General features: G+C 47.9%; 2 protein-coding genes and 2 long non-coding RNA genes across 5 annotated transcripts in view; 1 reads left to right on the top strand and 3 right to left on the bottom strand.

Moving 5' to 3' along the window:
* Window positions 1-5,979: 5,979 nt before the first annotated feature.
* LOC135421798 (uncharacterized) lies at window positions 5,980-8,543 on the bottom strand. Of its 2 annotated transcripts, XR_010434198.1 has the most exons (3): window positions 8,155-8,538; window positions 7,841-7,968; window positions 5,980-6,129 (listed from the first exon to the last, which is right to left on the bottom strand). It is a non-coding gene; the product is annotated as an uncharacterized LOC135421798 (long non-coding RNA). The 2 variants fall into 2 exon arrangements; XR_010434197.1 differs by having other exon boundaries at window positions 7,841-8,543.
* A 23,289-nt stretch (window positions 8,544-31,832) lies between these two features.
* LOC135421797 (uncharacterized) lies at window positions 31,833-37,743 on the bottom strand. The gene is made up of 2 exons (XR_010434196.1): window positions 37,339-37,743; window positions 31,833-32,190 (listed from the first exon to the last, which is right to left on the bottom strand). It is a non-coding gene; the product is annotated as an uncharacterized LOC135421797 (long non-coding RNA).
* Window positions 37,744-49,243: 11,500 nt separating this feature from the next.
* On the top strand, window positions 49,244-53,803 carry FOXF1 (forkhead box F1). Its single transcript, XM_064670984.1, has 2 exons — window positions 49,244-50,846; window positions 52,476-53,803. Exons 1-2 carry the CDS (start codon window positions 49,787-49,789, stop codon window positions 52,634-52,636), a joined length of 1,221 nt encoding a protein of 406 aa, XP_064527054.1. The 5' UTR covers window positions 49,244-49,786; the 3' UTR covers window positions 52,637-53,803.
* An 11,159-nt stretch (window positions 53,804-64,962) lies between these two features.
* The window catches only part of MTHFSD (methenyltetrahydrofolate synthetase domain containing), a 14,015-nt gene continuing 8,591 nt past the window's right edge, over window positions 64,963-70,386 (bottom strand). The window contains exon 8 of the mRNA XM_064670982.1: window positions 64,963-65,491. Within this exon, the coding sequence (XP_064527052.1) occupies window positions 64,979-65,491 (513 nt within the window). The 3' untranslated portion in view covers window positions 64,963-64,978. The remainder of the gene's footprint in view (window positions 65,492-70,386) is intronic.

The raw sequence follows: 70,386 nt of genomic DNA, 5'->3' as shown, positions 1-70,386 counted from the left end.
GGTTGGGAACCTCTATTCCTGCATTCCCTATCTCTCTTAACTCCCTGTTTAATGCAGGGATCCACCTGCTGTGACACCCTGTGGATCCTGTCCTACCTTGATAAAACAGTTCTCTGTTTCGAGCAGAGATTTTTTTGAAGAATACTGGGATTATCAAGGTTTGGATTAGCAGGCAATTTCCTGAGTTTCTCAACATCATAAATGAGGTCAAAAAGGTCTTTTTGAATGGAACCCATTAATCTCCTTGTTGTTAGCAAGGAAATGTTGAAAAGTGCAGGTGTTAACAGTCGCTGTGTTATTTTTGGGAGAATGTGAACTGAAACACTCACAGGAAGCGTAGTATTCCCCTGCCAGCATCCTGGAGTATTATTTTAGGCAGCAGAACTAAGGGTTATGTGCAGGATTATGCTTTCATCACACCTTTAGGGCTAGAGCACTTCGTGTGCAAGAATTTTGCCTGGAGCATTTATTTTCTCTGTTTCTTCTGTTTTGGAAAATTAAAATAATCACTGTGGTCCCTGTCAAGGAGCAGCATTATGGGGCAAATCCTGGGTAAAAGCAGGAGAGAAATCAGTCACCAAGTTACAGAAGGGATCACAGAAGGGATGCTGCTCTGCTTAAGGAATAATTTCAACTTGCTCTGAAATACAAATGTGGGGGCATTTGTTCCCCCAGCTGCTCTTTGAAAGGCTTCTACAGCAAAGCCTTTTCACAAATACATTGCTGGAAATGAGCCCAGGTAGGAGCTTTATCTGAATCCAATATCCAGCCTGTTTGCTGACTTTAGGATGATAATCTGAAATAGGTGAAATAATGAATGGGAAGGGATGGAGCAAGTGTGAAAGCGAAGTGATAGAATGAGGGTCCCATCTGCTGTAGTGTCGCTGCTGTAGTGACAGAGAAAATCTGAATTAGGGAGAGTTTTAGCTATCAGGCTGCTACTGCCTCCTGCTACAAACTCTTCTCCTATATGAATTTCCAAGCCTTGTAGCTGGAGCAAGATCCATACTCTTATGACAACAACACGGGCTTGTGTTTCAGGCACACATCTAAATATGTCCCTCAGTTGAAAGGTTTCCAAAACATTTGAACTTCTCTGTGTGCAGTGGACAGAGCTGTAGCACGTCCTGATGGCAAAGAAAATGAGAAGAGGGGATAAAATAAGAAACAAAAAGTCAAATTATCATTAAGAGCAATGAGTAGTAAATAAAACAACTTGATTGAAGCCCAGTTTTTCCAGGCATTGATGTTTTGATATAATATATCTGCAGAATTGTTTGTTCTTGCGAAGAATGACCTTATGTAGAGGGCTCTGCATGGCCAGACAAAGTTAACAAAGCCACATCACAGGGTAAATGTCAGGCAGCACTGGTGGCTGAGTGAATGTGCTGGCTGGAGAAGCTTTCCCCAGTGACATGAGATAGTTATAAAAAGCACCATCTCCACAGAGATTCACAGGGAAACCATCCAGGGTGCCTGAAGAAATTAATGACTCTCAGAGATGAAGGGCTTGATGTTCCTTTCTGACACAAAACTGCTGAGTGGAGGAGCAGAGTCACCTCAAACCTTCCTATTTATTTGTTTTGATTTATTCTCCTTTTGAACAGTAGTTGCTGGAGCACATCAGCTCTCCAGCCAATAGAACTGGTAAGGAAAAGCCACCTGTATCCTGAGTTTTTTCCATCAGCTGATTAAAATCTAGAATATAATCAAACAGGAATCTCACTGAACATGTAAGGAATTCCCTTCCCGTCCCACCAACCTGTCCTGCACTACTGCTCTGGCAGACCAGCAATTTTCTTTGGAATATCTGGAATTTGAGATGGGTTAGTCATCCCCAGGCACTCTTCCAAACAGCTCTTTATCGGCCACAAGTTCTTTTTTAGGGTTTGTGGAGTTCTGACTAAGAAAGGAGGCACAGCTCTGAAATGCTGCAGAAACATTCTTGGCTGAGCAAAGTGTGGATGCTCAAGGTCTGCTCCAGTCATGCCTTTGGAGTTTAAATGGGGTGATGAGATCTCTGGGTGGTCACTAAGCCTGGAGATATATCTCTAAATGAGTTTAGCATTGTGTTGCCTCAATAATTACCAGATTTGCATCCAGTTACTATAATTCTGTGACTAATCAGGTGCATAATAGGACTCCCTTGATTTTAGTGCTGAGGCAGAAATCCCAGATAAGGCTGATTTTTGCAAACAAGGGACCTGGGAAGCTCCCAAGAATATAATGGTGGTGACTGCACAACACAAGCCAAATCAAAGGTTTTCCCCAGATAACAGGTCAGTAATGACTCAAAATGTTCAATCCTCTTTTTATTTAGTGTGTTAAATGTTGCTTCCCAAGATGATGGAGATTTAAGCCAAACAGGATGATAGGCAAGGATCCCAGCCCACCAGCACTGTCCTGATTCTGACAAGGGGCCCAGGGATTGCTGCCCAATCCAAGGGCAAGGGAGGATAATTTCCCAGTAACCAAAGTCAAAAATACTCTCTTTCACCTTAAACGGGGTTAATAAAGATACTCTCTTCTCTTAAATGCACTAATTTAAAATAATGCACTAACTCCCCAGCACATTTTTATTTTTTTACCTGACATCTGTTCAAACATCTGCTCAGCAGGACAAGAATGAATCATATTACACTGATTATATTTGCTTAATTCTACCATGTAGTCTTTGATCCACATCAGGTCGACATGCCTAGCCAGATACCACAGAAACCAAACTTCAATCTGTGTGTTACTGTACCAAACAATTACAATAACAGGCCCAGATCTTGATTGTTGGCCGTGTGGACGCAGCAAGAAGAAAAGCCATTTCTTGTTCACAGGCTGCCGCTTCCAAACTCACTCTGTGTGTTGGGGGGAAAGGTTTTACATCTTGTTCCTCCAGTTTCTCCCCGTAAAGGATAGTCTGGAGCAGGCTTTAGGTTTCCTCTGGATGAGAAAAGGTGTTCCCTACTCCCTCAGTACCGTGAGGTTTTGCTGATGCCCCAAAGGGCACCATTTTCCTGGTGTTCCTTGAGCACATTTCACATCCTCACTGGGCTCCCCCAGGGCTGTGTCCTCATCCGTTGTTCCAAAATCCTCATTAAGGCTTTGGAAGGGGAAATCTTCTTTTCCTCATTACATCATTCTGAAAGGGATGCTGCAGTAAGAGCAGGATCACAAGCAATTTGATTTTTCCTGTGTGTACCATAACCTTTGGCACTGAGTCCAAATGAGCTCCACACACATACATGACAACCCTCCTCCATATCCTATCCTGCTCTATTGGATTTCCAGCCTGTGCCCTTTCCAAAGAGCTGTTTAGAATAAGCCCTTAGATATGTGGCTCCAAACATTTCTTTTGATTTAAAAATAAAAGGAGGAGGAAAGGAGAATTAAAAATCACCTAAGCCAAATGATTTTTTTCCATGGTTTTAATTAGGCAGCTGGGAACATACCAAAATCAAGTTACTGCACATTTGGAAGCATCTCAGGCGGCCATACAAATTACTTAGTTAAAACTAAAAGCTGCAGAAATCCCATGGATTACATGGAGGCCCAAGTAAAGCTTCATGGGACAAGTCAGAAGAGGAAAAGCTGGTTTTATTTACATTTGTTAAAGAGCTCATTGGGGTGGAATATACAGAGCAGCAAGATGATAATCTTTTCACATTTTTTTAAAAATGTGTATATATTTTTGTTTTCCTAAGGTGGCATCAAAACTCTCAGAGTCCAAGACAGAGAACTTCAGAACTGGAAAAGAAAGCTGGGAGGACCAGAATGAGCTCTCTCTATCCAGTACCTCTTGGTTGGCTTCTCCTGTGATGTGTTGTGACAAACTGGACATCTTCCCTCGCTGATATTAAGGTTGCCTGTACCTTAATTAAGAGACAATTAATAAAAAGGGCTGGGCTGTCTGTAGATATGCAGGATTTTCATAGCTGTCTACAAGGGTTGTTTCTACCCCCAAAGGTAGAACAGGGCATGCAGGTTGGAGGACATGCAAGTCATGGATCAGGGCACCTTTTTTGAGGAGATGTGCCCCTAGGCTGGACCTCAAATCATCTCTGATGTCAGCTGAGCTCTCTGGGTTCCCTCATTTGTCGCCCATATTTAGAAGGATGCTTTCACTCTTTCAAAAAAAGACCAAGCCAAAACTGGTTAAAAATGAAAACAAAGGATAAAGAAAGTCCAGAGAAAGAGAAATTGTGCTGTAGAAATTATCTGGGCATGCCATTTTTCTCCACTGATTAAGAGGAGGAAAAAAGCCTCAACAAAAACCCAGGGAAACTAAGTGACTTCTCCCAGTTTTGGTTAGTCAAAGCCTTGTTGTCTTGGAAAGGGGAAAATGTGTGTTGAATAGTTTCCAGCTCATTTTAATTGGGATCTCACTCACTTATGTTCCCTAGAGGTTTGTGTCAGGGTCACCTGAGTAACCTTTAAATAGCAGTGGATGTTAATGACACTTTTTGTTTCCATCCCTGGTGTGTGAGGGAGCCCAGTGCTCTCCAAGGAGGAATGAGGGAGTGGAGGACAGACACCCACTCCAGGCATTGCACAGTTTCTTCATCTTGAAGTGTTTGGGTGTTATCTCAAGCCAAGTTTTCTTGCTTTTGTCCTGATCCCCTGCTCCTTTCCTGGTGCAATTCACATCACACACACAAAAGCTGTTTATAGTGCCTAAGACGCCTCATAAATAAACCAGGAGGGCTGTAAGAATTTCCTGGAGCCCTGCTGGTACCTGCCAGCCTCTTGTGTTTAGATGTGGGTGCCTTTTGAAGGGATTTTTGGTTCCTTTCAGGCACAGAGAACATTTGGAAGGACCCTAGAGAAAGTTTGGAGTGCTGGAGGTTTGGAGCTTGATATCTCCAGGTTTCTAAAGTCCAGACAGGTGGTTCCCCCCAGCCTCCCTGTCACCAGTTTTCTGATTCAAGAGTCACTTGTAAGAAGTTTTTACAACATTTTGACTCCCTTTGGGGCTGGAGCATTGTAAACTGGGATTGTTCAGCCTGGAAAAGAGAAGCTTTGGGGTGACCTAATAATGGCCTTCCTGTACCTGAAGACCTGCAAGAAAGATCGGGAGAGACTATGTGCAAGAGCCTGGAGTGACAGGACAAGAGGGAATGGCTTCCCACTGACAGAAGGCAGGGTTAGATGGGATATTGGGAAGGAATTCTTCCCTGTGAGGGTGGTGAGGCCCTGGCACAGGTTGGCCAGAGGAGCTGTGGCTGCCCCATCCCTGGAGGTGTCCAAGGCCGGGTGGGACAAGGTTTGGAGCAACCTGGGATAGTGGAAGGTTTCCCTGCCCGTGGCAGGGGGTGGAACAAGATGAGCTTTAAGGTCCCTTCCAACCCAAACTGTTCTGGGATTCTGGGATTCTATTCTATGAAACCAGAGCCTTGGGCTTTATCATCTTATGAAGATTGAGACTCCTATGTTAAAGCAGCAGTGAATAATTTAGGTTGGAAGGGACTTCTGAAGATCTCCTGGGCTTTCAAAGCAAGACCAGCTTTGAAGTTGCATGAGGATTCTCAGGTCCATCTAATTTCTCATAGTCAGGCATCACCCTGGAAAGCTTTCTGCAGGAGCTGGCAGTGATCAGCTTCCTCCTGGCAGAAGGGCTGAGCAATTAAAGCATCCCAGAAAGCCAGAGGGTTTTCTCAGCCATCCCTGGAACAATCCCTCCTGGCTGGGTGGGAGGTAGCTCAGCAGAGGGATATGGGGGAATGAAACTTTCCTCCCTGGATCCAAAGAGTAACACTCGTAACACCTTGCCATGCTCAAGAGGAACAGAGAAAAAAAAAATTAAATATTAATGAAAAGCAAAGATCAATTGGCCAGCTAAATCATGCAAAAGCAAAGCAGATGCTAAAGGATGACAGTTCCCTGTTTGTCTGCTGGCCAACTCTGATCCTCAGGATTTCAATTACAAACCTCAGTGCCCGGAGGTGGTGGGAAAGGCTTAAGTTGTTCCACGCAGAATTTCAGCTCAGATGGAAGGAAATGTATTTATTTTTCCTGACGAGGATGGGGGTCACGGTGATTTCTCCTCGCTGGGTTCCTCGCCACGAACGCGCTACAGGGGGAAGTGGGGGCTCTTGTTGGGCTTCCAAAGAATTCGCTTTGAAACCTTTCGCAGTGTCTCTCAAAGTAAGAAAAATGTTCCCATTCATTAATGCTCTGCTGCAAGAGGGAGGAAAATACATGGTCAAATAGAATAAATGCAGCATTGCTGGGATTGAAGGTAGAGGAAAGGCAGGGGGAACCATCATTTTTCATGAGGAAAGAAAAGAACTAAACTTTGGAAGGAACGGGTTTGCCAGAGCTCAGTGCAGCCTTTTATTTTTACTATTTGAACTGCTGTGAGTTAAAAGTGATCTTCTAAGATTTATTCCAGTCTGTGGGTTTGGATTCCTGGCTGATAGATGACCACCTCTGAAACATGGGAAAAACATTCTGGATCAAGCCTCTACCCGTCGTGGACCAGCCGGTGCAGTCACTGAAGTGGTTGTAACCTTAACAAGATGGGAGAAATGACCTCCCCATCCACCACACCTTTTCTCTGTGCCCTGCTGCTCTATCCAGGAGAAATAAGTTCCTCTCCTAATAATATTTTTTTTTAAATTCAACCAGATCAATTAAGTTTTTCTCCTCCATCAGTGGGTTCTCTGCTGGATGTGCGTGATGGCTCCAGTTTTGGTGATGATGGAAAGGAGCCACTGGCTTTTTTTAGTGTGTGAATAGGAGTGAAGAAACAGCAAGGAAAGGAATTACAGGGCCAGAGATGGGATTTGGGCTGGCTCAACCAGGGATATGCTGCAGTATCTGCTCTGCAACCTACTCTGTGTATTCCCTTCACCTCAGTGAGGAAGTCAGGAGATGGACCAGTCTCAGACCATGTTTGGCACCAGGCTCAGACCATCTGCCTGGAAAAGTGCCTGGAAAAGCCAGCAATAAAATTAGTTTTCTCAGCTTGCCAGCAAACTAAAAACCATTATCACATTCTCCATAACCATAATTAAGGCAAGATTAAAAGGGACCATAAAAAGCTGTTAGTGTTGAAATTATATAAGGTCTGATTAAATGCCTTTATTAAAATCCTATTTCAACTGTGCAGGGAAGGAGAGGAAATTTTCTGTGTGCAGAAATCTCACTTACCTCTTCTAAGCTGAGCTTGGCATTCATTTCTCCATCTGCAAGGACCTAATTATATATACATATGTATATATTTATATATATTTCTTTAAAACATGCAGGGAAACTTTCCTGTTTTTCTGGTGATTGAAGCTTGCACGAAAAGCATCACCACGTGATTTTTTTTTTTTTTATTACTAACATTGTCAGGTCTGCAATGGCTTAGACTCTGATGCTGATCTTTACAAACATATTTCCACTCAATGCTGAATATATGTTATAATATTAGAAAGACATTGTCAACAAAAGTGGCAGTAAAATCTCATTCACTGAGCAGCTTCTTGCCCTCATTTTGTTTTCAGCAAGTTTATTAGTCATTAAATGAATAAAAGATGACATCCCAAGGAAAAAAAATATTAATTTCTCATAATAAACATACCATTATTCTGATCCCTCACAAGGATCAAGGCACCAAAGAAGACTGTTTTTTATCCTGCAAAAAAGGTGGAGATGGTAGACTATGAAGAAGTTGGAGAAGTTTGGTTCTTCAAAAAAAGTTGAAGAAAATTCTTCCTCCAGAGAAGTGGAAAAGGTGATCCAGCACCTGACCCTGAAATCACTTCCACTCTACAGGCTCCCATGCGCCTGAATTTTTTTCAGCAGTGGTTTTTCCACTGGCTTGTGTCCTGTAGGGAAATTTTTACTGAAAAGAAGAACATACCTTGTTGTCTGCACAAATCACCAGCCCGGATCAGTCAAAGCCTGGTGCCCAGTGGCATCGCCTGGAGTGACTGATATCTGTCACTCAGAAAGGCAGTGGCTCCTTCATTTGGGATGGGAGGTGTCTTGCTACAGACATAAGAATTGAGGACAGCTTGGAGTGAAGAGGAGTGGAGCAACATCCTCTTTAAAATCAGTCTGGCAGAGCTGAAACAGGTTTATTTGAGCTCAGTGTCACATTGGATGGGGCTGGAGGGGGCAGTGCTGGAGGGACGAGGCTCCTCTCCAAGAGGTAGAGCTGGATTTTACACTCACTGTTACATCCATGCGTGTTGTGCAATGTGGGAAAAAATGGGATAGTGCCATCCACGTGCTTCTCGTGGCCCTCACTCCAACCCATGAAGTCAGTGAGAAACTTTCCACCGGCCTTGGGAAGGCCGGGGGAGGCCCCTCCAGCCGTGCTGTTGTCAGGGAGATGGTCAAACCCTGCCTTGACCCCACCGTGCAAACTTAACGCTGGCCGTGCTAATGGGAAGAGAAATTCCTGAGGGGGTCCTTAATGTGTCTGTCACTGCCTTCTCCAGGCTCTTCCTGCAAGGCACAGACAGGGATGGGGTTCTCCGGGACACGGGTGGTGCTTTCCCATCATCCCATCTCCTGAGCTTGCGTTGCTTAAGGGTGGGATTATCCAAACCCTTTCCATGGACTGAGTTCTTCTCCAGCTCACGCCAGTAGGCGTTCCCTCCTCCAGGGAGGTGCTTCCAGGCACCCCTGGGTGCATGTTGCAATTTGATTTCTGCTCAAAAATCGAGCTGTGTTCTGTGAGTTGGAACGATGCAAAAAAACACCATAAAAGCTCAGAAATCAAAGGTTTCCTGTTATAAATAATCTTGGATCCCTCAGGCATTGAAGGGGAAAATATAGCCAAGATTAGATTAAAAGATTTTGGGGGCTTTTTGTGGTTATTTTTTAATTTAAGGAAAAAAAAAAAGAAAATCTAAAAATATCTTCGGTTGGTGGGAGGTTGAGGTAAAGGTTTCTTTGCAGTTGTTTTAAAACATGTTTATTAGGATAGAGTGTCAGCTTGTCTTTCTGACATAGACACTCGAACACATATGCATGTGTCTCCACCTCCAGGGATGTCAAATCTCATGCTAACAGGGTTTCTTTTTCCAGAATGAAAATTTCACACTGGGAGACACACAGTAAAAAACTGAAGTGTTTGATCGCTTGAAAAATCCGTTGCAAACCATGAGGAACTTTAAATCAGTGGAAACAGAACCCAGAGCCAAAAGTGCTCAAGGGCTTTTAGATATAAATACACTGTTTTTATTCAATTATGCGTATCTGTACTTAAATTTGTAACTCTTTTCCCAGTGGCAGCAGAGAGGACAGTGGATTTTTGGATGCATTTGTACTCTTGGTACCCAAAACATCCTCAAGGTAATGTTTTTTTACCACATACAGTGATGAAGTGTCATAAAAAAATTACTCTGCTGTTTCAGAACTACTGCCTGTTCATCTAACTTGAAATTCCCAGTTTCTGAGAAATAATGAGCAATTCCTTGCAACCTTCACCTGCCACTCAGAATTAAATGATTATCAAATCTCCTACTTCTCCTTTTTTCTTTCTCTTTTTCCAAGTTATAATTCAGGATTTACTCCAAATATAAAAATTTAACCTGATAGACACTGAATGTTGTCAGATGCTTTTTCCATTTATTCATACAGTAGGATCTTCCTCTAATCCACTACAGAAGATGTTAATTCTGGGAATATATTTGCTATCAGGAAAGACATCACCTTGCTCATCTATTTCCTTTAATAAATATGAATTAAAAAATGTCTGCTGCTTTAAACAGCATCTTTTCCCTATTCCTTCATAAACACTGTATGGATGAAGACATGTGCAACCTGAGTTGGGAAAAGTGTAGTTGTATCTTGGGAGGATAGGAGAACAGTGCTGGTTTATCCCTTCTACTCTGGACTGTGGAGTGATATTTCTGCTGATGGCACAGAAGGAAGAATGACAACTAATGAGATAAACATGTCCCCTGCCCCAAGGCTGTGCTGTACCAGCCTCTGTGATGGCACAGTGAGGTTGGATTAATCTGTAATTAATATTGGGAGTGCAAGTGAAATACTTGGAACCTCTCTAAAAATATATTTTGGCGTGAAAACCTGTCACCTGTGCAAGAAGAAAGAGGTAATGTTTGCATTTCTAAAAGGAGTTTTATGGGGCAGCAGTAAAACCCTGCACAAGTCCCGTTAAACCTGAGCTTGTTGGAGCACCTTGGCTGTACTGCCAGCAAAGGTCACGGTGTCCACAGAGGCAGCTCAGGAGGCCAAATGAGAGCCCAGGGCCTTTGAGGTGGGAGATCTCCTCACATTATGCCTCACCCCATTGTGCCTTGTAGGGTTTGTCTATGGTGCCCAGATTGGGCTGCAGCAAAGGTCTTAAGGCCTGTGTTGCTCTTCCACGAAGAACAGATGAGGAAACAACTGCTGAAGCTTCTGAGACTAATGAGAAACTCGGTGGTTCCGTGGGAAGATGCCAAAGATGCTGGTCCTTGGCTCCATCACTGACCTGTTGGGTGGCCTTGGGGCAACTCACTCTGGTTTCCATGTGTGTCTGTTCATTGTCCCAGAGGGGAATTCTCTCAGGCAAGACCTGCAGTGCTCATCCATGGACTTCTCCAAAGCCTCTAGTCTGCGTGGTGGTACAAATAACACCGTCCTGCAAGGCACAGTGATGATCTTCAGAGAGCTTTGATGGTTCACAGGCACAGAGGTAGATGGTGCTGATAATTAATAAGCTTCCCTGCTATAAATAGTGTTGAAGAGCTTTGTCTTTTCCATCTTGACCACTTGCAGAGATTCCTGATTCAGAGTCAAACACCCTCCTACCTGATCCTCATAGCAGATCTCAATCCAAATATTCAATTCCTCCCCTTAGACTCAGGGGGAGGAAAAGAGGAGGAAGAACTGCACTCAGGCCAGCTTTTTCTAAACTTTCAGGGTTTTTCATGGTGATGAAGTTCTTGTATCATTTTTCTCTGCATCTACATACTTTTGCAATTTGGAGGCACAAGGAGCTGAAACTTCTGTCTTCAGAGAGTGACTGTGACTGGCAGGGATTTTCCTTCACTTGTCTTAATGGAAATTAATCCAGTGATGGAGATACCAGGAGAAACAAGTGTCATGAGATTTTTTTCTGAACAACCTCCAAAATGTTTTGGCAGGATTATGTTTCTGTTTTATTTCCAGGTTCTATAGCATTGCAGATAATATAAAGTTAGATAAACTAGTCTCGCTTCTTTGGGCTGCACTTATTTATATTTACCATTTCCATGAAAATCAAGGAAAAACACACACGTAGGGTCAGAGTCTCATTTCATTTCAAATATGCTCAGAGTTAATTGAATTGCAGGCAATGTCTAAGAATTCTGCAAAAGGAACTTTTGGAGAGAATAACCTGAACATGTCTCAAGATACATTTTCAGTGGGTGTAAAAAACAGTACGTGTGCATCAGGAGACTACTTACCCTTTCATGTTTTCTTTTCTTTCTAAAGTTCATATATACACAAGGAAGGCAGCTTGAAGTAATTTTATCAAGTTCTTCTCTGGCGAAAATTAAAAAATATTAAGGGCATGTGCCAGTTTGTTGGAATGAATTACCTTGTGGTACTGAATCCAAAGAAAGAAATTCTGCTTGGTAAAATGACCTGGTGCAAAATATTTTAGATCTTGCACATTAGTCAGTTAAGTTACCGTGTGATTCTTTATGACACAGCTGCAATAGCAAGCTATTAATAAAAGAATTAATGGTTAAAATAATAGTAATTCTCAGCAAACCATGTGATATGGCAACACTGGAACATGCAATGTGAAAATGCAGTGGTATTACTGTAAAAAATCCTGCACACTATGTATGCATCCATATGCTCACATATGGTTTCATAATATATCCTAGATTGCAAAGAACAAATGGAATTTAGGAATGATTTGGTTTACAGTTCCCTTAAGTAACATTATCTTGTTAAAGACATTAACCTCAGGCCTTTACTGTTATATATTTGCTTTTATTGTTTTCATCCTGGGGAGCAACCTGTAGGAGAGACACTCAACAGGAAAAGAAGGTTCAAAGGGCATCAAAACATTGATTTTCAAGATGGCTGAACAGCTGTCTTGGGAGCACTGTGCAATTATGAAAAACAGACATCTCTCTTTAGCCTCCCTTATTATTAAAAATCTTCACATACCTTCCCAGCACTAATAACTGAGGTAAGATTTCCTTGGCATCATTGATTTTCCTCAGTGGGCTGCAATACTCCCACTAAAACAGTGTTTAATGGGATGAAATATATTCTCTGGTGTGTTATATCCAGCGGAGTGCCGGCAGAAAGAGTGAAAATGGGTCAAACAGGCTCTTCCAAGAAGATTTCCCCCACCACAACTGTAGTGATCCACGTGGGATTTGTTCTCTCTATTTACCCTCAGGGCTTTTATCCCCTGTTTGTTTGCTGTGGGTTTATGGGTTAAGCATGTACAAATCTCAGAATAAACTTTAGGAATAACATTTCCATTTAAGTTACTTGACAAGTTCATTTTAAAAACCCTCTGGAAGCCTCTGCATATGCTCTCCAGAATTGCTCCAATTCCTTAAAACAGGTGTTCTTCCTTGGTTTCCCTTTTCCCTGCTGAAGGCCAAAGAAGCTTTTTAAATGCCTTTGGCAAACCCTCTGCTGGCTAACACGCTATCTAGGGACAAATTAGATCTCATGATGAGTTGTGTTCTTTCCAGAGCATTTGCCACAGCTTCTCACCTGTGCTTTAAATGAGCTGGGGATGGGGAAGTGCTCTGTGGTCCCAATTGCATCATCCCCTCACAGGCTCAGCTGTGCAGATGCTCTGAGCAGAGAGGTCCTAAACTGCCTCTGGTTCACCTCAATGTGCCCACAAGTGCAAATCCCTGCTGGCTCCTCGATTTCCTTTCTGGATGCACAGCACCATCCTCACATGTGGAGGCAGTTTCCGTCTCACAGGCTTAGGATGGAAGGGGTTTGGCTGTTCATGGAGCCCTCGTCCCTCAGGCAAAGCAAGGAAAACAGAGGTGATGCCAAAATAGATGAGACCATGAGAATGGGATAATCAGGGGAAAACCCAGCTGCTCCCAAGGGGAGGAAAAATTAAAAAACAAAGCGAAATGTATACGATCTTTGAGTTCCAGTCCTCAAAGAGGACTCCGAGTTCCATGATTGCTTTCCCAAATAAAATAGCTTCCTCTGGAAAATACTTGGTACACAGCTGCCCCTGTTTCAATGAATTCCAAGCTCTTGCCTCAAGGTTTCCAATCTGGGGCAGTTTTTTTGTGCAGTTACAGCTTCTAAGGTCATTTTAAGTATGTGATGCTTTTTTTTTTTTTTTCCATGTGCAGTTGTCCTCTCCTAGTAAAGGCAAAGGCTCCATCAAGTGACATCCATTCTGGAGGTCATGGCACACAGTTCACAGGAACAAGCAGGATCTTCAAACTTCTACCAGCTCCCATTCCAGGCTACTTGCAAACTCAAGCACCAACCTCTTTAATCAGTTACAGCTGAAGGGTTATTTCTTTCCCATGACCATAGAGACTGATTTAAAAAAAAAAAAAAAAAGTACATATGCCTGAAACTGTGGGTTTAGGAACAGAAAGGAGCAGCTGAGATGTCCTATCAAATGGTATTTCTGTTACTGCCTCCACCAGAGTGAGTGTTTGGGGCTCCCTCTTCTCTGCTGTTCCCCAAGGATGTAATTAGGATGCAGCGCCGTAGGTCTCCATTCGTGGAGTTTCCTGGAGGCCAGCAGCTGTCCAAGGGCTTTTCCTTTTGTCTTTTCAATAGCCTAAGACTCAGGAGTTTAGAGCTTTTCCTTACTGTCACAACAATTTGCTGCAGAGAGAAAACGAACAAATTCAGTGGCAACTGATGAGGAAAAAAAAACCCTAATATTTTTTCTGCATTGATTGTGAATAAAGATGTGTATTCTAGGGCAGAGATAAGTAATTGTGTAGTCAGATGCCAGTTCTGTGTTTAAAAGATGCATCCACAGTGTTTAACAATATGCTGCCTTTTAAAAACATTGAATTGTGGTTTCATCAATGAATGGTATTATTTCCTCCTTACAAAATACAAAATAAGCTGGAACACAAAGATCCAGGAATGGTGTATTTGAATGTATGAAGTCATCAAAATCCCTTTTCCCCCCACTCATCCAGCATGCTCTGATGATTTTTTTTCCAATGTGCTTTGAATGAAACTGTAGGATTGTGTTGTTGGATGCTGACTAGTGGAAAATTGGTTGTTTAAATTCCAGGAAATGTCTGATTTTTCAACTACAACTGGTTTCTAATTAAGGAAGAATCCAGCTGTCAGCCAGCAGAGGAATTATGAAATGCTAAAATCACTGGGGGCAATGGAGAACAATTAACATTCTCAGCCACAGCGCCCTTGTTGTGGTCTCCAAATGCTGGGCTGAGTACCTTGCACACACTCGTGGTCTGTTCCACTGAGGGGTCCTGGGGGACTTGTACATGACAAGAGAACAGTTTATTGCTTAAACTCTTCTGGGGTCAGGAAAATGTCATGGGGGCCTGGAGTTTCTTCTCCTTGAAGTCAATAATCAAAGGTTTAGAGCCAAGTGAGTCAGGTGGTGTGTTCCAGCCCAGCTCCGTTGGCTTCGGTGGCTTCAGTGGGAAGTGCAGCCACCAAGGACCTGACACACTGGCCTTGGTGGGAGTGGGATTATGGAAAAGTGGTTCAAGATTTCATATCATCTTGAGCAAAGCTATGTGTTGTGGTCCAAAGGCTCAGGAACCAGAGCCAAGCTGGGCTCTTGCTGTTGTTGTGCTGGGAGGAGGAATTGGAGGAGGAAGGTGAAGGCAGAGAGACAGAGCCATGAGGTAATGGCCAGGGTTAGGGTTGGGTTGGCATGAATGAAACAGCTGTCACTGCTCAACTGGAGGAGGCCCAGACTTGTGATTCCCCAAAGTACCTGGTGGGACCATCTGGGTATGGGCAGATCATGGTGTGATTCTTGGGCCTGTCCTGTGCAGGGCCAGGAGTTGGAGTTTGATGATCCCAGTGGGTCCATTCCAACTCAGGATATTCTATGATTCTATGATTCCCTGATCTGCTATTAGTGCTTGAATTCAGTTTGCAGTGCTTGGTTCCTTGTTTAGCCATGGAAATCAGTGAAAGACATGGAACACCATCCAAAGGCAGCTAGCCTACCCAGCAGGAACGTGTAAGGAGCGGTTTGGTCAGATTTTATCTTATTCCCAGACTGTGACTGCTCTTGTTTTCTTGGTCTGCACCTTCAGCTTGGATTTCCAGCAGCCTAGTAATCAAACTGAATGTATTGACACATTTTGAACTGCAGTTCATTTATAGCTGCTTTTGTATGGATCCAATTTTGTGTTCTGTATAACACTTTGGCACCGCTGTGTTATGCCCACATGCCTTGAGTGAGAAGCCATTCTCGAGAGATACAAGATACACACATCTCCCATCAGCTTTAAAAGGTACTGGCTAGAGGACAAAGTAGCTTGGAAGAAGTTTTGATATTATCTGAAAAGTAAAAAAAAAAATCAAGAATGTATTATAGTTGGAAACAATCAGCAGAGATAATGTTGGACTCCAGGGGCTGGAAAAGAAGCAGCCAAAAGGTGACCTGGAGGGAGTGTGTGTGTGCAAAGACAAAGAGCCCTGAGTGTTAGAAACTGTGGTAGTTTCCTGGGACAGTGATGAATCTATGGACAGGCTGGGAAAGGAGAGAAAGTCATGCAGGTTCTGCTCTGCTGCTCTCATTGCCCAAGCTGGATGTTAGTTACAGAAAGCTCAAGCCAACAAGTTGGATCCGAGCACCCTCTTCCAGATCCAAGTTTCATCTGCTTGATTTTCTTCATGTTTATATGGGAATGTCTTGGCGAGTGTCAGCACTTCTTGAAATGTTACAAAATCAGTGGAAGTGGGACCAGGATTTGGTCCAACCTGATCTATAGCAAGTCAATCCTACAACGATGGGTTAGAAACCCAGAGGTGAACTCGCAGTCACGTTCCCTCCTGCTGGATTTGAGGTGTTGGACCACAGGGCACCCAGTGCATCCCTTGAGAATCTTCCACAAGACTGATCCTACAAAGGCTGTGCTGGATTCCCCTTGTGTCATTGCTCTGTTCAGTTCATCCAAGTGAAATCCCCAAGACAGGATGGGATTGCTTTTTCACTCCTGTGCAGGAAGACCTCTGAGCCAAGCCAAGAGGCAAGTTTGGGGGCTCAAGTTTGACCCTTCTAGAAAATGCAGCGTGAGCTCAGAACTTGGGCTCTAAACCTGGATGTAAGCCTTGGCTCAGATCTACTGGTACCAGTCCTATCTCTCTTTTGGCAATGAAATAAATATTTAAGAGTGCTCAGCTGTGTGTTTTTGTAAGGAATATGTATAGTTTTGGATAAGAAGATGAGTCACGATTATGAGATAGTGCCTGGCTGTTACTGGAACACTGTAAAGCAGCTATATTAAGCCTATATTAAGGAACGAGTTGAATAATTATTTAAAGATGAAAAGCCACATTTCTTCATAAAGAGAAAATGTTAGGAGCTCTGTGACTTACTGTCTCCTTTCCAACATGAAAAATTTTACAGGAAAGGACTGATAAAAAGACCCCAAATACACATACAACAAAAGAAATACCAAGAAACAGGGTAGAAACTGTGTCCCACACGCAGTGCCAGGAAAAAAAAAAGTTACTATGATTTGCTTATTAGATAGCACTGCTTTGGTAGAGAAGAGATAGAGGTGCAAATTGGGAAAAGACTTCTATGGCCAGGGCTTGATACTGCAGGATGAGTGTCTTGGGTATGAGTTATTCAGCCTAAGAGAAGGCTTAGGGGTGACCTAATTGTGGCCTTCCAATACTTGAAGGGAGCCCACAGGAAAGATGGAGAGGCTATTTACAGGAGTCTGGAGTGACAGGACAAGGGGGAATGGCTTCCCACTGACAGAGAGTAGGTTTAGATTAGATATTACAGAAAAATTCTTCCCTGTGAGGGTGGGGAGGCCCTGGCACAGGTTGCCCAGAGAAGCTGTGGCTGCCCCATCCTGGAAGTGTTCCAGGCCAGGTTGGATGGGGCTTGAGGCAACCTGGGCTAGTGGAAGGTGTCCCTGCCCAAGGCAGGGGGTGGAATGAGATAAACTTGAAGGTCCCTTCCAATACAAATCATTCTTTGACTGCATGATATATATTCTAGCCTTTAATTGCTCTAATTTTTGAACCCATATATGTTGCAAGTATTAATTAGTTTCACAGTATACAGAAAATACACATGAAGCAAAAGCTTGGGCACTTTTTAGGTGAAATGAGTGCAGAGGCAGCTGTGGGTGAACTGGGCACCAAGTGACCACCCATATTTGCTGGTCTGAAGGACAACTCGACTCTAAATCATGTTGGTTATTAGTAATCTGTGTCAAACTGTTCATTAGGTTAGGACCAAACCCAACCCCCCTAAAACCAACTTTAAAAACGAAATAACCCTCCTCCCCTTTCCAAGCAAACAATCCTCAATCCAGCCTGCTGGATTTCCAAGCTTGGAACAGGACTTAAAGCAGGCAGATGACATTACACACAGCCTGTCAGCACGCACTTCCAGAGCCCAGGCAAAGCAAGACAGCATCTCTCATAACAGGTGGAAAAATGTTTGTTAAGCAGAGATTTCAGAAGAATTACAACCCCGTGCAGGGCGGAAGACGAAATTTTTCTTTGCGCTTTATCAGCCATGTTTCCGACGAGCAGAGCCCTGCAGGGTTGGCTTGTCCTCTGGGATGGGATGTCAGATAAACAGGTAATTTGTACTTTGCTGGAGCCTTCCTCGTCCTCAGCCAGGGAAATCTTAGATATAAAATACAGGAGTGCAGGTTCCTGGATAGGTGTAAGCTGGCGTGTCTCCATGACGTCGGTGGAGCTGATTTATGCAAGCTGACAAATCTCTGCTGGAATAGAAAATATTCCTTTGCCTTGCTCTTGGAGGGGTGGGAAAAGGAAAAAAGTCATAATGATGTTGAAATTGTCATGGTTTTGAACAATGGTCTTGGAAATTCCTATTCTTGCTGCTCATGGGGAATATCACTCCTCAGGAGAGCAGGGAATGGCTTCTGGAAGATGACACACCTTCCGCCAGTTCCGCTCTGGAAAAGTCTGCTCTTGTTTCTTCTGTTCCAACCAAATGACACAGTAAAGCAAGTCATCCAGCACACCCACTGCTGAGCTGTTAGAGAGCATCCAAAGGAGGGACACGAGGATGGAGAAGGGCCCTGAGGGGAAGCCATATGAGGAGCAACTGAGGGCACTTGGTGTGTTCAGATGGAGGAGACTGAGGGGAGACCTCATTGCAGTGACAACTTCCTTGTGAGGGGAACTGACCTCTTCTCTGCGGGGACCAGTGACAGGACCTGAGGGAATGGCCTGAAGTTGAGTCAGGGGAGGCTTAGGTTGGATTTTAGAAAAAGTTTCTTCCCCCAGAGGGTGGTTGGGCACTGAACAGTCTCCCCAGGGCAGTGGGCACAGCACCAAGGCTGCCAGAGCTCAAGGAGCATTTAGATGATACTCTCGGGCACATGGTGAGACTTTGGTGATGGTTCTGCGCAGGGCCAGGAGTTGGACTTGATGATCCTTTTGGGTGCCTTTCAACTTGGCAGATTCTGTGATTCTGTGATTCTGTGATCAGGCCTGGAAGCAGAGCTGGAGTGGTTGAAACCTGGGGTATCTCCTGTGGCATCACTCCAGGAAGATCTCAAAATGCAGAGGTGTTTGAAGGCATTGCCAGTGAAACTCAATCAAGATTTGTGTGCCTTTCATCTCTGCATTGCTTTAGAGCTCACCCTAAGAGTTTAACTTCGATGATTCTTGAGGGTTCCTTCCAACTCAGGATATTCTATGATTATAAAACCATGGCTGGCTTGCAGGTGTAGGGCTTCCCTGGCGTGGTTCTGCTCAAGGAGCTGGGTGGCTTCGACAAACCACTGTGGAAAGAAAAAACAAAATAAAGGATATGACATAAGTGATTTATCTCCCTCGGGTCAGTAATTACTAAAGGTAAGATGTAGGCTCACACTGTGGTAAGAAATACATGATTAATCTGTGGAACTCACCACCACAAGGCATTGCTGAAGCTGAAGGACTTACTGATTTCAAATCCAGCCTTGTAGGGTTATGTGAACACGGTTGCATTTGATCTGATTAATTTGGGAAAAACTCAGATCCACAACAGTGTGAATGAAATGAAAGCTTACATGTTCTGGTGCAGGACTGAAACCTGAGCCAAAGGATATAGGGAATACAGGGATATTTTTGACAGGTTATTCCATAACTTCCCAAGCTGGGCTTTCTTCTTGGAAGTGAGATACCAGAGAACAGGAAGAACTGCTCCAATTCAGTTGAGAAATTATCCAGGAATGTGGAGATCTACACTACTTGATTTCAAGGCATAGAAAGCTCTTCCCTGCTCCTTCTCTAACCTCCCAAGAAAAAAATACAGACATTTGCTAATGCTTTTGCTTATCACAGCCTTTCCCCATCAGCAGATCTCTGCCATGCACTTCAACTTGAACTTGACCACAAGTCAACAGGAGGCCCTGATGGATGGACAGATAGTCCTTGCGTGTCTTTTCAAGCCGGTTCCCTTCAACAGGTGTTTGCTGTGTCTGAGGTTACTTTGTTTATGTAATCCTTGTTCCATTTGGAAGGATGAAAAATATCACTCCGTTTTATTGTAAACAGACTTCGCTTCTCTTAAACACTAAAAGGAAAGGTTACAAGATTAGTCACAGGCTTCTCCCCCAGCCCCACCACCACCACCTTGCTCTGCTCCCTCTCGGGAAATGGAGGCAGCAAATCTGCCCTGGTGCTGGTGCTGGAGTGTGTGGAGTGGCTGTGGGAGAGGGGTGAAGCCCCCCGGGGGTCCAATCCTGCGGGTGACACTCTGTGCTGTGAGAGGGCTGCTTTGCTATGTGGGGGGTCTCTGCATGTTCCCGAGTGCTGGATATCAGCTTTCAAATACAAGCTTGGATGAGCGTCCAGGTTTTACCTTCCATTTGCTGTCAACAATTCTCATTTTAATTTTTTCCTTTTTTTTTTTTCTTCCCCCCCCCCTTTTTTTCCCCTTGACAAACGTCCATGAGTGAAAGCTTCATCGTGGAAAGACAATCTTTTATAATGACAGAAGCAGAGCCAGGGATCTGTGTCAAAGGGCTGACATATTGCTTTGCTGAGAAGGCAGAGTGAGTGCTGGCCTGAGCTTGGTGTGTGTGTAAGGTGGAGGTGGAGAAGAGATGGGAAGGATGGAGCCCACTGGGATAGGTTTGGGATGTAGCAAAACCAGGCTGACATCCAGAACTGGGTGGCTTTGCTGGGGTCCCTGTGTCCCTAATGTAGCCAGAGCTTCCCATGACTTTCTGAAAGAGTTTGACAGATGATATAGAAGAAGTTTTGTACACTGAGGGTGGTGAAACACCGGCACAGTTTGTCCATAGAAGTGGTGGATGTCTCATCCCTGGAAAAACTTCAAGGTCATGTTGGATGGGGCTTTGAGCAACCTGATCTAGTCGAAGATGTCCCCACAGAAGGGTTGGACTAGATGATCTCAAAGATCCCTTCCAACCCAAACTAATCTATGATTCACTGGCCATCAGCACCAGGGCAGCCAGTCCCAGGGCTCAGGTTCCCCCTGGGCTGTGCAGAAAGCCCCAGTGATGTGGATAAATGAGCTCTGTGCAAAGCCTGTGCTCCAGTCCTCGAACTCCAGAGGGGCATGAGCATCTTGACAGGGCCTCCTAACATAAGGCATGTGTGCGTGAGCCATGGTATGAATCATTGGGGCCTGGAACGGAGCTTTATTTAGGATGCAGAGTCAGAGAAAATTCCACCCTTGCCCTGGGAGTAGGGGAAAGCAGGTGTTTTTTTCCATAAACTGTCCTCAGCCCTAAAGTTAACGGCCATAAATTAAAACTGGCAGGGAATAGCAGATGTTCCTCTGGGAATCCATGTGTGTGTGTCTGAAGGTGAAAGGTTTTTTTTTTCTTTTAAAAGGTTTTTTTTTTCTTTTAAAAATCAAAATTCAAAGAAATGTCCGTACCTTTTTCCTTTCCAACTGACAGGTCACACAATTTCAAGAACTGCACCTTTCCACCCTCTTCCCTGGCCTGACTCATCCCTCATCCCTCATCCCCAGAACAATTCAGTGGCTGGGCAAGACTCAGACATTCCACTGTCTCTGCTTCCCTCTGAGGCTGGGCTTTGCCACTGTATCACTCCCTAGAGTGAGTTGCAAGGGATTTGTTGATCTTTTGGTTGAGAGAAATGCCCCAATATTCTCAACGAGATCTAATTCTTCCTTTTTTCCCTAAAATTGATCGATTTCCCATCTCCTGATCCCTCTCCCTCATGAATGCCTGGTGAGGATGAGCTGGGAGCCCAGCACTGTGAATAACCCAGGCACATCTCACTGTTACTGTCCCCAAGTTCCCGGTGGCCGTGCAGGGAAGGGCTGGTGGTGGCAGGTCCACCCGCTGCCACCTGTCCCTGCACCTCATGTGTCTCAGCCCGGTTGGGACACTTCCATCCCAAACATCCCTTCCTGCCCTGGAAACAGGCTGTGGTGCTGAGACAGCTGCCCTGGCTGGACCCCACCAGCACCTCCCAGGCCTCTTCCCCGCTCCCTGGGGCTGGTTTACCTAAGGGCCTGTATAAACACAGGAAACATGGTTATTTTCAAAAGAAAATGGGTGTGTGGCTGCTCTTCAGGAGTCTCTCTCTCCAACAGGCAGCCCAGGGCTGAGGGGAATGCAGGGAAACAGGGACACAACCAACATTTTGTCTCTGACTGACAACTCCATGACAGGAGAGAAGCATCTGAGGATAAAGAGGGATTGCTGGTAGGGGAGCATATAAGAACTGTCTGGGTGGTTGGAGGGCTTTTGGGGCAGATAGGAGGGGTTTTGGGCCCCCCCAAGCCCAGTCTTTGCTGGATCAAACCACAGGTCTTTGTTAAGCCAGGCCTTGCAGCCAAGCATGCAAAAACCAGATGCCCACATGCCTGGGTAAGGGGCTCCCTGTGTCCCCCCAGGCTGCCCTCTGCCCACCCACAGATGTCTCACTGTGAGTGAAGCTGCTTTAGGATTCTCCAGCCAAGATGATTTTGTGTCCTTCAAGAGGAGAGGGGGATACAGATAACCAGAGACAGCCACCCATCACCATTTGACCCGAGATCCGTGCTCCATGGCCACCTTGCCTTGGAAAAAGACGTCCAAAGGATGTTGCTTCAAGCTGGGCATTTAGGAACCCCCAAAACAGCCTCAGTTTTGCAATTCTGTGTGAACTGTTTTAAATTGTTTCATTGCCTTTCTGGTGTAAGACCACTGGGGTCTAGTCCTGAAGTTGGAGAGGGGGTATCTAGTGGAGGGTGTCCCTTACCCATGGCAGGGAATTGGAATGAGATGATTTTTAACGTCCCTTTCAACCCAAACCAGTCTGTGATTCTGTGATCTTCAGCTACGCCTTTGGACCTTATTTCCAGGTGCTTTTCCAAGCAGATCTGCCTCTTTCCTGTGCACTGCAACTCCCAACTCCTCCAAAGCAGGCAGGAGGAAAGGAAGGGAAGGAAAAAAAAAAAAGGAAAAAAAAATAAAAACTCAAAAGCCCTGGGGCTAAATTGAAGCCATTAGTAGCCTCGAACTGATGACAGCGCAATAAATTACTAATTAACCTTCGGGGCGAGTTCAACACCTTGGGGATAAGTGTGAAAACACGGAGTAATAAGCCCTGACACAGCCAGGCAGCGGCAGCTCCCGCCGGGCCGGGGCAGGCAGCACCGCCTTCGCTTTAGGGGGGGAATTCTGCATGGATTAGGGCGGGCAGGGAGCGGCAAAGTGGGGGCACCGGGGCTGGGACCTCGGACCTCGCCTGGCCTCAGTCCTTAAAAAAAAAACCAACCTCATTTCTGCCTTGTTTTTGCAAAACTGCGTCTTCCTCGGGTGTCTGGTTTAGTGCAGCCGCGCTTAAAAAATACATGTATGTGCCACCCGCCTGCGGGAAATGTCTTCAATTACGGAGAGCAAGGGCTGGCTCGGGCAGGGACGGGGGGAAAGTCGTGGCTGCTGTAATTGCACCGACCCATCACTGCCTCGGAGTGACTTTTCCAGGGCAGGCACCCCTTGGCCAGCCCCGGGGACGTTTCTTTTGCATTTGGAGCAGCCCAGGACTGGAGGGCTCTGTCTGAGCTGGGGACGGGGCACCCAGTGCAGCCCCCCTTGGCTGAGCACTGCCTGGGGTGGGATTTGCCCCTGCAGAGGTTTCAGCACAGAAACACTTACAGTGATTAACTCTGTGCAGGAAGGACCTGATTGGGCCAATCCAACTCGTTAGGAGAGATGATCACATAGTGCAAAGGATTTTTTGTATCTAAAAATGTGTATATATATATATATCTCACTGTGTTTCCAGAAGCGGAAGAAGATCATAATTATCCCAACCTGAGCCCAGTCTCTACAGGTTTTCTGTGGTGGTTTGGATTTTATTCTCCAGCAAGAGGAAGAAATGCAATCCTGACCACCCATGAAGTGCATGGAGCTCTTGGAAACATGAACGTGCTGGGGAAAGGGAGCTGTGATTGCTGGGGACTGGGAGGGGGCTGTGGCAGGGGGAGTTCCCCACCTCTGTCCTGGGTGGAGATGACGAGGCAACAAGTGCTTGAGGCAGTGAAGGGCGGCAAAACTCTTTCCACATTAGAAAAATAATCCCATTCAAGCTTTCAGGTCTTACTTGCCCTAAAGAGGAGCCCAAAGCCACCCCAATCTGTACAACCAAACGCTCCTAGACCCCTTCTTCTCTTTTTAATTCCCCTCCTGGTGCTGGGGCAAGTATTTACAAGGCTCATTCTTTGACATCTTGCTGCTGATCAAGCAGGGGACTGTGCCAATAGTATTGCATCAAGATCTTTTGAGTTGTAATGGTGTATGACATTTCTGAGACCAGATATGGCTCAGCTAATCATATTTTAATAGCCCTACCTTGTAGGAATGGCCTGGCTCAGAGTGTACACAGTAATATTCTAATTTCTGAGCTCTGATGAGCATAATTTTGAGCAGGTATTCAGTTTCTGTATGTTATAAATCGTGCTCCCAGATGTTCAATGCCAACGGGCTATAAAGAGCAACTGCACAAATATAATATTTAATACCAAATGTCAGTTTGGGTGTTCCACTCAATTTCCTGGAAAGATCTTTAAACTCTTCTTATTTAGCTTGAATACCCAATCAGTTCCATACTGCAGCCCCAGCTATGTAGTTCCACATAACTAAGTTCTCTAATTTCTGGGATGCAAATGTAGAGCAGATGTAAAAGGGGAGTGGAGGGAATGGGGGATGTTCCTGCACTTTCAGCAGGGCTGGTTATCAGTGCTGGTGGGATCAGAGAGGGGAAGGGCTCTCAGACTGTGCAACAAATGCAGCTCCAGATGCTTTGGACCCCAGCTGGGGGGTGTTGGAGAGGAGGAGGGACAACCAGATGGCCCTGAGAAATCAGCCTGCTGGGGTGGCCAGTTCATAGTGGGGTAAATATTGGACCTGTCCTGCTAGGGAAGCCCTGCCCCATTAAATAAGCCTGAGTATCAGAGAGGTGGAAAGGAGCACTGAGATTTCGGGGGGCTGAGGGTAAAAGTGAATGTGGGATGGGACAGGGAAGGAGCTGGGATCCTCTAGGATATCTCTGAGGTGGCAGAGACTCGCTTCCTGCTGATTGCCCTATTGTCCCTCAGGATGTTCCTCCGTGGGTCTGTGGCCATCACTTCTCTCATCACCTGTGAGTGACCTCTTTGGTTGGCTGAAACATTTGCAACCTCTGTCCATGCAGCTCCCAGCACTATCCTGGTGCTACTTGTGCAGTGGGAATCAGCAACAGCAAAAGAAACACCTTTTCCATCCTCAGAGCCCTGTCTCCTGCCAGCCCACTTCTGTCCCCACACAAACACCAGCTCTGGTCCAGAGAATTCATGCGTCAAACCCAACCCAGCTCCCTGCCAAGCCCATCCACGGGTCAAAATCAGGGCTGGGGGAGTCCTGAGGGAGTAGGAACAGACAGGCCACCCAGTTAAGGGCTTGCTGGTCTGCCAGAGGACAGGGGGGGCACAGCCCCTGTAGCAACCCCTGTGAACACTCCCAGGGCCCAAAATGTAGCAGCTGCCACTCGCAGGATTATCCATCACCATGGGCTCTTTGAGTGCAGGGAAGTTATTTGACCTTTTTTTTTTTGCTTTAAAAAGAAATACAATAAAAATGCAATTCTGGCTGCTGCTTCTAAAGCAGAACTGACCAAGGACCATATATAGTATCAACTAGGGACAGTCACAGACTTCCTTCCATCTTTTTAAGCTATTCCCCTTCCTACAACACTATCCAAGTTGCATTAATCATGGACTTCTTCAGAGTAGACGGGATTAATCTGCCTTCTCACCATTTCCCTGATGTTTTGCAGCAAATCTTGGATGCATGTGGGATCCTGTGCATCTCACAGCCTCAGTGGTGATGGGATGCAGAGGAAACAGTAGCTATTTCTATCAGGTTGAGCCTCACAGCATTTCCTGCTCCTCCAGGCAGATCAGTCCCAGGTGGTCAGAGCCCTGTACATACTCAGGTCAAAAATCCTCACTTTCTCCGTGCCTGCTTGCCAAAAATAAAAACCTTTTGCTGAGTGACCTATCCTACTTCTTTGGTTTAAAGTTCTCGGCAGCTTCAAAGGCAGATTCTGTGTCCTGGGCTTTGGGCGTTTCTTCTGAGAAACCTCAGAAGGTGCCTCAGAAATTGAGGGGTTGAATGTCTCTTGATATCTGTCAGTATCTTCAATTTCCTGGGAGTTTCTTCCTTTTTTTTTTTTTTTTTTTGTTCCCAAATGCCTTTGCCAAAGGTGTTCTTAGAGATGTGCTCAGGGTAAAGCAGACAAGTGTCGTGTCATGCGTGTATTCATCAAACACAAAAAACCCACCAAATCCTCTGAGCTTTATCTGAGCTAATCAGAGTCTTTCTCTCCCTTGGGGGATGTAGGTCCTTTGTGTCATGTCCTTACAAACAGAACTCTTTAAAATGTCTTTTTCTCATCTTTCTTTTTATTTTAAAGGGAAAGCTATTCATGCATTCTGCCACATAAAAGTAGATTTCCCTTCATTTGTGGCCATGCTGATTGCAAAGCCTGGGAGATCTTTAATTAAATCGCTGGGGCTTTGTGTATTTCTTTCAAAGAAAACCATCAAAATAGCATTTGTGTCTCATTACAATTATAACAGCAATGCTATCATCTTTGCCTTCTTATATTACTTATTTTGATCAAAAAATTTACCAGCTCCTGACTGTGCATCCCTCCTGCACAGGGAAGAGGATGCTCCAGGCACTGCTGGCTTTGGCATCTGCCAAGAGGAGCAAAGTCAAGATATTTTACACACATTCAGAGCCAAAGCCCACGAGTGACTGGAACATGCACAGGATTTATTCTGGACACACCTGTATCATTGGGATGTCCTGAAATCTGTTGCATGTTGCAGTCAGCACACTTGTACTGTCACCTCTTGCTCAAATTTATTCTCCAGAGGGTTTATTTCTTGTTCTTTCTCCTTTTTTTAAGAGCAACAGAGCCCTGGTGAGGTAATTCAGTACCTGCATCACCTGCTCTGGCCCAGCTGAAGTAACTGGTTATATTGACCTCAGAGCCCCTGATCTGCTGTAGACAGTTGTCCGTGGACACATATGGGATGAGTTTTTTGTTTTCTAAGGCTTTTTTACCCCTCCACCATGTCAGTTCACTCAACTTTTTAGACAAGGGATGGGGTTCCCTCCCTCCTGCAGGGACACTGCAGCCTGACAGCCTCCAGCAAAGGAAAACATCAGAGCTACAAGATTTCTGGGGAGATGAACCCCACCAAAACTATCCACACTCTGTGACTGTGCCAAAGTGAGGAGCCTCCAGCCTCCTGGGACAGTGACCTCTTCTTAAAGACAAAAGTTACCTTAGACGAAGACCAGAAATGAGAGAAAGGCTTTTAGGAGCACTCCAGGGGGGATAAGATGGGCTACCTCCCACCTGTGGTGATCTGGGACACTTTGTGGATTATGTGCTAAAGACCTGAGTTATTCTCCTTAAACTGGGGTCAGGATATTCCCCTGCTGTTGTTCCTAGAGAAGATGCAGCAGAGTTCCCTTCACTTCTGCATGAGGTTTAGTGAAGGTCCAGTTGCAAACAATGGGCTTTAGGAGAGGACCAGGAATGGAGTCACTGACTCCCCATCTGGTCTCACATGTCCCAGCTGTGGGGCTTCATGACTTCAGGCCGAATTTGTCAAAGCTTCAGGATACTCTAAAGCCACACTGCTCACTTGTCCACGGGCTCCTCTGTGGTGGCCTCATGCCTGAGTGATGGGAAGGAGTGACAAATCCCTTTTCCTACTGCTGCTTCCACTTACTGGGGCTGGGGGCAAAGCCATCCTGGCCCCAGTGCTGTCACACTGATGGCGATTCCCACTGGCAAGTGTTTCCTCATGTTTTGTTTCTGATGCTGTGGGACATGCCTGCTGCCTGGCAAGTGGCATGTGGGTAGAATCAGTCTCAGGCAATTTATTTTTACTACCCTGAGTAAACACTGTGCTGAAATTGTCACTGTGATTTAGGAGGTGCCAGATTTTTCTGTTAAGGATTTTTTTTTTTTTTGTATTTTTTTATTTTCTTTCTTGACACCTTCCACTGCATCTTTGGAATGTCACTTCATGAGCAGCTTTCACCGAGGATTTCCCCAGTGGTGGGACATGCTGTTCAAGTGTGAGCTCTGTCTCTCCAACCTTCCGTAGGTGCTTTCTCAGACACTGCAAGAAGGAGAGGACAAAATTATCTTTCTCCCTTGCCCAGGAACCATTTTGTGCACTGAAAATAGAAGTATCATTTTAAATGAGCCACTCAGAGAGACATAATCACCCAAATACAGATGAAATCACTTAAAAATCTTGAAACTGGCTATCTCATATATTTTAATTATAGACTACACTGATATTCTGCTGAAAGCAATTACGTTGTAGCTCATCCCACACACACAGTCAGGTCCCAGTTGTGCTCCACAAGGACTAGTGCTTAAGCATACAAATCATCATATGTGTAATTTTTTTTTTTAAATCCATTTTTTTCAGTGCTTTGAATCAAGGCAAGATGTTCACTGGTCTGGCTGTGGCCTTATTGTATATATGTGGGGTACATTTAGGTAGGTGAATTGTAGGTATGTTGATTGCTGAAGCAGAAACACACGAGAACAAGTTTTTTCCCTCCCTTTTTGAATGGCCTCTTGTTTTTTGCTGTGAAAATGGCTGTCCCTGCTTCGTCAGGACTTTTTAAACTTGCCACGGCCAGAAAAGATACTTCTGTTTAAAGTCAGAGAAACGATCCACTAAAAAGCTTCAAACGAACGATATCCATTTCCCCGGGTTGGACTGGCCAACGAGCGTGGTTGAGAGACTCAGATACAGTTCATGCTACTGATACCCCTTGCTCTCCCTCCAAAATTAGCCCAGATGAATGGGGCCTTTTGTAGTGAGGGAAGAAACGGGCAGAAATCACAATAATCTCTTTCTAGCCAGGCTTCTGGAGCGTGGGGTGAGGCCACGGCTCTGCCCGGTGCTGGAGAAGGAGGAAAACAGCAATTTCTCAGCGGTTTCCTTGGCATGTTGGAAACTGAAGGAGATCTTCTCGCAGTTGCACCTCGGGCCGGTCGCTCCCCTTGACTCTGTTCCAGCCATTCAGGCACCAAGTGGGGCTGTGGATCATGGATCACATCCTTCACAGCCCAGCACTGCGGCCGAGCAGGTTGAGCCCCTGTTGGCCCTCAGGTGGTGGGAGGTGACAAACATCTTCGGGTTTTGGAGTGTGGTGGCTTTCACCTTTTTCATGCCCACTTCCCAGGCCAAAGCCTCTGCTCTCAGTGAGAAGTTACACTTCTTTCCTGTTATTCTAAAACTAAGTACTTTGCACATTTGGGAAATATTATTAAGTAATAGTCGGAGTGACGGTCTGTGGTTGGAGTTAATTTCTTCCAGTTCTCAAAGTGTCTAATTACACTTTCTTCAATGCTAACTGTACTGATTGTTTCAAATGTGTAAAGACCTCTTGTTTAAATTTAAGATTAAAAAAAAAAAAAAGAAAGAAAGAAAACCATCAGTTCATCCCTCCAGAGTGAAAATCTGGGACTAGAGGCATAACCTAAATGTCTTCTGATAATTGTTTATGATTCTGTGCATCTTCCCCCAAGGGTCCTTGACAGAAAAAAACTCAATAGGCAGATGGTACCTGATGTAAATCTAGCCATTCCTTTCATACATTTCCAGTATTCCCCAGCTTAAGGCTGAGTCTGTCTTTAACTTAGACCCACGTCAGCTGAAGACATGGTTAGGCCAAGGTAGGCAACCCCATTTTAAGAAGTTGTGCCCCAGTTCACTTGCAATTGTCATGGTGGGGATGCTGTGACCAGCTGCCCATTCCTAGTCCGGGGTGATGAAAGTGAAGTGGGCACTGGGAAGGGCTGATGTGTTTCATCCCAGAGCAGGAGAGCACACAAAGGATATCCAGCATGAAGGCAGAAGACAATGATTTGGTCACCCACCATGACTGGGTTGTGTTTAGAAATTGTTTGAGCATCCAGTAATGGTTGACAGAAGAGCAACACAGCTTTTACATGGAGACATCTCTCGGAAGAAGGAGAAACTCTATTTGGAGGCACATTTCTACCTCTTTGCTATAGCCAATTTAGAAAAAACAAACACATCCTGCTGGTGATTTTTCTGATTGCAATTTAAAATGCATTGAGGGGGTGGCAGGGGAGAGATGAGAGGGGCAGAGCCACAGCAGGGGCCCTGAGAAAATCCAGGGATACACATCATCCTGCAGTGCCCAAGGACAAGCTCCAGCAAGGCACCAACACCTTGGTTGTGCTCACAACTGCTGCTGACTGTCACGTCAGCCTTCACTCAGGCCGATCACAAGTTTTTTGTCAGTCCTTGACTTTGGCCATGTTCAAAACAAAGGTTTCATGGTTGTCAGACCTTTTTTGGTCACTGTGTTCATTGACTTCTCTAGGAGATGGACACAGCCAGTTTGGATGGTGGCTTGCAGGACTAGATGTGGATCCTTTGAGACCTGGCAAGCTCACATTGTGATTTATTTTTCTTTGTGGGGTTTGTGACTGAATCAGATGGGAGAAAGGAAGTGAAGGGTTGTTCTTTCTAAAGATTTATTTTGTTACATCTGCAACAAGTCAAGAAGAGAACAGGGTAGAAAGGCTTTTGGTTTTGGGCCTGGAACAAAGCTCAGTACTTGAGATAAACAAATGGGGGGAAGAAATTATCACAGAAAGAGCTGGCCACAGACTTTGCTACGAGCTTTATTGTAACAAGCTGAGAAACTCTGGTAACTTAAACCAAACTGGAAGTGCACCAAACTCACGGGTAAAAGGAAAAGCAGGTGATTGAGGTACCTTGAGGAAGAAAATGTTCTGCCTCTCTGTCCATCTTTCATATGTTGCTCTTATATGTGGGGATACTTGGCATGGAAAACATCCCAAGCTTTGGATTAAAGGACCCAGCAGGTTTCTCAGGTGTGTGGGTTGCCCTGTCATTGACTTTGATAGCCATGAACAAGCTCTGTTGACCCATCCATCAACTGAAGTGATGCTCTTAGTTTTTACAAGCACCCAGACACCCGAGAGCAAAACAACATGCAGGTGCTTCTGTGGGCAGGTATTGTGGACCTGTGTGTTTTACCTGCCAGGTGTGATGTGTGTTTTTACCCACAGCCAGGAGATGCATCTACCCACAAGACTTTTCGCTGAATTGGCTGCAAAATTTTCAGGAAATTTTGATTTACTATTTACGATTGCAAGTAATTCTAAAGAAATATTGCAGAACAACAATGTTCCCTTGTCCGAGTTTCCACTTTGGTAAGTAGGTGTTAGCAATTCCTACCTGGTGCTCAGGGTGGTGTTGGAGCTGAATTACTTCATGTAGGTCAGTAGAGATGGTGAAAAATAACAAAACATCTGAGAGATACAGCGTTTGTTAAAAGAAAATAATTTATTTCTCCGTGGGGAAGAAAAAAAGGGGAGAAATGTTGAAATCTTCATTTCCACAGTGCTACATTAACAACAGCAAAAACCACCCAAAAGAATAAAAAACATGTTAAGTAAATTAAAAAGGGTGACTATAAAATGAATTCCAGCTGAGTTCCTGAGTCACCAAAATCCCCTATAGCACCTCTTGAAAAGCTCAGACTCTCCACATATCCTTAGGAACACAGGGTCTCCCTTAGGAGGTTGGTGCCCCAGGCTCTGGGAAGGAGAGATAACCCCTCCAGAAAGCAGCTTGTCCCACTGCAGGTCTGACAACACTTCCCAGTTACCTGTGCTGAGTGCTCTTTATCTCCCTGATACTCTATCAGCCTGTCCAGGGCAAGGCTGGTGAGATAGTCAAGTGGCACAATTAGCAGTAATTAGCCCAGTGAGAAACCTGTTCTGTGCTGGGATGGAGCAGGTCTGTGTTTCCTGGTCCCTCCAGAGAACGTGGTGGGATTGGTGGCCATTGGCCTGGTAGCCAGGATGGGGTTTGTGCTGCCGGTTCCTTTTCTTGCTGTGCTTGATGGGGCTGGGTGTAGGGGCAGAGCCCCCAGGAAAACAGGGGCTTGGTGGAGATGCCTCCACCCTGGGGTGGAGAGTGCATGGGAAGCTCACACCTCCACCTGGCAGGCCACCCCATGGCATTGTAGAGCCATTGGTCTTCCTAAAACTGGCCAGGCTGGTCTTGCAAGTGATGGTCCATGACCATAAAACAGCTTTCTAGGACCTGCAGCAAACCACTGGGATGAGGAAATCTCTGCCTGGTGGGAGATTCAGAGAACTGGAAGACATGAGTTCCTTTATTACAGTGATAACAGGGATTTTCTGAAGCAACAAAGCCCTTGACAACTCAGTCATCAGTGTTTCCTACAGAAGGAGAGAGGAAAACCTCAATAAAGATGAGGTTCGGGTTATTTTGTGCACACACAGACTGATTTGCTTGTCTCCTATCTCGGTTTCCCAGATTCCTTGCTTCAAATTTGGCTTTGCCCACACTTTCTAAGCACTCACCCTTGAGGTGAGGGTTGTCCTGTGCCCAGCCCACAGCTCAGTCCTGCAGCATGGCCAGGGATGTCCTCGCTCCTCCCGCACGCACTTGGTTAAAGCCCGTGACAGTCCTTGGTGTTGCTGGCCAGAAACCTGTAAAGCAGAAGGGAAATGGTTTTAGTGGCAGAACTACAAATACTCAATAAAGCACAGCTTGTTTCGGTGCTTTTTTATGTGGTTCTGTGCTAACTTTTGGTCCCCTAATTCACAGCAGAAGCAAAGCAGAGTGTAGTAGAGATTGAGCATGAATCCTTTGCGCTTGGTTAATGGGAACAATTACAGAAGTTTCTTCTTTTTCCATTGCCAAGCTGTGATATGAAATCATTTGCTGGGTTCCTATTTCCATGGGAACAACTAGTTTCATACCATTTTTGTGTTACACATCAATGAAGGGATTAACTAAATGAAGGCCAACACTTCATAAAAGTACTGTCTCACGCAATAATCAAGTAGCTACCAAGTACCACAGCTAAATGCACTCAAAATGCAATGAAACCAGCTCTGTAAAAGGCTTATGAGTGTGTGAATATTTATTGATCTGGTGCAGCACATAACTTATGAGCCAGAAATACCGCATGTGGGTGTTTAGGTGTTACTGGCTTTTTGAGTAAGTAAAGTAAGTTTTCTCAAAGGATCTGGTAGCTTTGAGCCATCTCCAGGAAAGGGTTTAGGGACCTGTTGTGTGATGCAGATGGACTTCAGGTGCCAGTGATGCCCAGAGCTGCCCAGCAGCTGCTGGTCCATCTCACAGCCAAAGACAAACCAAGGGCAAATGACTTGCAGGACCTCCTGGCCCTGTGGTTCCTGTGCTCACAGGGACGTGCCTGGTCCCCAGCCCTTCTCCAAGGACTCTACATATTTTCTCCTCTAAACAAAATATACAAAGAGTCCACACGGCACAGAGTGGAATTCAGGACTCTGCCTGCTCCCTCCTCAGCACATCTGGGAGCCTTTCCCTCGCAGAGCTGAGCAGCTGCACGGAGAGAGAGGGAGGGAGGGAGGGAGGGAGACTCCTATCCTCTGCCACGGAGCAAAGGGAAGGCTGGAATGGGGATTGGATTCAGGGACGCTGCGGTGGGTGGCTCAGCCCTGAGGCTCTTCAGTGGGACAGGGACAGGATGGCAGGGAGGAGCAGCTGGATGATGGGCGAGAGTGACTTCCCAGGCTTCAGGCTTTTAGTAATTCAGCTCTGAAAATGAGCCACTCGCTCCAAAGGCTTAGTAGGAGTTGGAATAACTCATGTAATGAGTAGTTTAGGAAGAATTCACGGTGCAACCCTTTATATTGGACCCTGAATCCTTATTTCACAGGGCAATGGATTAGATTCTTTGTTGAGAAAAGCAAATTATGTTTTTCTCTGTATTCAAGAAGGTTTTAGACACAAGTGACTGTGCAATAAAATAGTAAGCTGGTTTCAATTCAGCAATTCGACAAAATCAGAATTTTTCTTGGAGCATTCCCTTTTTCCCTCCTTTCCCTCTCTTTATTGAAAGATGTCCTGGGAAATGGTGTGATACACATAGAAACAGACCCTCGCTCCTCCTGATGGACAGTCAGACCTCACTCAGTGACCCCTTCCACAACTATTTCTTGGATGAAGCCAGTTAGTTGGTCCTTCCAGCCAAATGCAACAGAAATTTCACAGAGAAACTTCACATGAAATCATTTTTTGCTGATCCCAAAGAACAGTGTTTCCACATGGGGGGAATGCTTTACTGATTTGTACACAATGGCCCCTCACTGTCCAGTGCAGTGGTATTTTCTGTAATCCTTTCTGCTGACAGGCTGGCAGGTGTTGAATCACTCCAACGTGACACGGAAATAAATGTCCTGTGATGGATGAAATCAATACATAGAGCTCTTTCTCCATCCATTTCAGATGGACACCCATTTACTTCCACCTGACAGAGCTGTTTCTCCCCTTCTCCCATGTGTCCCTCTGCCATGTGACTTTGCTGCTTGTTTATGCTTCCCTTTGGCTGTACCACAGCATCTCTGCTCATGCTAAAAGCACCCTTGTTGTCCTGGGAAGGAACCAGGGATAAGATGATGTCTGGCAAGGCTTCCTGCCACACCCAACCAACCCTTCCTTGGTCCTCGTGGACCAAGTTGAGCAACCAGGGAACAAAGGTGCAGAGCATGTGTGGGCCACCCTCATCCATAAGATTTCAAAGCTGGTGTTGTCTCTGTACCTGATGCATAATTGCAGCAAATCTGGAGAGGGCAACAGGCTCAAATCTGCACTTAATGGCCAGTGTAAACATCCCCCTGAAATCTCGTTGCAGAGCCAGCCTCAACCACCTCTCTGCTATTCCCCACTCCCCTTTTACCAGCCAACCTCCTGACCTCACAGAAATATGTCTCTGAAGGGTCAGAGCTTGGGTGTGGAGCAGAAACTGATCCCTGGGATCAGGGGTGGGTGGCCTGAGTGCAGGACAGTGCAACATTCCTGTACAGGGGCTCTGGTTGAGATAAGGCAGCCCCACGCTGTGATTTACTCCCAGGAAGCAGAGTCGAGTCCTGCATGTTCCCTGGCAGATGAGGCAGGGAAAATCCTGTAGAATAAAAACCTTTCCATCTGTTGGCAATGATTTGCTTTAAAAAAAAATCTGATCATAAAGAGCTAAAAGCACCATGCTGGTTTGGACCTCATACCCTCCAAGCCCAAACACATTGAAATGTACCAGGAGGTACTGAGGTCATTTAGTTCTGTTTTGGTTACCCCTGGCCCAAATCCTGCTGCTTTTGCAACCTTCTCCCAGTTGGACTTCAGTAGCAAAGTGAGACATTGACCAGCAGTGTTTCCAGGTGACAAGAACCCCTGTGAGATGCTTAAATTTCAGGGCTGACGGAGGTTCAGGGCTTAAAAAATGGACTGGTGTCCCTCACCTGGCTGGAAAAGAGAGAATGAGTTCCCAACCCAGTGATTCAGCATGGATCTTTCCAGTATGGAAAGATAACACAAGGTCTGAATTCTTTCTCCAGGGCAAATTTCATGGGGCAGTTTGGTGGGAGGTTGATGTGCATGTTCCCACCATCCCACCCTGACTTTTCCTTCGCCTGATCCCTGACATTCCCACCACGCTGCACACACTGAGCCGGATCTGGTTCTGGGGAAAGGGGAGAGCACACAGATGTGCAATCTCCCTGTCCAATCTTCATGGAGCAAGACCTGCAGGAAGACTCTTCCAGTCCCACAGCATATTCCCACTGGAGTGTGAGTATAATCCCAAGGCTCAGAGTCAAGAAAACCTGAAGATATCGATGTACAAACATGGCATGACCAGCATGAAAACATTCATTCTCTCTACACTGGCAATGTTGTTTCCAGCTACAAACCAGCCACTTTGCCAGATGTGACTGGGTTTTCATTGCATCCTTCTGTCTTGCATCCAGCTGATAGCTCCTGATCCTTGCTTAGGAAACACATTTCCAGCGCTGGCAGACTGTTGGACTGTTACCAGCACTTACCAACACTGGTAACTGTTGCAAAATACGTTCAAGGCGAGAGGAACTCAGATTAGTCTGAGTTATGACTCCACGACTAAGGTCACACTGAGAATGTGACATCAAACACAGGACTGAATTCTTTCAAAATATAAAAAAACTTCATGGAGTACAACAGATGACTTTGGAATTTGAGCACTTACTTCTTTTTTTTCCCCCATATATTCTATTACACAACTTCTTCCCCCTAGAAGGACACCAAGTTCTCTTCTTAGTTTCTTAAACAAACCAAAAGAGGTAACACTAATAATCTGGTCCTCAGCCTGTGACAGATTCTTTAGTTCTTTCAAATGGTCTTACCCCTATCTCAGGGAGGTTATTGGAATGAGTCAGGTAACAAATAGAAAACATACAGTTTACGCAAGAGCCTGAAACTAAGAAATCTTCCCTTGGAAAAACAATAGAGCCATTGTATTCCCCATCTGAGCACTCGGTAAACTCTCCTCGTGCAGGGCTGTGATGAATTAAAGGCTTTTCTGCAGCAGATACAATTGCTGCTCGTTACTAAGAAAAGCTCGTTGTCTGGGCGTCTGAGGCACGCGAAATGCATGAGTTCATGTTCCCAACGTCACCAAACCTTGCAAAACAGTGGAGGGGAAGGACATTACCAGACTTGAGTGACTCAACTCTGTGCTGATTTCGGCTGTTTTGTAGGACACTGTTTCTCAATAACATGGTAGTGGGGATGCTTATGGCCAAAGCAGCTCCTGCTTTGATGGCAGAGGTTCCCAACCTGGCTGGATGGACATGAGGGCACTGACAGCTCCACTGCTCCCTGGGCTGTCAATATTCATGGTTGTTGGACTCTGTCCTTGGAGGTTTTCAAGGCTCAGCTAAACAAAGCCATGGCTGACCCTGTTTAGAGCTGGGGATGGCCCTGCTTCGAGTGGAAGGTTGGGCTGGAGCCCTGTGAGGTCTCTCTGGATCGTGAGGCAGCAACACTGGGACAGTAGATTACAGGAGGGGTATCAAGGCACCAGAGCTGGCTTTGGCCAAGGTACTAGATCTTCTCCTAACTATATTTCCATCTCTCATCCATCAGCCTGGAGTTTATTGGCTGTACACTCCTCTTTTCTTGGAAGGACAGAGTAGAGGCCATCTGGCAACAGGTTCAGGGCATTTCCAGTGGGCTCTAAAAAGCTGTAGTTCTTTGAACACCAAAAATGGTTAAAACTGGTCTGCCAGCACTTCTGATGTGCCCACAGCAGCAATTAGGGCTTGCTGTGAGACAGGAGAGCTCAAATCCCAGTGGTGGAAATTAGGAAGTGAAATGCCAAGAACAATAACTAGAACAATGTCATGAATTTCCTGCACCGCAGCACTGAAGGAGTTGAAGGAGTGTGACAGGGAATATTTTGATGGGCCTAAATAGTTCAGAGCATTGGTTTCACTTAGGAAATTCCAATGAAACATGCTGGATCCTTGTGTTTTGGTTTTAAATGTTAGCAATGGTTTGAATTGCTCTCCAGGGCACACATCCTTGGAGTGGATCCTGCGCTCCTGTCTTGCTGCTCCATGGGCTCCAAACCAGTGAGCAGCTGGAAAAAAAGGAGCTGAGACCTGTGAAACTGGCTTTCTCCTGCATCCCCTTTCCCAGAGAACACACATACCATGTGTCATGTTGAAACTGGATGCACCTGCTAAAGGAGCTGTGTGGGGGCAGACATTATCCACCAGTTATAAATCCTTAGACTATCAACAGCCTTTAGTAAACATTTGGACAATCCTTCCTACCTCTCTGTCGTCCAAATATTTGCATCACACGGGGCTGCTGGCCGTTTCCTGACATGCTGTATGTCTAAGAATATCCTTGGATCGTAGGTCGGTTCCAGAACACGGTGATGGATCGACTTATTGGGTGAAACAAATGGCTTGGGAAGAAAGAAAGAAAAAAAAAGGGAAAAAAAAAAGATCTGTCTGTCTCCTGATAATAAATCCAGGTCAGGATGGAGTGAAACAGCTTTCAGTTGTGAATGGTGTTTTTAAGAGCTTTTAGGATCTGATCTGAAGGGTTAACAATGAACAGCCCTGAGCTCTTTTAGTGAATATACTTCCCTTGGTGACCTGGACCACTTTGGAGAAATGGTTGAAGATGTTCCTGAAAGCTCTTCCTTCCTGCTGTGTTGGAAATAGCCCCAGCCAACTTTAGATGAAAAATAGGAACGTGCTTCATGAAGCCAGGTTTGGCAGCTCTTCCTCCAGAGCAGAGCATCCCTCAGGTGAATCACAGGGGGAGCACATTGCAAAGCACAGGGTTTGTAACCTGTGTACAAAACAATTCATGCAGCAGAGTTTCCAAATAGAAATAAATATTTCTTTTTCTCTTAATGCATGGAAAAGAAAGCACCCTGGATTGTGCTTTAGCAATTAAAAGGGTTTAGCAGTTAATTTGGTTTAGCAGTTAACAGTTTTAAACACAAAATCTGTGTTTTGTGATCTAAGATCGCTGTGCTAAATAACAACCTTTGGAAGATAAAGCCTTGCAACACAATAATTGTAGTCTTTTACTAAAGAATTGCCATGGCTGGTACTTTATGGCACACAGTATAATAAGCCACTGGATTTTCTGACAACATAGTAAAGGAAAACTCAACCCTCAGCTTAACTCCAGGATAAGCAGCAACCTGGTCTGGTGGAAGGTGTCCCTGCCCATGGCAGGGAGTTGGAAGGAGCTGAGCTTTAAAACTGTTCTATAATTATATGATAAAACTGCTTAAGGTGGTTTTTCCACTGCAGCTTCAGCTTGGACCTTTTGTTTTAATCCTCTCTCCCCTCTCCGTAAAACCAACAAACCCACAACAAATAAGAGCAACACGTCTGACTGTTCTGAGGTAGCTGTGCCATGAATGTGTTTTCTAATTCTGATATTGGAGCAAACCACGCAGAGGGGTTTGCTTACCCCCAGGTAATTCCCCTCCACCACCCCCCAAGTTTCTCCAGCATCCCCTCTCTCCCCACACCCTGGTCATCTCTTCCTTTTGGGAAGCCCCAAACTCCCACCCCTCTTTGGACAGACTAAACAACATCTGCAAAGTCGCCTCTCTTCCCTGCAGCCCTCCCGGGGGAAAAGAGCCGGTCCCAGATGGACAGGAGAGAGCCGGTGTCACCGGGGAGGGCTCGCGGGGCTCCCGGGGGGTGCCGGGGAGCAGGGATGTGGCGGAAGCATAAAGCACCTGTTGGGAGGCTATTTAGGGATTAGCCGAGTGCTGACAGACAAATTGGCAAGATTAATAAGAGCAATCAAGGCTGTGTGGGCTCGAGTTGTGAGCTGACATTAATGTGACATCACTTTCATCTGCTCTTGCCTCACACCGCAGGGCCGGTCCGCGGCATCATTAGTGCTGCCAGAGAGCAGCGCGGTCGGATGTGGGGGTTACAGGAGGGGAGGGTGTCCGTGAGGGGGTCTGTGAGTGTGTGTGTGCGCACACGGGTGTGTGTCGGGGCAGGGGACAGCCCTGTGTGCCCGTCCTTCAGCTGGTCCCCACGCTGGGACTGCCCACGGCGGCCAGCACAGAGCTGTCCCTGCTGCAGGGCAGGCACCACTCAGGGGCCACATGTCTGAGAGCCCCCAGAACCCCCTGCCCTGCTGCCCCCCACAGCCGGCACCTCTGCAGGGCCTACCTGGCTCTGACAGCACGGGGTTATTTTGGTGACATTTTCTCCAAAGCTGTCTGCTCTACTGGGTTTGAGTTTTTTGGGATTTTTTTTTTTTTTTTTTGCCCTGACAATCCCTCCTACAAAATCCTTTAATGCCACGGAAAAAAAACAATGCTCCCCACCTCCTCCCGACCGAAAAAAAAAAATGGAAAGAGGAATAAAAACTCATCAAGAAATAAAGGATAATTTCAGGTGCGAGGAGAGAACACAGAAACTCCTCTATGGTCGCACTAAGCCTCATGCTGTGAATCTTCACTTTCTCGGGGAGATGGTTTGACACCCTAAAGATATTTTAAGGGAGCAAAAGCTGGTGTCGGTGCACTCCTCTGCCTCCAAAAACTTAAGGGCGAATTCTCCCCTCCATCTCTAGTGCAGCACAGCCATTGCATGGGGAAAATTTTGGGTAGGGTTTTCTCATTTTCCCTTTCTCCCCTTGTTTTCTTGAATCCCTTCCGTGCTAAAGTCTCACTCGCCCCAAATTCTGTTTCCATCCCTTTTCAATGGCGACTTGTTTCCTCTCTGATTTTCTTTGTGCTTTAGTCAATGAGGAATCATAACAGTAGTAAAGCATCTGAATGTCCAAATTCTCCAGGTCTGCCTGGCTCTGCCGGAGAGGCTCCTCCGCCGAGAGCTTTTGCCCACAAAAGGAAAGTGTTGAAAAGGAGTGAGATGCCAAATGCTAAACGCACGTTTGCTCCCAGAGCTCCTGGGGGGGTGGGGGTGGAAAAACCTTTCCCTTGGACCCAAAGGGGATCCGTCCATGCTGGGAAATTATCGAGTCGGGGAAAAAAGTCTGTAAAAATCTGATTTTTTAAACGATCGACTGTTTAAACTTTCAATAGAAGCAGCTGGGGGGTCAAGAACAATTTTGGAGAGAGGGGTTTTGTTAAGAAAACAAGGAGGAGGTTGACCCCAAAGCCAGATTCTGAAATCAAAGTAACAGAAAGATGATTACTGCTTCCCTCAGGAAAAAAAAATAAATTAAAACCTCCCTGTATTTTATTTTTTTGTAAATTAATTAATTGATTCTCTCTTAGTTGCATTGTAAAGGACTTGAATTTCATATGTGTGTATGTATATATATATATATACATATATAAAAAACCATCCTAAATGGGTAAATTAATGGGGTTTTGGGGGCTGAATTTGAATCTTCACCCGGCAAGGACAAACCCCCGAGCACAATGTCCCCAGCAGCCGAGCTTTTGGGGGCCATGCGTCCATTTGCCACTGGGAAACCCGCTGCGGGGTCGAGGTGGACTCAGAGAGGGCGAAATGAACCCCCCCTTCCCCTGACTTCGTCCAGGAGCCCATGGCTCGTTTTCGCTGGATTTATGACTAATTTTTGGAGATTTTTCACTGCAACCCCCCTCCATCCCTGCCTACTACTCCGGGAAACCAGTGGGAAGGGGTGGCCCCGGGCTCCTCAAAAACTCCAAACGTCTTTCTGTTAAAAATAATAATTCTACGTAATTTTTTAAATCATATTTGCTCCCCAAAACTGATTAGGTTTAAAGTACACAGCTTAGACCAATCCGGCAGCAACACCCCGGGCATTCAGTGGTCTGTTTGTAATCTCAGCCTTTTTCATTAACATAAACACTACTTCAACCAAAATATACACGGCCACCTACGGAGCCGGCGGAGGGAGCGCGGACCGGGCGCGCCGCCCTCTCCGCGGGGATTAAACCGGGTTTACCGGGCGCGGATTGCGCGGAAAACCCACGGGGAAACCGGTGGTAAACCTGTGTTTTCACTCCTGTCCCTGCCCCGGGATAATATCAGGGAAAGAAGGAATTACCGAACACAATTACCCAGCACACAGCCCCAATCCCGGGGTGTTTTCCCTCCATCCCTCTGTTCCGCGGGGCCCCGGACGCGGATAACGGCAGTGGGGTCGGCAGCGGGGCCGGGACTGGGCCCCGACCGGGCCGGACTGTTCTGCCCGCGGGAGTCTTTCCCTCCAGCTCACCCCTGTTTTCTAGGGAAAAAATAAAGATATTGTCTATGTCTTATTATTGGTTTCTCAAGGAAATGATTTCCCTCTCTGTACCCGCTGCCTTGCTTGCTTTGGGGTTTTGGCTTTTGTGCTTTTTCTCCATTCTACCCTTTTCTGTCTCTCACTTCTTTCTTTTTCACTTTTCTCTTGCTCTTTCAATCTTTCTTTTTTTTCTTTTTTTCCCCTTCCTTTCTCTCTCTTTGAGTCCTTCCTTCCTTTCATTTTCTTTCTTTCTCTCTTCTCTTTTTCTCTTTCTCTTATCCTTTCCTTCTTTTTTTTCCTTTCTCTCTCTTCCTTTAATCTTTCTTTCTTTCTTTCTTTCTTTCTTTCTTTCTTTCTTTCTTTCTTTCTTTCTTTCTTTCTTTCTTTCTTTCTTTCTTTCTTTCTTTCTTTCTTTCTTTCTTTCTTTCTTTCTTTCTTTCTTTCTTTCTTTCTTTCTTTCTTTCTTTCTTTCTTTCTTTCTTTCTTTCTTTCTTTCTTTCTTTCTTTCTTTCTTTCTTTCTTTCTTTCTTTCTTTCTTTCTTTCTTTCTTTCTTTCTTTTTCTCTCTCTTACACTTTGTTTCCTTTTTTCTTGCTTCTCCGTTTCCCTATTTCTGCGTTTTCTTTCAACTTTCTCTCTTTCTCACTCTCTGCTCTTCATTTCTCTCTTTCCTTTTTCTCTCTCCTTTCTCTTTGTTTCTCTCTCTTTTTTTTTTTTGTATTCTCTTTCCAGTTCTTGTTCTTTATATAATTTTCTATTTTAATAGAAAGTAAATATTCTTTTAAAATAAATACCTTATTTTCTTTCTCTCTCTCTTTCTTTGTCTTTTTTCTTCGTCTTTCTATCTTAATGTGTGTCCTTCTCTCCATTTTGTCTGTTCTCCCTTACTCTCCTGTTTTCTCTCCTCTCTCACCTCCAGAACAATCTCTTCCCATACCCATTTATTCATTGCAGTATTTGGAGGCACTTCTGTTTTCCTTTTCTGGGACTGCGGGGCAACCCCGAAACAGGGCTCTGCTCCAGCTCTGCTCCAAAACCTCTTCCCGATGTAAAGAAAAAGCCCTTTCCTGCGGTGCCAGCGCAAATTCCCCAGCCCGGCTGTATTTGGCTCCACCGCAGCCGTTTCAGCTCAGTCGGGAGGGTTCGGAGACCCCCGCGAGTCGGACCCGCTCCCACCCAGGGCTGCGCAGGCAGATTTGGATACTGTTTAAAGGCTCAGCACCGTGGTCCGATGTCCCCCCGCGGGGGGATGGGGGACACGGGTGTCCTGGGGCTGTCTCTGCCCCGGGCACCGGCAGCTCCACCGGCTCCGTCCCCGCAGAAATCCCGCGGCTGTGGGTGGGGGGGAAAAGTCCTTTATCTCGCAGTGCTTTGAGCCAAGTGTTCAAATTCGATCGTTTCCAAGGGAGAAACGAATATTCGTGGAGGAAAAAGATCTTGTACTGCAACCAAAGCCCTCGGGCAGCATCTTTCTGCGCAGGTACCCGCAAAATCTGCGGGGGAAAGGGATTTGCTCCCAGCGCTTCGGCAGCCGGGCAAAAATTCCCTCGTTCACCGATTTTCAGGAATTACAATGCAAAATCACTTGGTATATTTTAAAAACTTGAATTTGAGGGAGATTAAGGGCGCTGAGCTGAGGGGGCTGCACAAAACGCTCTGGGACATTTTATAATTTTCGGAGCGATTCTGAGAACGGGAAAAGCATAACCATTTCTGGGGTCATTATTCGAATTTTTCGTGAGTTCTACGCCAGTTCTGGTGTTTTGTTTTGGTGCAGTTTTTTCCTTTGTCTGGGGATTTGTTTGGGATTTTTTTTGTTTTGATTTGTTTGAGCTTTTTTTTTTTACAGAATTGTTCCCTATTCCTCTCTGACTTTCACACACGCACGTCCCTTTCTCCAAGAACCCCAGAAACGCAACGGGAAGAGGATATATCCGTTCGATTCCTGCTATCGGGCAACCACTTTGCAACAGAAATTGTTTAATTTCGAGTCATAACAACTCGTGCTGTGGAAAGTCTTCCCACCTTGGGTCGGGCATTTCAAGTATCCACTGTGCATGTTTCCCGGGAATGCCAACTGAGAATTTTGTTCCCTGCAGAACATTCTTTAAAGCCTCCCCAAATCACTTTTAATGTTTAGCTGGGAACCGGTTGTGCAAACCTGGGCACCTGTTATAAGGAGGTGGGAAAGTTGTTTTACGAATTTTGGGTGTATTTTAACTCTCTGCTCTGGCAACTGCAAAGTAAAGGGAGTCACGAATCTGCAGCACTTTGTAGTGTGGCTCCAGAGCCCGCTGGTGCACTCCATCATTAGTTGGGAGTTTTAGAGACGGAAAACAGTTTTTGTCGGGAAAGCTTCCAAGGAAAACCATCCCCAGGTCTTTGCTAAGCGGGGAGCAGGGAGAGAGCAACTGCAGTTGTTTAGAGATGGGATTTCTCACGTTGTCTGTGAACATGTGTCCCGAACCCCCACTTCGGGTTGGGAAAGGGAGGCATGGAGTTTATATGCGGGATTTAATATTGAAAGAAGGTTAAAAAAATGGAGGCTACAAGGCCGTCCTGCAGCCCAGACCCTCTCCTTGGGGAAACGGCCCACGGGTGGTGGGTTTTTTCTTCCCCCAGAGGGATACTCCGAGGTTCCTTCCAGAAAAATTGCTTTTACAAGCGGAGGAACCTGCTCGGTCCCGAGGCAGCGTGGGAGCTCCGTGGGCAGAGATAAGAGGGTCAAAGCCCATCTTCTGCACCAGGGACATTCTCACCGAGCCCCGCTGCGGACTTTGCTCCCCCGGCCAGGTACCCGGGCAGGGTGGTACCTCCCGGTAGGTCACGGTCCCTGAGCACCCTCGCCCTCAGCATCCCTCTCTGGCAGCCACTTCTCTTGCCACATCCCTCCCCACGACGGACCGCCGTGTCCTGCGTGGAAGACTCTACCTCCTCAGTCCTCTGTCCCTGCTCGGCAGGTGACAAGGCAGAGGGGGTAGTGGCTGATGTGGATGTTGGGAATCCCAGGGATATTTTCCCTGGGGAGCTCCCGGGTGCTGACACTCCCTCTTTCCCCGTGGCCGGCTGATGCTCCTGCCTCGGTGGTCCTGGGTGGGACGGTGCTGCACGAGGTCCTTTCTTCCTCCGAGGAATCCCCCCGGATCCGCACCCCGGGGCTCTGCAGGGTCACGGAGACCGTGTGGGTCCCCCCAACCTCCCCCAGGGGTTTTCCTCTCAGGGGGCCCGTTGCCCGCACCCCCAGTCCCAGGGTACCCTCCGCACCCCGGGGTGCTGTCCCCTGAAACAAGGAGGCCGGATCCTTCCCAAAACCCTCTGGATTTGTTTTCCGCATCTCCCCGCGATATTTAGAAGCAGACGTTGCAGCCACCGTTCCTATTATTTATCCCGTATATACGGTCCCCGATGCTTTTAGTAGACGTAGAAGAAAATAACCTGCTCCTCCTTTATGTGGGATATTCCGTTTTAACTTCTCCCACCTCTCCGTGCAGAAGGATTTTGTGTGATACCCTGAAACCGGGGGCTGATGGCCCTCGTCTGCTCGACGCTAAAAATTCCCCCCTCCACTATCACCGGCACATTGATGCGATTTCGATGGGGTTTTGGTCTAAAGTTGGGAAGAAAACAACGAAAAAGAAAAGTTTCATAAGGCTGGAAATAAGACTGAGCCCCGGGGAAGCCTCTTGTTCTCCCCGTTTAGTGGGGACCCCCCGACCCGGCTCGGCCCGGCCAGGCTTTTCACATCGGCAGCCGCCGGGGACTGGAGGTGGTTCCCGATCCGAAAAAAAGCTCAGCGGATCGAAATGGTTCTCCGAAATCGCTGTCACAATTTTACCTCTAGCCCAATGGAATTTGGGGCTAGAAAAGCTGGTAGTGGCTACTCGTTTTGTTTGGATGCCACTGCTGTGTCAAGTTGCTGGGAGAGGGGTTATCCCTTCCCAAGGGTCCTGTTTGCTTTGGGAGCATCCCCAGCACCGGGCCCCCAGGGAAGAAAACTTTCCAAGAAAGCATGGATGTCTCAGCAATGCCAGATTGTATTTACACCTGGATTTACAATTCGGGCTGTCTTTAGGGGCGAACTTGTTCGCTGAAGGATGGCCGGGAGCATCACGCGCCGGGTCCCAGCTCTTCTCCGGCTCAGCCCTGCTGTTTCTCTCGGTACTCAGGTCCTCGGGGCTGAATCCCAGCCAGTCCAAAGCATCCCCCCCGGGAAAGTATTCTAGCTATCCGTCCCTGAGCAGGGATATAAATACCCGGAGATATTTGGAAGATCTCTGTGGGAAGCGATTGTGTCTAAGTGGTAGCGCTCGGAGCTTATTATCGCTGGAACCGATTTGTATTGCAGGGACTAGGTCCTGCCAGAAAACTCCAAAGAAAAAAAAAATCCTGCTCTGAAGAAGGCTGTAAATTCCTGTGCTGCAATATTTCATCGAAGGACGTCACGGAAAATCTGGGCTTGAAGGGGGGAGTCTCGGGACGGGCAGAGGGGGGAAAAGGGAGACAAAAAGGGGGGATTAAGATTTTCCTTTTTTTTTTTTCCTTTCTGACCAAAGTCTGAACTCCTGCCTGAGGCGCGGCGGTGACAGCCAGCCCGCACCTCCCCGCAGCCGCCTGAGGCTCTTCGGCAGCTTAGCTGCGCACCCGCTCCCAATTTCGGCTTCTGCTTTGCCAAAATCTCCTCCAGGTCCCATTCGATCCTGGAGGCCGGGCTCTGCCTCCAGGGATGCGAGGGCCCGAGGCTGGGCTGTGGGTGCCACTGGAAAGGGCCCGTCCACGATCGGGCACTCGCACACGCGTGGAGCAAAGCGCTACCGTGTGTGATGGACCCACGAAAAATGATTGGGGGTGCGTGTGTGTCCCTAAGAACAACCTCTCCCGCGGTGCTTCCACCTTCCCCCCAGCGCCCCTCTCCCCAGCCTCGAGCCCCTCGCTTGAACGCGCCCCCTCGCCTTTAAATAAACATTTAGGGATCGATTCGCCGCGGATTTGGGGCCGGCGGCCACGGGGATGGACGAGACCGAAAAAAACCCCAACCAGCCGAGGGAAACAGGCTGGTGCTGGGGAAGAAGGGGGGGGTCTTGCGGGTGGTGTTAATGCAAAGCAGGGCAGCGGGGAGGGGGACATGAGGCGGTCACTCCCCTCGCCCTGGGTGGTCCGAGCTCGGAGGAACACCCCGGCCCCTCTCGGAGCAGCACCCAGCCCGCCTCTAACAATACCACCTATATACATTTCCATACTCGGATTACACCCGGCCTGCTTGCAAAGTTGACTTCACTTAAGCAATTAGCTAGTAAAAATACCTTCGGCGCAGGAAAAGGAAGAAAGCTCGGATTTGTCTATTTTTACACAAAACACGGCCCGAGTTTCGGGGAGGGGGAAGGAAGGGGAGCGGGTTTGGGAAGCAGCCGATTGGGAAGCGCAGCGGGGCCGGGGGGTGTTCGCGGGACCGGTAAAACGGGATCCAAACGGGATTAGAAAGGCTAATTGCACCAGATGATGGTTTAATTTTTGTATTTTCTTCTTTTTCTCCTTTCTTTCCATCTCTCCCAGTCGACGACTGGAGGAGGACACGCTTCACCCACCCAAACCACCAGCAAACGACACCAAAAGCGGATCCCGGTCCTCCACACACCATCCTCCTCCTCCCACACCAGCCACGACCCGGCTTTTCTCCCCCAAAATTCTCCTTTCCCCAACTCACAGGCTTGGGTTAAAACCCAACCTTTCTGTTATTCCCACGACGAGGCCTATAGAACCCAAAGCTATATATTCCCTCTTTTAACATTGGCTCGCTTTAATAAATATATCGGAAACAAAATCTTCACATTCCTGAAAGATACTGCGAGAGGGGGAAAGGGCACTCGAGAAGGAACTGATTTTCGTTGAATGGAAATAGTTTGATTTACACGGAGAGTTTTGGGGTTTTTTTCACCCTGAGATATTTTTTTTCCTAGTGGAAACGCTGCCGTTGGGGACGGTTTTGAACGTGGCTTTTCCACGAGCTCCTAGTGTTGTGTTTCGAGCTCCATCCCCGGGTGTTTCGGGGACAGATCGTGGAGATTCAGTCTCAGAATTAGATAAAACAAAGAAAAACACCCCTTTCGCGATCCGGGGGGAGACATTCGATGCGGAGCAAAGCTCCGGGTCGGGGATGCTCTCCCACGGCAAAAATAAAAAGAAATGCAGCGAGAAGCGGCGAGGTTATTCTGCACTAGCCGCCTCGGGGCTGTAAACACCGGGGACGGTGATCGCTTCCCAAAAAAGCGATTTTTTTTGGTGATAGTCCCCCTTCCCGAGCAGTCGCTCTGCTCCGCGTTCTGCTCCGCGCCGGCGGCCCCGGGCGGGAGGAGCAGCGGCCGCCGCCTTCCCGGACAGCCGGAGCTGCTCGTCGTCCTCTTCCTCCTCCTCAAGGGAAAAGCTCCAGAAATAACTGTCCCAACCTTCTCCCACCCCCTCCCTGGCTACCTGCCCCCGGCCTGGGCTTTCCCCAGGGCTCTCCCGTGCCTGTCCCCATCCCATCGCACCGGGAACGAGAGGGCCGGTGCTTTCTGCAGGAGGACTTTTTTTTTTTTTTTTGGCGGAGAGGGGGCAAAGGAGGGGAAGAGGGAGGATAGACGGAAAAAAAGCCAACGACAATCCCGAAGTGAAATCCCTCCTGGTTGTACCACAGATGTGACAGGCGCCCCGGAGGCTGCTCACAACTGCTCGCCAATAACGCGGAGGGAGTTTGGAAACCCGATCGGTATCTATCTTTCCTTTAAAAGGCATTAAATTATCATTAAAAACTTGAAAAGCGAATCTGGTAGAAGGGGGGCTTGGGGAGGGGGGTGTCCCCCCTCTCTCTGCTGAGGGTGCAGCAGGATGCATCCACAGCACTGCGGCGAGGCCTGCAAGTGGTTTGTGGTGGGGTGTATCTTTTCCCCCCTTCCTTTCTCTCTTCCTTTCCCCAGTCGCGGAAGGGAGCTCGCTGCAGCAGCCAGCACATCAGCAGCCCTGAAAGCTCAGGCTCCTTCCCCCGTGCCCACCCACAATCCCACACCCCCGCAGCTCAGCTTTCCACGCACAGTCCGCAAGAAGGTGACAAAGGTTTCAAGCGACTTACCTCGAGTGACAGCTCTCCCGATGGCACGATGCTCAGAAAGGAGGCTTTCTGGGGGAGAGGGGAGGGAGAAAAGGGGGTCTCTACCCCTCTGCCTGTCTATTCTCCCTCCCCCCGCCCGCTGTGTGCGCCCGTGGCACCGCCAGAGCTGAGCATCAGGCTCCGGGCATTCGACTATGGAACTCCGGCACAGATTTATATACACCCCCCGAAAAAACCCCAAAGCAACCCAAAACAAAACAACCCACCCTCATCCCTAAAGCAGCCTCGGAGCAGGTGAGGGGTCCGAAGCCCGTTCCCGGCCTCGGAGCGGCGGCGGAGGCAGAAAAGGGCATTTCTCGAGGCAGCGGGAATTTTCGCCGATTTCTTTTTATTAAAGCACCCCCGAGCCCGTGTTTACATTGCGCAGTATAAACATCCTGCCCGGGCCCGCCGAGCTTAAAAGAGCTCACGGAGAGGGGGTTTGAAGTGGGTGAAGCTCCGCGCAGCGCGAAGCTGGAGGCCGGGCAGCTCCTCTGCTGCCTCACGCCACGCGCGGAACCTCCGCGGGCCCCGGCCCCTTCCACGGCCCTCGTGGGGCCCTTCCCGTGGTTTTCAGCAGTGGGAAGGCGGGTAGGGAGGGGGCGGAGGAGCCCCACGCAGCGTCGCGGTCACTCGTGGCATAAAACACACACACACACACACGCGGTGCCCCCGCGTCGGGCAGGGGGGCGTCGCGCAGGCCCCCCCGAGTGGGGTAGGGCGGCGTGGAAAGGGCTCTTTAAAAGCTGCCCGCCAGCGGGGAGCGGGAGCGGAGGGGGCCGGGACGAGGCGGCGGAGGGGCCGCCCGGGAGGGCGGGGGGGAGCGGGCCGGGGCGGGGATCTCCGCTCCGCGCTTACGTCTGTCAAGGAGCGGCAGACGCCGCTGCAAAGAGATAAAGTAGAAGGCGAGCGGCGGGGCCGGAGGCAGACTCGACAGCCACGGCGATGGGAAGCAGCTCCGCGCAGCACCGGCAGCGCCAGCCCAGCTAGAGCCGGCGGAGGGACGGCGGCGGCCCCGGGAGCCCGGCCCGCCGAGGGGAGCGGGGCAGGCGGAGGCGGCGGCCGCCGGCTCCTGGCTCGCAGCAGCCCAGCTCAGATCGCTTCCACCCATCCCGCCTCCCTGCGGCCACCCCCCGACCCTCCGCCTCTCGCTCGCCTTCTGCAGCCGCGCTCGGATTTAGGGATAAAGTGGGAGGAGGAGTGAAAAGGGGGGGTGGGGGGTGTCGTCGCTTCCATTTGTTTATCCGCGGAGGGGTGAAGTCTCCCGGTGGAAAGAAAACCCCGCCGGGGGGCCGGGAGGAGGCCGGAGGGAGGGTGGTGGGTGAGTGGCGGCGAGCCCCCAGCAGTGTGGCCTTTTGGGGGGGCGCTGGGGGGGCGGCGGAGGAGGGCCGGGGCTGGGGCTGGCCGCCGCGGACCTGGCCGTAGATGACTGCAGAAGCGCAGCAGGCTCTGTCCTCTCAGCCCCCTCCTCCTCCGGTGCAGAGCAGCTACGGCCCCATGTCCTCGGTGGCTGAGAAGCAGCCGCAGAGCTCGGCCATGGACACCGCGTCGGCGGGGACCGGCGGGGCCGCCGGCAGCGCCCCGGGCAGCGGCGGGGCCCCGGGCAGCGCCGGCCCTAAGGCGAAGAAGACCAACGCGGGGATCCGGCGGCCGGAGAAACCGCCTTATTCCTACATCGCCCTCATCGTCATGGCTATCCAGAGCTCTCCCTCCAAGCGCCTGACCCTCAGCGAGATCTACCAGTTCTTGCAGAGCCGCTTCCCTTTCTTCCGAGGCTCCTACCAGGGCTGGAAAAACTCGGTGCGCCACAACCTCTCGCTCAACGAGTGCTTCATCAAGCTGCCCAAAGGGCTGGGACGCCCCGGCAAGGGCCACTACTGGACCATCGACCCGGCCAGCGAGTTCATGTTCGAGGAGGGCTCGTTCCGCCGCCGGCCCCGCGGGTTCCGGAGGAAATGCCAGGCGCTGAAACCCATGTACAGCATGATGAACGGGCTCAGCTTCAACCACCTCCCCGACAGCTACGGCTTCCAGAGCCCGGCTAGCGGGCTTTCCTGCCCCCCCAACAGCCTCTCCCTCGAAGGGGGCTTGGGGATGATGAACGGGCATTTGTCCAGCAACGTGGAGGGAATGGGCCTGGCGGGACACTCCGTGCCCCACCTGCCTGCCAACGGTGGGCACACCTACATGGGCGGCTGCACCGGCTCCTCGGCAGGGGAATACCCGCACCACGACAGCTCCGTGCCCGCCTCCCCGCTGCTCCCCGCCGGCGGCGTGATGGAGCCCCACTCGGTTTACTCCAGCTCGGCCTCGGCGTGGGCACCCACCGCCTCGGCGGCCCTCAACACCGGCGCGTCCTACATCAAACAGCAGCCTCTCTCGCCCTGCAACCCCACAGCCAACCCGCTCTCCTCCAGCCTCTCCACGCACTCCCTCGACCAGCCCTACCTGCACCAGAACAGCCACAACACCGCCGACCTCCAAGGTAAGGCGCGGACACGCGTGGGACACGCCCGGGACCGGGGACTGCCGACCATGCGTGGATCCCGGTCGGGCTGCTCCGAGCGGGGATCCCTCTTCGTGGGCAGTTTTAATGCGCTTCCCGAGGGAGAGCCGCTGTGCCCTCGCTCCTCGCCTCCCTTCCTGGGGACAACCGGGCAGCCGTCGGGGCTCTTCGCCGCTGTGGGGCCGGGAACCGCTGGGCCGAGGCTCCGTTCCCCCGGGCCGGGGCTCCGCTCCCCCGGACGGCTGCTTTGCCTCCGGGCCTAAGGCTGGTGGGTTCAGGCAGGCTGGAGCTCCGGGAAGGCGAGGCCGGGTATGCGCCCGAGGGCTCTTCCACCTCCATCGGGACTTAGCGGACTCCGGAGGGAGAAAAGGGGGAATGTCCTCATCGGGAGGTCCGCCACCCGCGCCCTCCCGCCCCGTCCCATCCGTTCCCGTTCCCCGCCATCAACTGTGTTTTCCACACATCTCAGGGCTGTATTTTCCAGGCCCATCGCCTCCCTCCGCCCACGCCAAAGCAGGCGGCCCAGATCCCCCGAGTCCCCCACGCTCTGTAGCCTTATCCCTGACCCCGCAGTGGAGCTGACGGGGGTGAATTTGCCCTGGGTCGTGGAAGGGAGATGGTGTTTTGTCCTGGAATAGGCCTTGGGAAGGACGAGGCCAGCTCTAGGCTTCGCCCTGCGGCCCAAATTCACCTCGGGATGGGGTGGATGGGGGACTCTGAGGCACTGGGGAGCCCCGGGAGCCATGGCCGGGTGACCGGGCAGATCTGGGGGGCTCTGCACATCACCCCGGGCCTTTCAGGGGAGTGGGATGTACCTGACAGAAACGGGTGTGAAGCGGACCATTAGCGGGTCAAAATCACCAAGCGAAGCAGAGGAAAAGCATGAGCCGGACCGGGCCGGAGTGGTGGAGCCCGGACAGAGCCCCGAGCGGGGTTGGGCTGGGGCAGCGCCCGCTAAGGGCACCCTCCACTCCCGGGTGTGTTCCGGGTGCTCAGCGCGCCCAAGGCCTCCGGAAAACGGAGCTGGAATCTGCCTCGAGGAGCCACCGGGCCCATCCGAGGCCTTAAAACGAAACACTCCGATTAACACCCAAATGGGTGATGGTGAGCGGTCCGGGCAGGGCACTCCATCCCCAGCGCACCCCGAATTCCAGGGGCGCTTTTCTGTGCCGAGGTGGCGGAAGGAGCGGCAGGAACAGCCCCGCTCCCCGTGGCCTCTCACCCCCGGCCCCCCTCCCGGTCTCCGCCGCCGGCCCCGGGAACGGACGGGCTTCCCCTCTCCGCACCCGGCGGGTATTCCGCACGGGAGGAGGCGATGGGAAAAGCAGTCGGGGCGAAAAAAAATATAAAATGTCAAAAAACCCCTAAACCCAGCCGAAATCCCTTCTCCTCGCAGCACCCTTGGGCCGGGCAGGGAAGCGCCTTCGCGGGGCCTCGGGAGTCCCCCCTACCCACCTGCCCGCGCCCCGGAGCCCCAATAGTGCCCGTGCATGGGAAAATACCCCCAGTTTCGCGCTCAGACTGGGGGGTGCGGAGGGATTGGGTTGTTGGGGGTTATTTTTCAACCCCAGACGGCGGCTGCTGACCATCTTTCCCCCCGTCCCGCAGGCATCCCGCGGTATCACTCCCAGTCTCCGAGCATGTGTGACAGAAAGGAATTCGTCTTCTCTTTCAACGCCATGGCCTCCTCTTCCATGCATTCGGCGGGCAGCGGCTCCTATTACCACCAACAAGTGACATACCAGGACATCAAGCCGTGCGTTATGTGATACGGGGCGGAAAAAACACCTCCTGGGCCGGCAAGGCCTGACCCGGGCGCTGAGCACCCCCCAGGACCCTCTCGGTGGAAGGGGGGGGTCTCTGCAGACTGGCTATGGGCAGGAGGAAAAGACTGGAGCCCCGGGAAGCGGCGGGGAGTGCGGCCCTGGGGCTGAGCCTGACCCGCAGCTGAGCATCGGCCGGACCCGGCCCAGCCGGGTCTGCGATCACAGACCGTCTCTGCCTTCTTCTGCTTGGGGACGGGTTGAGAAGAAAGCAAAAGCAGCCCCCCCCCCATCACCCCCGAAACCCCCGACTGCGAGTTTGGGTGAAGGGTTTGACAAATGAGGTTTTGATGCTTCTTAAAAAAAAAAAATTAAATTACAAATTCGGGTTTGGAATTGGTGTTGAGCGATGCCACCGGCCCGACTGGGAGGAACAGAACCGGATCGGGCTGGGGGCGCTGGAAAGGACCCCGACCCCAAACCCCCTCGGTCCCGTCTCACTTCGAGCCCGGAAAAATACTTTTTTTTTTTTTTTTTTTTTTTTTTTTTTTTTGCCGGCAAACACCCAGCGGGCAAAAATCTCTCAGAGGGATTTTTTTTTTAAACTGTTAATTTTGTGGTTTTTGCCTGCATAAAGACTGCAGGATCAGACCCTATGCAGAGAGAATAAGGCACTTTGGAAAGAGACAGGCATGCTCATCCTGTTATTTATTCGACTTTTTTTTTTGTTGTTGCTAATAATCGAGACACGAATAGTCTCAGTTGATCAGTATTAAATCGGGGAATCTCTGTTGGCAATATTTGCCATATAGATTTTTGTTTTTTAGTTAACCTTTGTAAATTTTAAACCGATCGTGGTCTCTGTGTAAAGACAATCCTCCATATGTTTTTATAGAAATATATATATAATGAAGGATTATTCCCCTCCCTCTCCCTCTCTATTTTTTCTCCCTGACGTTGTACAGTTCCGTGACACCTATTTTAATTCTTTCTGCACTGTATAAAATTGTAATTATGTGGGTTTGTTTTTTGGTTTTTGTTTTTTTTTTTCGCCCTGCCCTTTTGTGTACGTTTTGTCTCTAAAGAAAAAAAAAACCGAAATAAAACATGTATGTTATTTGTACATGGGCTTCACGATTGTATGAGCAGCAAATAAACGAGCATGCGGTGTAACAGGCGTAATTATATCTGAGGAGTCCGCGGAGCGCGGAGGGGCCGCGCAGCGCCCGGCCCGGCCCCGCAAACCTTCGGGCGATAATTCCGTCTCGGTGCAGACTCAAAAAAAGGACCTTTTTGTGGTTTTTTGAGGCTTCCGCGGAGTCCCGGTTACTCATTTCCCCGCGCGGAAATATTTCAAATGAGGATATTGAAACGAAGGAGGAAAACCGGAGGTGATTTTTATTTTTATCTTTTAATTCTTCTTATTATTATTTCATTTTTTCCCCTCCAAGAAGAAAGCGAAAGGCGGTGTTTGACAGCTCTTTGCCCCTCACTCGGAGTCAAGGCGTGTGGCTGCAGGGATGGAGCCCGCGGCTCCTTGTCTCTCCTCCTCCGTCCCAGAGGGACACGGGCATTTTCCAAGCCGCGCATCCCTGTGGAATCTCCGAGGGCTACAAGAGCGGCCGCGGCTGGGAGAGCACTAAAACTTCCCGCGGGGTTTTCCCCGCGGGAAAAAGAAATAAAAGTTAATAAAGTTTAAGAAAATTATTAAAAATTAATAAACAGGAATAAAAAGAAGAAAAATCAAGTAGATTAACTCCTGCACCATCTCTGTCCTGCTCTGGGCAGCGATAAAATCCCTGTCTGAAAAATAGGTATTTTCCTGCTAAATTTGGGAGTATTTGGTCTAATTGTGGATACTACAGTATCCAGGAATTTTTGTGCCTTAGTTTGTGGACCAATATGTCTCTATCAACGCTCATACTATGGATATGAATGCATATAAAAATAGATGCAGGCGAATTAATCTGATTACTTGGTTGTGTATTTCTGTCTTTATATAGGGACATTTAGTAACTGCACACTAATTAGCCCAGCTCCGCGTAATCAGCTTAATTAAAAGCAAAGGGTTTTTTTTTCTGGAACAACAACCAACAAATTTGAAATATTATTTTAATTAAGGCAGGCAATAATAGCTTTATTAGAGTTGGTGGAGGCCTTTCTCACAGTGGGGTTTTTGGTTGTTGTTTTGTGGGTTTTTTTGAGAAGGTTTGTGGGGTTTCGAGGTGTTGGGGGCTTTTTGTTGTTGTTGTTGTCTGGGTGGGTTTTTTTTTAATCTCTTTTTAGATCTCTTTAAGATACTGACAATCTACCTGCAGTATTCCGTGGTTTTCCCTGTTTTTATACCTTTCTGGGTTGATCCTTCCCTCCATCGATGCCCATCCCTGTTGGAGGTGAGCACAGTGTTACCATCCTTTTTAAATACAAGCCAAAACCAGAGGGTTTTTTGCCCCTGAAGCAAATATCTGCACTAGGTGTGGCTGAGATAAAGGTCCAGGGTTAGGAGTTCAGTCTCTGCCAAGTGGTTCTTCTTTCCTTGAAATCTCACTGTCACTCCCAAGCTTCATTTTCATCCTTTGGATTAATATTGGACTCACTCATTGGCACATAGAGCTGATGCCAGGTTGGAAGGGGCAGAGAGGCACTTTGCAAGCCTCAGGCCCAGCTCAAAGAGGTTTGATATCTGGTCCCCAACAAAGGTTGACATGATTCATTTTTCTCCCTCCCGTCGTTTTCCAAACCTGGAAAAACAGAACCACCACATACCGTGGACGCCACATATTCCTCAAGCCAGTGAGCGCAGTCTAAACAGACAGCTCTCCATCTCAGACACCCACATCAGGGAGCAGAGCCTGAAACCCCACAGGCTCCTGCCCCCAGCCCTTCGTCTGCACAAGACCAGCTTGATTTTTCCCAGCGTATATTGTCCCATGGGGTGGCAAATCCCGAGCTGCTGCCACAAGCGGTGCCTTTGTACAAGCTCCAGGAGCAGTTGGGCTCTGGAAGGAGGTCAGGAGGAATAAACTTGCTCAGAGTGGCTGTGGGAGCCCTGTAAGAGGAGATGAGCCACGGGCTTGCTCAGAAATGTGGTATTTGCTCCTGTAGCAGCCCAGATCTGGCCGTGCTCAGCTGCTGTGGTTCAGCTCAGATATCTGCTCCCTGCTCCTTGTCACCCACATCCCAGTCTGTAGGTGACACAACACGGTTTTCTTTGGGGTTTTGGCATTTCTACTGTAGGAAATAGTTTCTCACCGTGGGTGCCCTGTGCAGGGCCAGCAGTTTTCTACAACGATGACATTTCGGAGCATGACGAGAAGCAGGGCCTGGTGTCTCCAGCTGGGTTTGATTCCAGATGTCCCCCTGGATCAGGGGACATGGGGGTCCCCAGGTGTGCTGTGCCCTGGGCCGTGCCCTGCCATGGTAGGGATCCTGGTGGTGAGGCACTTCCCTCTGATCCTTCCAGGATGCTTCTCCCCATCCTTGCAAGGCCACCAGTGAGCAGGAACTCCATGTTTACCTCTGTCACCTGCCCATGTGTCCCCAGGGGTGTTTATGTCCCTAAGGCACACGGTCCCTTGAGGGGCCAGGACTTGAGGAACTGTGGGATGCTGCAGGGATACCAAGGCAGGGAGATGCCTTGCAGAGCCCCTGGAAGAGGAGATGTGGGGCTGGATCTGCTGTTGGAGGGGGACAAAATTTTGGGAGGGCCCATGGGCACGATCTGAGGCCCTTTTTGGGAGGCAGCATGGGGGCAGGAATGTTATGGATGGGTCTCCTGGGGAAGGGGGATTTGAAGGTATCCAGGGGGATTGGAGGGATCCCAGAGGTTGGAGGGATTTAGGGGAGTTTGGAGGGATCCCGAGAGAGGGATTGGAGGGATACGGGGAGATTGGAGGGATCCCGAGAGGGGGATTTGGAGGGATGCTCAGAGGGGGGATTGGAGGGATCCCGGGGCGGGTTTTGGAGGGATCCCGGGGTACCCGGGCCGGGGGGGCCGCACCGTTCCCTTGGCGGCAGCACCATCTGGCGGCAACAAACCGGCACCGCCCGCACCTCGTCCCCGCTCCCGCCCGGCCGCGGGTTTCCCCAAACTTTGGGATTAAAACCCGGCCGGTTCGGGCGGTTTTGGACCTTTTCTCCACGGGGTGGGTGTTAAAAGTTTGCTTTCTTTCTTTAATTATTGTATTTTTAAATATTTTTTTTGTATTTTTATTATTTTTATCTCTTCTTAAAGTTTATTTAGTTCGGTTTTAATTTTCCCTTTTGGCATCTGGAGCTCTGAAGGGGAACATCCCTTTATCCCATCTTCAGATGTATTGGCTGTTGAATACACTGGGTGGAACTCCTTTATGGTATATTTGTGGATCAGATCTGTTCCACACCCAGGTGGGACATGGGATACTTGGCATGGGATAGAATGGAATATCCCATGGATACAGACACCTGGCACATGATGCTCTTGGGTGGGGTTGGTTATCCAGATCTGCAGAAAACTCGGTACCTTGGAGACTTAATCAGTGGAAACAAACACCTGGAATCTTAAATGGGTATTTGGAATACCAGGTGATGAGTTTGGTACCAAGATCTTAGCAGGTTAAAGGACTAGATCCATTATAAGTAGGTGTCTGATTTCTCCCTCAAACCCAAGAAATTTAGGACCTGTGTACTCAGGGTATCTGGGAAACAGTTTTTGTCACTTTTGCAGAGGGGAATTTGATTTCTGTGTCACTGAAATGCTTCTGGGTGACCACACCTGAACATTTGTTCCCTTTCCAAGCATATTTACAAGTGTAACTGCTGCCTGATGCTGTGCAGGAAAAGGCAGCACTAGGACGCTCCTGTGGGCTTTGCATTTCACATCTCTGCCAAAAAATCTTTGCCATGTGGAGTCATCCTGATGCAGGTGGGCTGGCTAAAGGACCCCCTCTGAGGAGCAGGAGATACCCCCAGTGCCAGCAGCTCTGTGGTTGTGAGCTGATGTTATTCATAGAAACAATTATCAGATTGGCTCAAGAAGTGAGGAAAGGCACGTGGCTCTGTTGTTTTCTTAAGCAACTTTCCCTGTCAGAATTCATCTTGCCCAGTAAGAAATTAAAATCAGATTATTAATATTAGTGGTTGGACTCGATGATCTTAGAGGTCTTTTCCAATCTAAATGATCCTATGATTTTGTTAATAAAGAAAGGCAACAGAAGGAATAAATCTTATTGTTACTGAGTTTCTTGGTTGGAGATCTGTTTGCACAGGCTTATAAAAAGCTCTTTGAGACCAATTCCCATTATCACAGGTTGCCCAGAGAAGCTGTGGCTGTCCCATCCCTGGAATTGTTCAAGGCCAGGTTGGACAGGGCTTGGAGCAACCTGGTCTAGTGGAAGGTGTTGGAATGAGATGAGCTTTAAGATCCCTTCCAACCCAACCCATTCCATGATTCTATAATCATGGGTTGCTCTGATCCGTCAAACTTCTAATAAATATTTCAACTTCAATCTTAAAGTGAGCTAAATTTTTGCAAGGGAGATGCAGGTCCTTTGGGAAATTTCACTGAGGTGAATTACTGTGTCAAAACCATGGAGTTCCTTTTCTCAGACACTTCTCACAGGTCCTCTGAGGGATCCCAAGAGGCCTGCAGGCCACTGGCACGAGCATCAGAGAGCAAACGACAATTCCAGAGGTCAAACAACCTCAGTTTAATCATGGAAAGACGTGTGGGGACACTGGCAGTGCCACTTGACTTCAGTAGTTCTTATGCTGGTGTGAACATGAGCCCGAGCACAGATGTTTCTTTATTTAAAGCAACAGGAGTTAAAAACCCCAGAATGGCACAGAAAGTGTAGTTCTGTGGCTCAGCTCAGCTTCAGGCTAATTACTGAAAAAATAAGCAAACACACCTGGGAAAGCAAGATGACATGGCCTGGAAAGTTTTGCAGGGACTTAAGAGTACCAAGAGTTCACTTGGAGCAGAACTTGCTGCAGCAATTGTGTTCCTCTGTGGTGGTAAAGAAAAGCCACTGCAGACCAGCAACCACCTCCTTCAGAGATAGAAACACCGCACTCCGGAGCTTAAGCAGTGCAGGTGCCTGGAAACACTCTGAAAACACGATATCCCTCTGGAAAAATATAAGTATTACTCTTGTCTGAACAATTATGCACTCAAAAATACTAAGAAGTGGCAGCAGTGGATACCGTAATGCTTAGAAATGTAGCAGCTTTTGCCTCAGTTCATGAATGTTTCACTTCTTTCCCTGCCCTTTTTTTGATCCCATCTAATAGTCTTGTATGTTTGCTTTATTCCTCCAAGAGAGAAAATCACCCTAGTTTAGCTCCACGTGTTCCTGAGTGGGATGGGTGGACCACAACACCCCTGTGGGACTTGTGAGACCTCTGGAGGTGGCATGTTTTGGGAAAAGTATCTCCATTTCTGTTTTGTGTCTTGTCTCACAGAGCAAGAGCTGTGGCTTGTCCCTGACCTGGAGAGAGGCCTTGTTGGGTGTTAGGTGCTGGGTTCCTTGACTGGAAAGCTCTGGAGCAGGAGGACCTGCAGGATTAAAAACTCCCCAGAGGCTCTGGCTGGTGTGTGGAGGCAGAGAGACCACGATGCCAAAGGTCTCCACTGGGACATCCAAGTCCAAACAACTACCACACTATGGGGTTTGGTTGGGTTTTTTGTTTTCTCTGGTGTTTTTTTTTTTTTTTTCCTTTTGAGAGCTCCTGATGAGTTTCTGGCCTGTTTTCTTGTTGTTTTCTAAAGTGGTGGGAATTACCAGTCACATCCAGTCTATCAGGAGCCATCTCTGCCGTCCTTGCTTTCCCATCTGTAAAACGTGGATGTTACTGGGGCCACAGCAAAGATTGACTAGATAGATCCATATCCTGAACTCATTTCTCCCAGGGACTTCAGTGGGATGCCCAGCCCAGAACAATGGCAGGATACACGACCCTAAACATTTCTGCAGTGCTTTGAAAGATGAAAAGCAGTGACTTTTCTACCTATGTCAGTGGAGGGGCAGGGAAATGCTTCATGATGTTTATAGCAGACATCACGGACATTACACATGGAAACATGGGAAATGGGGCACTTTTCTTGCAGGGAGATAATCTTTAATAGATGGCAACTAGGAAATAAAAGCATTTGGTACACAACAGCCTGCCCCTGACTGCAGGGTGTTTGCCCGAGGAACTTGGCCACAGCCACAGATGTTTCCTCCAGAGCCAGAAGTGCTGCAAGGGGCTGTTCCTCCTGAGGAACCGGAATGAGAGAAATCCCTGCACATGCTTTTCCTCCCTCTCCTTGCCCCTGTGGAGAAAAACACAGCCCCAGTGCTAGATTTTTCAATGGAGACATTCCCCTAAAAACCATTTGCTTCTCCCTTTGGAGCAGTAGAAGATGATGAAATAAAAAAACACATTAAAAAGAGGCATGACTTGAAGACAGTGTTTAACCATCCCTTTTCTGACATATTTTAATGGTGTCCTCAGATAATGGGATAAAGCCTCTGTCCTTACAGCCCTGGAAGGGATCAGGGACTAATGCGGAGGTGCTGGAGGGGCTGATGGGGACCTGGATGTGACTCAGGAAAGGCTCTATTCCCTTCCCACCCTGATGGTGAAATTATTTTTCCCTGTTGTCCTCCATGGACACAAACAGTCTCTGACTCTTGTCACTCAGAGAAGACTACACAGCAACAGAGCTTGTTTACTCGCTGTTGTCTTCGTGGATTGAAGCTGTGTGGCCTTGTCCCTCTTCCAGGAAATGCATGGACAGAGCTGTGTGAAGGAAAACCCTCCTGCCTGTACAGTTTGCAGTGCTGAGTGGCAACGAGCCACCTCGCTTTTATTGTTAGCAGATCACAATGTTGCCTCACTGCTCTGTGCCACACACCACGCTGTGACTAACATCATCCAACAAAAGAAAATCCCCTCCAAAGTGACCATGTCCTCCAGCCTGGTGGAGCTGGTAGAGGCTCTATTCATCCCATACTGTTTTACTTCCTCATCCTCTCCGAGAAGAAGGGCAGAATAGCCCTGGGAAGGTCACGTCTGTGATGTGACACCTCGGGTGGTCGCTGCTCCAGGAGAGCCAAGCTGAGCTCACTCACACCAGGACCAGCCCCTGGAACTGCTCAGCATCTTCCCCCACTGAACCCTCCAAACGAGGAGCTGCAGCAGCAGCAACATCCCAACTTGTTTGTGCCATGAAAGGAGCTGAAAAGAATGTGCTGAACCACATGACAGGCGAGGACATCAGAGAATAGAGAGAGCTCGTTTTTAATTGCTTCTGAACAAAGTTGGCTCAGGAAAGTATTTCCCATTGTACTGCTGAACTTTTCTTCTCATCACACAGCAGTGAGACGCAGGCTGTGCTGCTGCTGAACCAAGGCTGTGTTAGGGATCACTTCACTCCCTATTAGAAGCAGACTAGACATCTATCACCAGCATTTCAGGCTTTTCTGCAGCATCCAGGCATTTTTTTGCCACTGTTGATGTTTTTATCACGAGTCTTAAGCGGTAAAACTGGGCCAGTACCCACCTGAATGACGCACATTTTATGTCTATGTAGGCACAGCCAAGGTCAGCCTACAGCAGGGTCACAGCTACAGCAGGCACAGAATGAAGAATTAGGACTTAATATTCTCATCTTTAAAGCCTGTTAATTCAGACAGTCAATTCCTCAGGGCACGGACTTTATGGTTTGATTGTTGGTATCTTGCACAGTCTTGGCCCAGGCCAAAGTAAAACATAAGCAGGCTTCAGTTCCTCGAGTTTTATTATGAGATCAGAGTCCAAGGATTCAATAAATTCTATTGCATTTCAGAGTTTTGTGGACTTAAACATGAGTCCCTTCTGACTTTTCCCTAACTGATGCCTTCGTGAGCATGCAGAGAGCCTGGAACAATAGATCTAAGAGATGCAGAGTGCCCCATTCACTTTTTCTACAGGATCTGCTGTTTCCTCAAGGAGGAACTTGGGTCAGCCCACAAGAAGAAATCCACAACACACAGCTGAAGACACCAGAAGGCTGTGTAGGCCTGTGCCTTGGGCATTCTTGTGTTATTTAATTAAATAGCAATTTGGTGTCCTGCACTGAAATGTCTTTTAGCTGAGGATGAGCAACTGCCCAAACAGCAGGAAGAGCCCCATCCTTGCCCCTGCTTCCCTGGCTCTCCCAGGCAGAAACTGCACTGACTTCAGAGTGGGACTTGATGACTTTAGGATGGCAAAGCCTGAAAGATCTTGACATTTACTAATAACCTGAATTAAAAGTAAAAGGATCAAAGAATCATTATTCCACTCCATTCAAAATGCTAATGATGGAGTGTGAGCTTAACCTTATAGTAATTATTTTTCCTCTCTGAGCCTAAAGAGAGTTCATAGAATCATAAAGGTTGGAAAAGCCCTCCCAGCCCCTTGAGTCCAACCTGTGCCCGATCCCCACCTTGTCACCCAGCCCAGAGCACTGAGTGCCACGTCCAGTTGTTCCCTGGACATCTCCAGGAATGAGGACTCCACCCTGCCCCAGGCAGCCACTTCCAATGCCTGACCACCCTTTCCATGAAGAAATTCTTCCTGATGTCCAACCTGTTGCATACCTGTCTAGTTAATATCTCCTCCATAGTGTGGTTTGGGGTTCAACTGCCAACTGGTAAAGTAACAGGGTATTATGTAAGTCCTGTGAGATGTGACCTCAAAATATACAGACAGAAAAAAGTGACAGGTTGGAAAAGAACCAGATCTGTTCCTCTGGATACAGACCCAGCACTGATCACCTGTGGGGCTCACCCAGAACCACAACTGCAAACACAAAAACATCCAGACATGTTTGTCCAAAACTTGTCCCTGACTGCACCCAATGCTGACAAGGAAAGCAAGCAAACCTAACACATTTACAAAGCACATAAACATATTTGCTCTGAACGTACAGATGTTAAGAAGAGAAATAAGGGAGAGGATGTAATTCCCACAAATTTGACCAGAACAGGCTGGTTCCATCTGTAACACAACAGGGGAAGTTTGAGATGCTGGAAGTTTTCATTGGCAGAGTAACTGGCTTTTAACTGCTAAGGTCACCTGGACATCTTCACCAAAGCAAGAAGCCTCACAGAGTGAAAAGGCACATCCAATGATCACATTACTTAATTTGCCATCATTTGGAAGGGGCAGGTAGTGATTAGTTTTTTTGCTTTTCCTTCCTCTGTTTTCGAAGCTCATGATGTGGTGGGTGTGTTTTAGCAGTAACACAACCCCTGACTCTCTCCCTTGACGTGCACAGGCACTGAAATGAGACACAGAGGGCTCTGCAGTGCTGATGTTTCAATTCAGACTAAGTGATACTGGAAATCATTTTGAGCTGAAGAAAGAGTATTTCAGAGCACTGAACGATTTATTTTTTTCCGGAAACCTTTCTTTTGTTGCCCTTAAAAGAAGCTCACAGAATGGTTTGGGTTGGAAGGGACCTTAAAGATCATTCACTTCCAACCCCCTGCCATGGGCAGAGACACCTCCCACTAGACCAGGTTGCTCAGAGCTCCATTCAACCTGGCCTTGGACACTTCCAGGGATGGGGCAGCCACAGCTTCTCTGGACAACCCGTGCCAGGGCCTCACCACCCTCACAGGGAAGAATTTCTCCCTAATATCTAATCTGAACCTCCTCTCTGCTAGTTTGAAGCCATTCCCCCTTGTCCTGTCACTCTAGGCCCTTGTAAATAATCCCCGTCCCTCTGGAGCAGGAGTTATCTTCCATTTGGAAGGCCATAATCAGGTCACCCTGAAGCTTCTCTTTTCCAGGTTGAACTATCCCAATTCTCTCAGCCTTTCCTCACAGCAGAGATGCTCCATCTCTCTGATCATCTTGGTGCCTCCTCTGGACTTGCTCCAACAGCTCCATGTCCTTACTGTGCTGGAAACCCAGATCTGGAGGCAGTACTGCAGCTCCAATGCTTTCCTTGAGCCCCTCCCTATAGAGGCACATGATAACGATGAGAACTTTTTATTTGATTCTGTATGAAATGTCTGACCCTTGAGGCATAATAATGTGCTTAAAATACACTTAACAGTGCTCTCTGGCTAAAAAAAAAAAATGTTTCCAACTCATACTTTAAAAAAAATATCCATTTGGATGCTTACTTTGACTATGTGCCCAGCATCACTGGCAAAAGTGCTTCTGTTTAGAGAGGATGGTTCGGCCAAAATTCAACTTGTTTTTCAGGAATAGGAAACCAAAGGAAAAAAAATCGTAATAAAAACCACACCAAATAAATCATTTTCTCGTACACTGGAAGGCAATGTCCATGTGTTTGCAAATTTTACTGTCCAGGATTGTACCTGGGAGCACTTGGACCAGGAGGAGTTGCCAGTAACCCTTGTCACTGATGTTGTGGGGGCAGGAAGACCACGTTGGTGGTGACCAAGGCACAGAGGAACAGGCTTTGCTTTATCTCCAGCAATTTTCCAAACAATTCCACACCAGACTAGGCACCAACAACTTTTGACCATGATCTGTCTGCTTTTCATTCTCACTACAGTAATTACTATTAATGTAATTTCACAGAGGCAAGGGAATCACATCACATTATAAGAGAGAGAATCAGGAAAAGCAGCTTTTTTTATAATTATCTGATCCATCAAAAAGAGTTTTGAGGAAAAGCAGAGAAAACTGGTCTTTGCTTTGCTCTGTCACACTGAAATAAGAAATAGAAGGTTTACCAAGGGTTGAGTTAACAAAAAGCTGAGGAAAGAGCTACAACCTCTCCTACCTGATGTTCAACAGCTCTTACCAGAACTCCATGGTTGAGCCAGTGTTTCCACAGCCATTCTTCAAAAGCATAAAAAGGACAATCTCTCTCCCCCTGGCAATTTTTATAAAAAATAAACTTAAAACTCCCACAAGGCAAACCCCATGTTTTAATAAATAGAATTGTAACCCTCAGGACAGATTTCCTGCTGCTGGCTTTTAAAGTATAAATTTCCAGGTCCAACCTTTAGATGACTGTAGATGAATGTAACCACCTTGCTGCATGTGGCTTTGTACAGAGCTACCACAGGGCAGGTTTGTCATCCAGGCCTAACAAATGCACACACCAAAGAGCAAATGAGCCCATGAAAAATAAAGACATAGAAAATGTGGATACTTTGTGAGGAGCCATTTGGAGAAGTGGCTCCTGTGTCACCTGTCTGGACAAAACCCCTTTGCATGTACAAATGCAGGAGTGAGGCCTCATTTGTTCACAAAGCTGGCTTTGCACTGTGTTGTCTGGCCTGCAGAGGCCAGAGGACAACCTTGAAGACTTAGGTTGGCTTCTCACAAAACAATGAAAGCATGCCTTTTTTTAACCCCCTCCTCTATTAATTCTCATTTCTGACTATTGATTTCTCCTTGTCCTTTGTTCCTCTGACTCTTGGCCAGCTCCACTCGCAGAGTGTTCCCCCCGAGGCTCAGGCCTTTCAAGGAGGTTACAGCTCTCTCTGCAGTTACTTGATCCTTGTAATCAAGAAAAGCCCTGTGCTGTGCTCCCTGCCAATTCAATCTGAAAGGAGTCACATGGAATTCCCTCAGAGCACCCTTCAGCTCGCTCACTCTCAGGCTGGGAGGTATGTTCCCCACATACACAGTAGTAATGGTGCCAGATCCCTCTAATCTGGGACTTAAAGGATCACTTTCAACATGGTGTTGTTCCATTTGAGCTGAGCCTGTAGCAGCCTGTGGTTGTGTATTTTCAGCCATCTCCTTGTTCAGTGCTGCTGCTCTGGTGGTGCTTGCCAAGTGTGGATGTTCATCTCGGAGAGTAACATCCTTGCCCATCTGCTTCTCCCTGGATCGAAGAGTCTTTAGGATGGGGATTTTTCCCAGCATCTCATAGCTGACCTAAAAAGGAGGAAGACACATAATTATAGGATTTCTCGCCTTCCAGAAAAAGATGATGACCATCAGGACCCATCTGTGCCATAAAAAGAGAGGAACCTTATTATACAGCTACCATGCAGAGTGCCAGAGCATTCCAAATGCTCCTAATTGCTGGCCTGATTGTGGAGTTGCTCCTAAATGCACACTGCAGGACAAAAATAAACATTAGTTTCTCTTTAAGTAAGCAGCACAATGTACATCCAGCAGGCAAATCAAACCCAAACTGAGAACTATTCCAATTTGACATTTATTTATCAGAGCTTTCAGATTTGCATTCTCCTTGTTATCCCTCTGTATTTGCTTTGACTGAGGGCCTGTGCTCCTGCTCTGGCAGGATCCTCCAGGCTCACAGTCCATCAGACACTTCCATTCCACAGACCTCCTTGTGCTCTTTCCCCCCAAACAGGATATCCCGTGGGCTGGGTCACACAATGGTGGAAGCCTGCAGCGGGAGCGTGCCTTGGAGAGGGGCTCCCATGGATGTGGGCCCAGCTGGAGGCACGTTCTTTGGATGTGGCAAATCCCCACAGCCTCCCCCTTGTCATCTGACCCCACACACCCCCTGCAGCTCCTCAGCAGATCCCACATCACCCCGCTGGGCTGGAGCATGGAACGGAAGCGCCTGGACACTGCACTTCCAACTGTGAACCCTCCAGCCCCTCCAGCCAGCCAGCCCCAGCTCACAGGCAGCTTTTCTGGAAGGGCTCTTCCCCTCAACAGCTGAACCCCATCCATCTGAGGCATGAGATGCCCCAGGCTGTTCTCAGAGACTGGCAGGAAATGCAGTGGTTCCCCAGCTAATGTGGTCGAGCTCTTGGCTTGCAGAGTGCAGTTGGAAGGAGGAATAATTCCTACTTGGCAGCTGGACAAGTAGAACATCCATCAACACAAGATCCAATTCTAAAATTCAGGGAGCAAAACAGAGCCTGGGGAGGTGATGCCTGAGCTAGCAAAGACCCAAGCTAGTAGCCTGCAATGTGTGAGCAAGCAGGATACTGCACTCAAGCTGATGAGCCACCTCTCAGCAGGCTGGACTGGACCAGCACCAGCATATCCTGGCTAGTGCAGATCTCCCAGCTCAGATCACACTCATCCCAGAGCCCCTGAATTCCTGGTTCTACAGTTACAGTCACAGTAAGTTTGGATCTGCACAACATCAAGTCTAAAATGCACAGCTCTCTGGGGAGAGCAGCCCAGTCCTGAAGTGACTCGAGGAAAACCCAAGACAGGGTGGGGGCAACATCAGGATTAGGTAACAGGAAACTCAGTCAACAGAAGTATCCTTAATGTTCCCAGAGCTCCTCTTCTGAGGAGCAAACAAGCAGGTTTCATTTCAGGCTGAAACTAAATAAAAGTATAACTTACAAAAAGGCTGTCCTAGTTCTGTTGATATAATATCAAACAGCAGATTAGGACTAACCAGTGTGGGCAGAGCCACCTCCCTTCTGTCACACTGCAGACCTGGGGTCAAGGTGTTTGGGATCAAGCAAGTTTTGTGACTGAAACAACAAATCTGGCCTGACCTGGCAAGCAGTGGAGGCAAGGGCTTCCTCTGGGGCTCGGGGAGCCTCCACACTCTGAAAGGTACCTGCCTTTCTCAGAGTTTGCAGAATTATTGCTCTGTGGATTCTTGGACTGACATGTTTTTCTCTGACTTCTGTGTTTGAAAGCAAACTCCCCTTCCCGGGTGACACAACATCAAACCAAGGGCTGAAGCCATCTTACTTTGCTTTTACTGGCCACCAATTAGGAACACTTGTTGTCCTCTGTCAAATCTCTATGTGAAATGTAAGCTCTATGCTAATTAAACCAAACAGGAAAAACATTTTTCTATTCTCATGCAACTCCTGGGCCCAAAGTACGACCTCTCACAGAGTGTACTGAGTTCCTTTCATCCTGAAATTAAACTCAGTTGCCAAGGCAGGGAATGAGTGTTTGGTTAGAAAGGTCAATGGGCAAACCCTCAGCACTTTGTAGATTAAGGCAATCAGAGGTGGGCACTGAGGGGATGATCTCTGGAATTCCCAGTCTTTCAAGGAGTGGATTTAGATAATCCAGGGGCCAGCACACTCTCTAAGAGACTTCAACGTGGCATCTCCTCTCACTAAAGGGACAAGAAGTTTTTGGTATCAGACTGGAGCTCTTGGAGCTACTGTTCAGGCTCCTGGTAAACTCAGGAAGATGCAGTTACAACAGCAGAAATGTTTTAGGAGGAATTTCTTCACAAAAAGGGTGATTAGACACTGGAAGGGGCTGCCCAGGGAGGTGGTATAGCCTCCATCCCTAGAGGTGTCCAAGGAATGACTGGATGTGGCACTCAGTGCTCTGGGCTGGGTGACAAGGTGGGGATCAGGCACAGGTTGGACTCAGTGATCTCAGAGGTCTTTTCCAGCCTCAGTGATTCTGTGATTTTTGTAAGGGCTGTGAACTGTTCCCTTTAAAAGCTGAAGTTCTGATCAAACACCACCATGAAGTGATTTCTTTCATTCCCTTCAATTCAGCCCTGTGCAAACATAACACTAAGTAGCCTTTACAGTGCCAAAGCAACAAAGGCACTTGATTTGGCACTTGGATTTTTTTGTATTAGGAAACATTCAGTAAAAAAAACTACATTAGACAAGTTTTGATATTGTCAATTGACATCTTCCTGCCACAAGAGACACAGAGGATTTACCTTAAGGGCTGTTGTCCCTGGGGTCTAGGAGAATATTTCAGCTGGGTCAAACCTTCTAAATCCTTCCCTATTTTCCCCTACTCTTATGCCAGTTTGGGAATTCAGTTTCAATTCAGCGAAGAAATTCACTGCTTTTTTTGGGGTGAGGGGGTGAGAACCAAAAGGGCAAAGGGGGCAGTGGGTGGCAGAGGAGAGGAAAAAGCTTGCTCTGCTCTGTTGCAAAAGAGCAAACAAAAGAACTCTGTGGTAGTACAATGTGTTGCTAATTATGATCATGCAAAAAGTTCCTTTTGTCCTGTGAGCTGTGGAGGATTGCAATGATTTATTTCCATGTGGAGAAAGGCCAAAGATATTCCTCCTCTCTTTCAAACAAGCTGCACGTTTCTTGGTCCTGTGCCTGCTGGTCAGTCCTCCCTATCCTTGTCTATCCCTATCCTTGCTTACTGCTTTAGGCTAAGCCAGGATGGAAGGGATAAGGGTTCCACCTCAAGTCTGGCTGATCCAGCTATATGGACCTGGGCAATTCCTGCAGTTAAAACTTCTTCCCTTGCTCCTCCCATCCCTATAAAGTCAAGGCCAAACCATTTATTGATGTTTGTAAACTTTGTATTGAGTGTTGGGATTTAGCTCAATGATTGGCTTTGGCAGCAAAACCAGCTGAAGAAGTTTCCTATTATCCCTTGACCACCAATTCCCAGGCCAGTTCCGCACTTCAGCCCTCTGGGGTTGGCCAACAGAAGTGCCTGTGGGCTGTAAACTCACTAACTGAAGTAATTCAGGTTAAAAATAACTCCACCAAAGGCAATTAATCATTTAACACCACTGCCTATTCCCTGCCATAGCTGGGAGAGCCTCGGGGAAAGAGGACAGCAGGGTGGATGAATTCTTCTGGCACACGATTACTGGGCTATGGGAAAGGAGCTGAGGAGGAAAATGTGGCCCCTTTGTGACAGAATCCTGAGGAAAAGAGTCTTGGATGCTGAGTGCCAACACAAATCTCCCAGCACTTAACCCAGAGCCTCCACTCTTATGACACCTGGTCTGATCCCAAAACAACAGAGTGGCAGCTGAACTGCTGCAACATCCCTCCTGGAGCATCAGGGTTCCCTTCACCCTCTGCTCTCCCAGAACAGTGAATGGAGCCACTTTCAATATTTTGCTGGGGAAAATGAAGGATGTGTTTGTCCTCTGTCAGAGTGAGTAATGCTGACCCCTGATACAGCACAGGCCAAGCCAAACACCACTTTAATTTCCCTGGCAGGAGCAGAGGTGCAGTCCTGGTGCACTGCAGATGAGAGAAGGACAGCTCTGGACCGGAGACTGTGCTGGTATTTAATTCTGCTCCCCACAGCTCCCCACGTGCACATACCACTGATACAGGAACATGTGGCTCTCTTGAGACCCACCCTGGAATCCTGTGCACAGTTCTGGGGTCCCCAACATAAGAAGGACATAGAACTGTTGGAGCAAGTCCAGAGGAGGCCACAAAGTTGACAAGGGGACTGCAGTGCCTCTTGCATGAACACAGGCTGAGAAAGTTGGGGCTGTTCAGCCTGGAGAAGAGAAGGTTGTGTGGAGACCTCATAGTCCTCTCCAGTATCTGAAGGGGCTACAGGGAAGCTGGAGAGGGACTCTTCATCAGGAACTGTGGTGACAGGACAAGGAGCTTCACACTGAAAGAAGGGAAATTTAGTTTAGATATACTAAAGAAATTACTCCTCATGGGGGTGGTGAGGCCCTGGCACAGGTTGCCCAGAAAAGCTGTGGCTGCCCCATCCCTGGAAGCGTCCAAGGCCAGGTTGGACAGGGCTTGGAGCAACCTGGGCTAGTGGAAGGTGTCCCTGCACATGGCAGGGGGTGGGAATGAGATGAGCTTGAAGGTCCCTTCCAACCCAAACCATTCCATTATTCCAAGATGGAGACTGATGCTGCTGCCCTGGAAGGCTGTGAACAAGACTAAAAAATCTCTACAGCAGATCCACCTGCCCTTCCAGGCTGGTAGGCAGAAGGTGTTTGAAAGATTAATTTTTGCCCACCCTCAGGGGTCTCTGACCCAAGAATGTTCATAAAGACCTCAAGAACAGACCCCACTTCTCACGCTGTGTCCTTAACCAGCTGCTTGTTTCAAGGAGCACTGAGCTCACAGGGATTTAAAGCACAGACAATGCCAGGACAGCCAGGA

Source organism: Pseudopipra pipra, chromosome 14, assembly GCF_036250125.1.
Source record: "Pseudopipra pipra isolate bDixPip1 chromosome 14, bDixPip1.hap1, whole genome shotgun sequence".
NCBI classification, from domain to species: domain Eukaryota; kingdom Metazoa; phylum Chordata; class Aves; order Passeriformes; family Pipridae; genus Pseudopipra; species Pseudopipra pipra.
Note: the sequence above shows the minus strand (reverse complement) of the source record. Positions and strands in the feature narration are given on the sequence as shown.

Coding starts and splice junctions, on each gene's coding strand:
- FOXF1 (XM_064670984.1), top strand. CDS start 49,787: ATGACTGCAGAAGCGCAGCAGGCTCTGTCCTCTCAGCCCCCTCCTCCT. Junction 50,847..52,475: donor CAACACCGCCGACCTCCAAG/GTAAGGCGCGGA, acceptor CCCGTCCCGCAG/GCATCCCGCGGTATCACTCC.